At 47.2% G+C, this 71,808-nt stretch overlaps 2 long non-coding RNA genes across 3 annotated transcripts; both read left to right on the top strand.

Annotated features, from left to right (window-relative positions):
* The first annotated feature begins 35,188 nt into the window (after positions 1-35,188).
* LOC147914566 (uncharacterized) lies at positions 35,189-57,705 on the top strand. Of its 2 annotated transcripts, XR_015555188.1 has the most exons (4): positions 35,189-35,267; positions 37,299-37,416; positions 47,965-48,153; positions 57,463-57,705. It is a non-coding gene; the product is annotated as an uncharacterized LOC147914566 (long non-coding RNA). The 2 variants fall into 2 exon arrangements; XR_015555187.1 differs by lacking the exon at positions 57,463-57,705 and having other exon boundaries at positions 47,965-48,740.
* Positions 57,706-66,327: 8,622 nt separating this feature from the next.
* LOC147914565 (uncharacterized) lies at positions 66,328-70,668 on the top strand. The gene is made up of 3 exons (XR_015555282.1): positions 66,328-67,483; positions 67,738-67,802; positions 67,926-70,668. It is a non-coding gene; the product is annotated as an uncharacterized LOC147914565 (long non-coding RNA).
* The last annotated feature ends 1,140 nt before the right edge of the window (positions 70,669-71,808 follow it).

Below are 71,808 nucleotides of genomic sequence, written 5' to 3'. Positions count from 1 at the left end.
CTTTCTCCACATAGTTTTCATTTTCTATTTCAATTTATAGAGAACATCAATTTATAGACCTCAGATCCTTTTTAAGAATGGGTGTGGGGAGTGAGGGACTTGGAAGTATAGACCGAGAATGAAGACACGCCTTTGGGACCGTGATAGCTCCTGAGTGACGTGCTGCGGAGCACCTTACAGGTGGAGAGGGAGCGTGAGGAGGCAGGAGAAGAGGGGCTGGGCTGACGGAACTGCGGCAGACACTCCTGACCAGGGCCTCAGGACAGGCTGCGTTTTGATATCTCCACTTGGGGGTGGGGGTGGGGGCGTGCAAATCCCAACACCGCTCGTGAGTGAGAACTGCCCAGGAGCAGTGGGCAACAGCGCAGATTTCCATCCACAGACGTCCCCTACCCTCCTTGCCCTCAAACCCGCGCAAACTCGCCAGCGTCTTCTCTCTGTGCCCGTCCCTGCCATGAGGAGGGGGATGAAGCCCTGGAGCCCAGGCGCCCCGCCTCCGCCGGTGCCTGAATTAGCTGTTGTATCTCTCGGGGGCAGAGGGACCAGAGAGCACAGAAGCCAGGAAACACAGAAGACCCAGGACTTACTCGTCGGTTTGGAAAGAAGCAACGAGGCCACACCACGGGCTCCCCAGGGCCCCCTGCTCCGCTTCCTTGACCCAGAGGGGCCTAGCCCCTCTGCCTCTCTTCTTCCTTCGTTATCCTCAGCTCCTTGGCACCAGCTCACACGCTCCTTTCCCGGACTCCCAGAGGTTCCTGGGCACCACCTGTCCCCTCTCTCAGGCCTGGTGTCTCTGGTCTGTCTCTTCCCGGCGGTGTGTGAAGGGGGTCAACAGGCCCCCTGCACTTTCTCAGTGAAGCCCGCTCTTCCTTCTACGCCGCTGTGCCATGCCACTCCCATCCTCTCCATTCGACTTGAAGAAAATAGAAGCCAGTTTTCTGTCATCCACAACGCTCACCCTCCCCCAGCCACCAAGTGTGGGGACGCTGATGGGACTTTTTAGTGCCTGTCGCCCAGGCAGCTGAGTTTCATGCACAGGTACACGCACAGGATATCAGGCGAAACTACACAAAAGCGTGGGCGGTTCCTACGTCGACCTCAGGGTTTCAAAGCCTCAGTAAGTTAGAATTTGACTCTCCTTGGTGGGTTCTCAGTCTGCACTAACAGAAAGTCTGCACCTTCAAAACCGTCCCAAACAATTTAATTATGCTTGAAGAGTTTCTCTCTCTTGCCTACAGGTTGTTAGATGAGATAACAACCTAACACAAATATTTAACCAATTTCGTTCATATCTATTAAAAGAAAAGGTCTATGTACAATAGTCTGCTATGTGGAAAATTTTACATGAATAATTGTAATTTCTATGTAGTAATTCTAAACTCTGCAATTTTTATTTAGTTTGAAAAGGAGAAAAATAAGCCAAGTTGTTGAAAAGCTAACAGAAAAGGTAAAAATTACCCTAAGTTATTTTCAACATTTCTAGACATTATGGGTGACAGGCTTTTAAAAAATAAAATCTTGAGAAGTGTTATGAAACTAAGTACATCTTCATACTTCATACATCTTGACTATTCTTACAGTGTAACAACACTACCACTATTATGTGAATGGAGGTGATTTATCTTTTACGTAAAACAAGGCTATATTGTTCAGGACAGTTTCTTTATTGAGCAGAAATGTAATTTTCCCCAGCAAATCTGGAGCACATTCTGGCAGGCTGCCTGCTTTTCGTCTGGCCCTTTACGAGCATTTCCCTAGTATAGTAAGTGTTCCTTGAAAACATGATTATGACAACTGCATACTATTTGATCAAGTTCTGTTCTATGATTTTGTTGACAATATCTCATGAGATTTTGGTTGTTTCTTATTTTTACGTATTTAAAAAAATTTAGCATTAAGATTTCTTGAGCTCAAAACTTATTTTCGCCTGACTGGAAAGAGCAAGGTCCGGTGCTGAGCTGAGACGAGGTTTACATGCTGCTGGTGGACACTTCAGTCCCCCTTGTGGATGGACGCTTTCCTTGTGGATGGTGCGGGGAGGTTGTAGGTTGTAGGTCTCCTGTCAGTCTTGGCTTGCTGCTTCTTCCTTTCCTGGCAGGTAGCCAGACCACCTGACCACAACTGGGCCAGGACAGTAGCCACAGGCTCAGGTGGGCTCTGAGGGGCCAGGACCAAGCTGGAGTGAGGCTCGGCATATCTCCTCCTGCTCTTCTGCTCCCTTGCAGCCAGTTGGAGGTCTGGCTTCCCTCTTCTTCCTTCAATCAGTCCTCATCTGATATGTAGTTTTGATGGCTTGGTTTCTTTTGGTTCCAGTTCTCAAACTCCTCTCTTGGCAGCTGCATAGACAACTGTGATATTATGATTTGTAATAAGAAATATATATTTGGTATTTGACCCGTTCCTGGCACAGAGCTCCTAAAACCTGTGCAATTTTCCATGCTGAGAGTGATAAAGTTGTCTTTTATTATGTTAATGAGGTGACTCTTGGAAAGCGCCTAAGGAAGGGGGCTGGTTGCCAGGATGAACCAACCATGAATAGAGGGTTGGACCTTTCAGTCCCACCCATTGATTCCCAGGGACTGGAGAGAGGCTGGATGTTGAATCTATTGCCAATGGCCAATGATTTAATCAATCATGCCTATGTAATGAAGCCTCAGTAAAAACACAAAAGGACGGGGTTCAGAGAGCTTCCCAGTGTGTGAACATGGGGAGGTTTGGGGAGAGTGGTGTACCTGGAGAGGGCTGGAAGCTCCGTGCCCTTTCCCCATACTTGCCCCATGCCTCTCTTCCATCTGACTCTTCCTGAGTTATATCCTTTCATAATAAACCAGTAATCTAGTGAGTAACATGTTTCTCCGAGCTCTGTGAGCTGCCCTAGTGCATTAATTGAACCCAAGGAAGGGGTTGTGGGAACCTCCAATCCATAGCCGGTTGGTCAGAAGCACAGGGGACAACGTGGATTTGTTATTGGCGTCTGAAGTGGGTGGATGGGGGCAGACAGTCTTGTAGGACTGAGCCCCTAACCTGTGGGATCTGATGCTATCTTGGGTAGATGGTGTCAGAACTGTAGGACACCCAGCAGGTTTCAGAGAATTGCTTGGTGGTGTGGAAAAAACCCACACATCAGAATTAGTTGCAACGAGAATCTTAACAACCCAGATTTGTTTCAGCACGAGAGTCCATGTTAGGCTTTCCCATTCCCTCCCCAGAAACTGGATCCTGAGCTGGCAGCTGGGTCCTGCTCTCTGCTGAAGTCCTGCCTGCCTGCCAGACCAGAGGATTGTTCCTCCACAGACTCTCCGTCACTGTGGTCAACTCCTGTTTGCTAAGCTCAACATTCTTGGGTCTTCCTCTTCAAATATTGTCCTTTCTCTGAAAAACGGAGACTCTTTCAGTGCCGGCCACTGTGTCTGTTCTCTAATTACCTGTCCTACACCGGTGGTCAGAACCATCTCCTGGTCATCATCTCATCTGATCATGGCTTCTCTTTACTCGGTTGGCACGTGTCTTCACCTGTCTGTGCCTCTTCTGTGCCTTTATACGGAGATAATAATAGTACTTGCCTCATAGAGTGGTGAGGATGCAGTGAATTAACACGTAAAGAGTGCAGAACATTGACGCGTAGTGTTGACTACGTCTTGGCCTTGTTACATGAGAAGATTTCCCTCTGAGCAACGGAGCAACGTTATCAACAGTGCCTTTGGACTGCGGTCCCGCTGCAGGGAGGGATGAAGGCAGGCGGGGAGCCAGGATGGGTGGCTGCTCCTCTCAGCAGGAAGTCACAAACAGTGTAACAGCCCTATGGCCAAATTCCAAGCCAGGGGTTGATCGTATCTCCCTTTCATCTAATGTGAAGCAAGCAAATAAAAAGAAGTATTTTCCTCTGAACTGTATACAACGGACTCTAATGGGTATTTGTTAAGGGGAACGCTCCTCAGGTACAAAGGGCTTGCTCTGAGCTGTGTCTCCCTCGGTCTCACATTCCAGGCTTAATGTGAGGAGGAGGCTGGAAAAAGTGTGGAAATTCAGTATATTATGTAACTCTCGAGGGGTGGACCACAGGAAAACGTGTGCTGACAAACTCCTAGAAAGAGAGTAGAATGGTAGGTGCCAGGGGCTGGGGGAGGGGACGTGGGAGACAGTGGTCAAAGGGCACAAACTTGTGGTTTTAAGATGAATCAGTTCTGGGGATCTAACGTACAGCGTGGTGACAATAGTTCACAGTACTGTATTACATGCTCGCAAGTTGTCATGAGAGATCTGAAATATTCTCGCCACACACAAAGAAAGCTGTAATAATGTGAGATGATGGGTGTGTGGATAAACCTTACCGTGGTCGTCATTCCGCAGTACGTACGGTTATCAAATCATCACACTGTGCACCTTAAATGTACATCGTGTCACACGCGTCCACTACACGCCACTCAGGCTGGGGAGGGGGTGCTGAGAGCCCTGCGCAGGGGAGCCTCCAGACTGCGATCCGTTCTCCAAATTGATTGGTTACAAAATCGGTTGATTTTTGTAGTGTCTGTTGGTGAGAACTCTGATCCAGACACAGTAGAGGACGGTGAGAAGAGCAGGTGAGTTAGCTGTGGGAGGTCAGAGGCATAGCTGAAGACGACACACTAGAAAATATCGAGGTCTGTTGTGAATTGTGCTCTACTCCTGTGCTAGCGATGTGCGGTATGATCCTCTCCCATGATGCCGGGCAGGGGCAGCGAGCGCAGCGCCCAGTCAGCCCCGAGATCATGAAGGTGAACAACCGATACACTGACAGCATTCTGTACCCATCCAACCACTCTGTTTTCACTCTCAGTACAGTGTTCAATCAAGTACATGAGACATTCAACACTTTATTATAAAATAGGCTTTGTGATAGATGATTTTGCCCAAGCGTAGGCTCATGTAAGTGTCTGAGCACGTTGAAGGCAGGCGAGGCTAAGCTAGGATGTTCGGGAGGTTAGGGGGATTAAATGCATTTTCAACTTATGATATTTTCAGTTTACAATGGGTTTATCAGGATGTAATCCCACTGTAAGTCGAGAAAGAGCTGTACAGCCATCCCCACAACCGTGACTCTGTTGCAGGCTGATGAGAAGAATGAGGTAGGAACAGTTTTGTTAGGTGCACAAAGACAGCTATGCAGTGTTGGTGGTCGAGTGGTGATCATCCCTGATTCGTCATTTTGTTTAGAGCCTGTTAATCCTTTCAGATGTGTGCCTAACTTCTTGTGCTGAATTAGAAAAAAAAAGTCGCTACTGGAATATTCTAAAAATGGGCAGGAGAGATCCATTAAGTGCGTATTAAGCACAATTAGAAGTCACACAATGCAAGTGACAAGAATTGGAAATGACAAAGAAGCCTGTCAAGTGGGAAAAATCCTGGTTGATTCTGACCTTCCTGCTGTGCAGGTCTGAGGCATCCCCAGAAATAGCAGCGGGTCCTGGATGCCGGGGTCACAGTCTGAATGGGGCATGGAAACGGGAGGAAACAGGGACGAGGTGGCCGGTTATGCCTCATCCCTTTCAGCGGCCCTTACGTACACGGGAAGTAGCAGCAGGACTGTCATCTTTTAGGACAAAGGATGATGATGTAAAAAGAGTCTGAAATACAAAGATCTCCCACAATCAGCCCTAAGTCACACAAACGGCCCGTCTGACTCTTCATCTGATTTGTTTGTGAACCTCAACGTCTCATGGTGTGATTTCCTTGGCCGTATACCCCCTCCTGTGCCTTGAGAATGAGACACACTTTCCTTCCCCCAGTCAGGATCCACAGATCAGCCTGATGAGGTTGGAATCCTTCCCCCAGGGACACAGCAGCGATGACGTTAGGGCGTCTTTTTGACTTGGCTCAATGACAAAACGTTGGACGGGTTCTAAATATAGTTTAAACACAGAAAAAGGGAAAGTCTTTGAAAAGAGATATTTTCATTTGGTTTGCTTTTTACTTTTTTTACAAAAACAACACACATCGAAGCGGGTTAAACCATGTGCCTCTGAGATCACGTCCCCTCTGATACTATAAACATCACCTGTTCTGTGCCCTCACTGATGCTGGTGTCTCCACAGGGGCTGGTGCCCTTGAGCCATTCTCATCCATAATCGCATCAACCACTTTTTTTAAAACATATTTTCCCCTACGTTTTGGAACATTTTTCACTAAACACCAAATAAGTTAATAATAAGTTAAAAGTTTTGAAGCTTTCTTTAAAAGTATCATTGAGTTTTAAAGAACTGCTTTCTCTCTATATGCATCTTTTTAGAATTTTCAGTGTACTATTGCCAGCTACCTCTGCAACTGTGTAACCAAGGCTGAGGCATCTAACATGTTTTTAATATCTGAATCCTTGCAGAGTAATTCTCTGGATTATTTTCATTTTGCTCCTTTGAGAACTTTGTAGAGTCAGCTCTTACTTTGCACACGTCATGTGAACTGTAACTGGTTTGTATCTGAACCACGCAAGGCGAGGGCTGCTGTATGCTTTTTATTTTTTTAACCTCATCAGGATTCAAACATCACTTTTAGGGGACTAACATACCTTTGTATCCTGATAGCAGTGGCATTTTTCTCTAAAATTGTTGAGAAGCTACTTAGACGGCCTCTAAGAAGCACACATTTCCTCTGTTAACACCGGCCTCGAGTGCAGGACACACATGGCTCCTGCACAGTTCGGCACTCCACGGCGCTGCAGCTGGAGCTCGGGTCAGACTCTTCCCAGTGTTCGTGAAGAGTGAGAGAGACCTCTAAGTGGCCTTTTGTGCAGCCAGTACTTCCAAGGGGCCTGGTGAGCCTGTGCCACTGCCCCAGGTGCTCCTTACCAGGAATCTGCTGCCACTCGGCCGCATGTGCTCCCCTCCCGGGTTCCCTGCTCCCGGCCCCTGGAGGTCTATCCATCCGTGCTGAGAAAAAAGGAAGATACTGTTAGTGTCTACCTCATTGGGTTAAATTAGATACCCACAATACACTTTGCATTTTTCAAGCACATAGTAAATATTCGATGAATGTTGGCAATTATTATTGCTATTTTGCATGTCTACAGGAGACAATTCTAAGGTTTACAGCCATATTCTTATAAGACAATTTTCACTTTCAAGAGCAATTTGAAGCTTCCATTCTAATTTGTTCTGGGCTACTGTATTAGTTTCCTATGGCTGCTGTAATAAATTACCACAAATTTAGTGGCTTAAAACAGCACAGATTGATTATCTTATAATTCTGGAGGTCGGAAGTCCTAAATCTGGGTGTCAGCAGGTTTCTCCAGGAGTCTCAAGGGGAGAATCCACTTCCTTGCCTTTTCCAGCTTCCGGAGGCTGCAGCGTGCTGGGCTCATGGCCCCTTTCTCCATCGTCAGAGCCACCGGTGCAGCATCTTCAACTCTCCTTCTCTCTTTGTCCTCTGCTTCCGTCATCACCTCTCTTTCCATGACTCTGACTTTCCAGTCACCCTCTTTCTCTGATTAAGGAAACTTGATGTGACATTGAGCCTGGCCAGATAACCCAGGATGGTCTCCCCATCTCAAGAACCTTAATTTAGTCACACCTGCAAAGTCCCTTTTGCCACATAAGGGAACATATTTATTGGTTCTGGGATTAGAATATGGTCGTCTTTGCAGAAGGAAGGGGCATTATTCTGTTTACTACAGTCTACTTTCTGGATCCCAAAGATTCAGGTCTGTTCCGTAAGAAAAATACATTCACCCCGTCCCGACATCCCCAAAAGTCTCAACCATCACTGCTTCAACCCAAAGCCCAAAGTCTCATCTAAATCTTATCAGCTCAAAAGTCCCAAATCTCGTCATCTAAAGCATCGAAATCAGGGAATGGGTGAGGCTCCGGGGAAAAATTACTCCACCTCTGTGGACCTAGAAAACAAGTTATTTGCTCCCAAAATGCGATAGTGGAACAGGCATGTGATATCAGTTCCGTCCATCACTTATGAGTTCTGCCTTGTGGGAAGGATACAATTCCACGTCCCTCATTTCCTCCTGAGCTGTCACCAGCGGTGCTCTGAACGTCCATATTTCTATGGATAGGCTGTTTATGATGATTTGGGTATTTTCTAAGATGGTATAGCTTTTCTGCACCATGTTCCTCATTTCCTTCTAAACTCTCGGCAGCAGCCTTAAAATCCATATTTGTACCAACAGTCTATTTCAGGCAATCTAGGCTTTTTCTATCAGCCTCCAAAAAGCTCTTCTAGCCACTGCTGAATTCCGAAGCCACCTCCCATCTTGAGGTGTGCGTTACAGCAGCACCCACTTCCAGCTACTGAAATCTGTGTTAAGTTCTTACTGCTGCTGTAGCAAATTACCGCAAATTTAGTGGCTTAAAACAACACAAATTGATTACCGCTCAGTTCTGGAGGTCAGAAGTCCTAAAATCAAGTTGTCAGCAGGGCTGCGCTCCTCCTGGGGGCTCCAGGGGAGAATCCATTTCCCTGTCTGTCCTAGCCTCCAGCAGCTGCCCACATTCCTTGCTCATGGCCTCTCCCTCCGTGTTCAAAGCCAGCCGTGTGGCAGCCTCAGATCCCCTGCTCTCTCTGTGCACCACTTACACAACCACACCTCCCCCCATCCCTGCACATTCCTGTCTCCCTCTTCCAAGGATCCTCGTGGTTACATTGGGCCCACCCAGATCATCCATTGCAGCCTCCCCATCTCTCCATCTCCAGTTCACAGGTTTTGGGGATGAAGATGTGGACATAATTGGGGGTCCATTATTCGTCTACCCCAGCCACTTCTAAGATTTCATTAGATTTCTCATCTTCAGGAAAAACAAAGGACTAGGCGTCCTTGGAATTTTGAAGTCAGGTGACACAGAACTATCAAAGTTATTCATTCCCAGGATTTTTTACATATTGTCATGTATCAGAAATATCCAGACAAAAACTCAGGCAGACATTACAAGTTGGTAGATCCATCACTCATTTCTAACCCTCTTCTCCCCTGTTGCCTCTACTTAAAATGCCATGCTTCCTTGGCATGACCAAGTGATACAGTTCTCGCCAATGAGATATAAGTAAAAATCTGCCGGGAATTTTTGGGAAATTTGGCTTGCATCATTTAAAAGAACATATATCTTCCCATGTTTGGAATACAGACCTGACAGCTGGAGCTTCAGCAGCCATCTTGTAATCATGAGAGAAAGGCTGGGCTAGGAAATCACAGAGACACACTGAAACATAAGTAAACTTGTATTTGTTCTAGCTGCTGTATTTAGGTTCTCTCTTACTTTCAGCTGGACAAATATAATAACAGTTTGAAAAATTACCTCACCTAACCATAAATGCCACATCCCACAGAGGCCGTATGTGGGCCTGACAATCGCAGGAATAAACACTCACAACGTTTTAATGGATAATGAATTTATGCTATTATTTGATAATTTTTAGACTTATTAATAGATATTTTTAGACTTATTAATGGAAAGCCCCCTCTTGAGTCAAACCAATAAGTCCACAGACCAGAAGTAAATGGTTGGCTGACGTAAGCTGGCGGAGGAAACGCCAAGGACTTTTCTCTTTAAAAACATCTCCTATTTTGATGCTTAACCTTAGCCCCTGCCTGCCTTTATTTCTGTAACAAAAAATATTTTTCTGCCTCTGTTTACACTGGACCTGCTTTACTTATTTTCTCACCATTGTTTTTTCTCTGGTCATTGAGTTTTGTTCCTTTCAGTCCTGAAATGTCAAGGTTCTGTATCTCTGTAGAAGCCAAAGCCTTTGTTTCTAAAGCTGAAATCCTCTCAGAGGGGCTTTCCAAAACGACTGGATGGCGCTCTCGGGGTGCAAATTATAGGGAAACCCCGTAGCTCCCGTTCCCCCAGCGGCAGCCAGCCTCCACGAAGCATTGACTGCAGACTCAGTAGAGGGATGTGCCAGAAGGCTGAGTGGTCAGCAGTGTGTGTGCAGAATCGTGTGGAACTCGAGATGCTTGAGCGGGAGCCGGGAGAAGCAGAGAGAAGGTGAGAGGGAGGTTCAGTCGCCAGCCAGTCTTCACAGCCGTTTCAATCATAAGAGTCTACGCTCTTATCTAAAGCATGTTAGTTAAATTATTAGAACTCTTCCCAGTGTAATTCTTGTGATGCTAGAAAACGCATGAAAAATTTTGTAATTTCAGCCCTGTTTGCAGTAGAGACACTTCAGAGAGATTAATATATATATATATATTTTAATTTTAAGATGCCACAGATTTTATAAAACATCATCAATTTAAATACAGCTTTTTTTTTTTTTTTGGTGGAGGAAAAAAAAGCAAACCAGTTTAAGTGAACACACCAATTCCTACACAGCCTAATTTCAGAAAGATTTAATGTGTGAAGGGTGAGAATTTTAGTCTTGAAGGAAAACCTCAGTGTTTGTGGCTCCACCAGAGAGCGCTGGGCTCAGAGTCCTCGTGCTGAACGTGAGGAATGTGAGCTACGAGGGTGGTAGGGGTGGGGGGCTAAGGGGAAGATCAGATCACACTCGGTCAATATTTACCACAGACTTAGGACTTGGCTGTCTTCAGAGAACCATAAGAATTTCCTGAGTACATTTTACTTGTCCTGGTTTATTTGAAGATAAACAGAACCTGCCCCCGGCAATATTGTGACAAGATGAAGACATTATAGCTTACGAGAAAACGCCCAAGAAATCAGGAACGTGAGTTTGGGTCCCAGTTTACAGTTAACCTGTGAAGCGACAGCGGCACATCGTTTCAGCTTGTAGGGCCACAAGAGCCCCTCAGCCTGGAGAGACTGCTGACCACCCACGAAGTGTCTGAGCTGTGGGGAGCGCAGAGCTCTATTTCTTTGGGATCAGCCAGTGGGCTGGGGACAGTGGTGAGATGGGGGAGTGTGAGCAACATCATCCACGTCTGTTGTGACTTCCCTGACCAATTTCTGATGACTTTCCTTCCACACCCTCACACAAACAGCCTAACTCACAAGCTGCGACCTTTCCACCAGCAAACTCCTGGTCTTTGTCAAGATAAAGCACAGTATTTATTGTAGTATTTACACATTTCATAGGCTACTGTTTTTATGAGGTTACAGCCCCTTTTGTACATGTCACTGCTGACAGTTTTGAGTGTTTTGCCCCAATCACATTTCTCACATTAGCCCTGTGGTTGTCGTTATGTCATTTTACAGGGCACGGTAATTTTTAGGAATGCTACGTCGTGTGACAGCAGAACTGAGTATATGGCATTTAAGATCATGGTACGGGATGAGATCACCCAGTGGGTGAGTATAGATACAGAAGAGGCCAGGTTGAGTCCAGGGACACTCCACCCTTGACGGACGGAGGAGAGGAGGAGCCAGCAAGGAGGTGAGACAGGAGGAAGCCCAAGAGACCCGCTGTTCCAGAAGCCAAGTGAAGACAGTGCTTCAAGGAAGGTCCTAATCAAATGTGTCCAGTGCTGCAGAGAGATCAAGAGAGGAGGAATGGCTGAGAAGCAACCACCGGATTTAGTGACGTGGCGTCTTCGTGATCTTCATAAGTGCAGTTTGGGTGGAGTAGTGGGGATAATCCTAACTGGAGAGGGTTTAATAGGAAAAAGAAAGAGAAGAATGTATTTTTTGAATAATCATGGAATAAATTTTATTTGATTTTAATACAAGTCTTTTTCAAGTGAGCCCTGTCATTAACATGCACATTTATCTCTTGTCTGTCATCTTACAGGTTGGGATCTACTTACAATTTTTGAAGATTCCTATGGAGTTCCTACTCTGTGCCTGACAGCGGGACAGAAGAAGTGTGCTTAAGAGAGCGGATGCTGGAACTGAGACAGCCTTGGTGTGAATTCTCCTTCCACTGCCCCCAGTCTGATGTGCCCTCCCTCTTCAGATTCCACAGTGGGGTTAAGCCCCGCCTGGTGGCACAAGTGGTTAAGTGTGCAAGATCTGCTGCGGCGGCCCGGGGTTGGCCGGTTCAGATCCCAGGCGCACACCGACGCACTGATTGTCAAGCCATGTTGTTGTGGCATCCCATATAAAGTGGAGGAAGATGGGCACGGATGTTAGCCGAGGGCCAGTCTTCCTCAGCAAAAAAAAAAGAGGAGGCTTGGCAACGGATGTTAGCTCAGGGCTGGTCTTCCTCACAAAAAATAAATAAATAAATAAAGTGGGGTTAAGACCCTATCTCAGAGGTCATTGTCAGGATTAGGTAAGCGAGGTGCTTAGCATCTTGTCAACACACAGATTGGTTCATAAATGTTATTATCAATATTTTTCACACTGATGTATAGTAAAATTTGGCCTTCAATTTACAATGAAGTTGGGGAGATAAGGCAGACACAAAAAATAGAATAAGTATAAATAAGTATAGTCACAGTGACCACGGACAGTGAGACATACACTGGGGCTTAGAGGAGGAGTGGCTCTGAGAGGGATCCACTCGAGTGCACTAATTCCTGCCACTCTGCACCATGCTGATGCTGTAAGCACAGGCTCTTGTCTCATCCTCACAACCGCACCAGAAGGGGCATTTCTCCCCAGGTCATGGGAGAGGAGACTGAGGCTCCGGGAGGCTTATTATCTTGCTCCAAGCCACTAGATGGGGGGGAGCTGGAGACAGGCGGAGTGTGCTCGTCTCCAAGGTGCACACTCAGTGGCGGCAGAGCAGCAGAGTGGCGTGGAGGCTGACCTCTCCACTCTCCGCCATATGCAAACGCCACCCAGAAAAACAAAACAAAGCCCATGACAGGCAAAGCCTCATTTTAGCCTGATACTTTATCTAAAGAACTACATCTGAGCAGCAAACGCAAAAGAAGTTGGTTGTATGTTCTTCCTCCTGACCTTTTCTTCCTCTGGTAGAGTTAATTATGCACCAAAATGGGATTCAAGGAAAGGCAAGGGAGTGGACAGACAGGAGGGAATGATCAGCAAGTGCAGATCAAGAAGTGATTGGGCTCATGGGAAAATGGTTACGTCCACTGTGGCGTCTGTTTCCCGACATGCTGATCCACAAGTTTACTCCTCAGTGGACGGTGATGCTGCAGTCCTGCTTCCTGTGTGGTTCCTATTGAGATAACTAACAGCTGGGCGGGCGTTTGGGTTTTAGACAGTCTCCACGCTAGTTGAGCCTCTCAATCAAGGTAGTGTCCTGCAGGGTATGGTCTGAGGAGTGGCTCAAATCACCATCCTCTAATTGGCCATTAATGGTCCTTAAAGTGCTTCGGGAAGCAGACAGGAAAGTTTATCTGGGAGAGATGTGTTGTGTTGTGGGCATCACGCTGCTTAATTATTAAAGCATTGGCGGAGATACCCAGTCTCCTCACCTATTCTCAGCTGGTAAAGGCTATGACCTTGAAGGATAAATGCAGGACAGATGAGCTTTGATGGGTTGAGAGAAAATGAAACATGAGTCTTTGTAGACCTCTGTGGAACTTTGAAGGAGACCCTTGTTGGAGAAGTGTATTAGTTTTCTAGGGCTATCATAACAAATTACCACAAACAGGATTGCCTAGAACAACAGAAATTTATTCTCCCATGCTTCTGGGGGCTGGAAGTCTGAGATCAAGGTATTAGTAATGTTGGTTCCCTCTGGGCGTTCTGAGAGAGCTCTGTTCAGTGCCTTTCTCCTGACTTCTGGTAGTTGCTGGCAATCCTTGGTTTTCCTTGGCTTGTAGATGCACCCTTCAATCTCTGCCTCCATCTTCCAGGCACTTTTCCCTGTGTCTCTGTCTCTATGTCTCTTCCCCTCTTCTTATGAGGACACTGTCGTACTGGACTAAAGCCTCACCCCACTCCAGTGTGACCTCAGCTTAACTTAATTAATTATATCTTCAATAACCCTATTTCCAAACAAGGTCACAATCTGAGGTTCCAGGAAGGACATGAATTTTGGGGGGACACTATCCAACCTAGTACCAGAGGGGAGTATGAAACCATTAGGCGTCATTGTCTGGGGAGGGAGGATGGTGGGAAAGGAGAGGGAGCGTCTCTGAAGGCAGGCTCGAAAGGATACGGGATACTAGTGATGTAGGCAGCCTTATAACAGGAAACAGATGTCCCAGATGGGGTAACTGAGGAGATTTGAAAGAAGAGACTGTTTGGAATGAGTGGCAGGGTTACGTAAAAACAAACAAACCAAAAAACCAAGAGGCTGATGTGGAACCCCAGAGCCAGCAGGAGCAGGGCACCGTTTTCACAAATGCTCTGGCCGTGGAAATGAGTTCCACTCAGGTTTCCTCCGGTTTCTCTGCTACTGACCTGCCCCTGACGCTCCCAGTCCAGTCCTGCGTTGACGTGGCTGCCCATGGGACCCTGCCTGGCACTCAGGCATGCACAACCTGGAAATGGGCGAGTCTGCGCTGGTGCCACCTGCAAAGAAGAGGGTGGAAGCCGGTTGATGCCCACTCCCCTACTTCTTCCCAAGCGACTGCTCTGCCATTATTTCAGAAGATTCCCTAGCAGATTCTGAGGATCGAGCACCAGTTGAGATAGCAGTGGCCTATGCAACGCTTCGTCCTTGTTTTGGCTTTTTCTTCCTTCTCCTCCGCTCTTCCTGCCTCTCATTCCTGTTCTCTGAGATACGTTCCAAGCAAACCATGCGCACACAAGCCTTCACTTCAGGCTCTTCTCTAGGGGAGACCCAGGCTAAGCGACCACTCTTTGGCCAGCAGGTGCAGGGGGTTGAGGGGGTTCCTGGGAAGAGAGAGAGAGGGAGAGATGGAGAGAGACAGAGACAGAGAAAGAGAAAGAGGGAGCTGAAACTGAAGGAAACAAGCTGCATCTTCTGAGGAGGATCGCAATCCCCGCCAACCCTCAGGCCAGCAGGCAGCAGGCAGCCGGGAGGCGAAATTCACAGCCACACACAGCCTCCTCCCAACCACCCGTGTCCACTGCCAGAGCCTTCCGTGGCTGAACCACTTCCCAGAGGGTGAGGGCGGTTGCCTTGGTGCAGGTCTCAGAGGTCAGCCTCCTGGGCACAGCACGGGTGGGAAGGGTGGACAGCAGAACTGGAGCAGAATTTCCAGCACCACTGGGTCCACTCACAGATGAGTTTTCTCTCCCGCTGACCGTGGGTCTTACACAGTCGCCTGCAGCATCGACGTGCTTTGCACGGCCGTCTTCCCAAAGAGGTGAATGCTTCCAGGATGAGGTTGCTCTTCTGACCAGGGGACTCACTCGTCTGCTGCACAGATTATTCTTGCTTCTCGCCACTGAGCATCCGGACACATGAGCTCAGTCATCTGGACTAAACAGCCTGCTGTATCAGGAAGATGTGAGCTGGACTCATCCCCTGGATCAAACCCCAGCTCTGCTGCTAACAAGAGCTGTGCCTCCAAGCGAATGTCCTAGTCCCTCCCAGACTCAGTTTGCTCATCTGCAAAATAGGATTAAAAGAGCAACCCCACCTCACAACATGTTTGTGAGGATTTAATAAAATAAATGTAAATGGTGGCCTTTTTTTTATTACTGATCCCTTATTACTGCCTCAATTTTCTTCTTACATCCATAGATTTGATGGATGTTATGAACAAATTATACAGAATTGGATGTAACAGTCTCAGAAATCTAAACAGTTCTCTGAATATTTGAGGATTTCTCTTAAAGTGATAGTTGGATAAACTGTAATATTTTATCATCCTTCTGTCTTCTTGCTCTTAACAGTATAAAATATCCCAGAGTTAATTGTAAGTGACAAATGAGCTAGCTGTTTCTCAACCACACTCAGACTTCAATGGTCTTTAAATTGGCCCTAAGTTAAAACTGACAGTGATGAAGTAATTTATGCTCAGAGTCTGGGCGACAGTTTGCCTAACTGCGGACAGCGATGAATCACTGAGGGAAAGGCCCACATTTCTGGGCTGTTGGTGGCTTTTACTTAATCTCTGAGTTGGCCAGGCTGCATACAGGTTCTGGAAAATGACCTCTGCCTGGGAACTGGGCTCAAGGATGTCTCGTTTCCAGGCTTCTCCTCGGCTGCAGCAAAAATGTTCTGTGTGAAGCCCTGACCTCTATGTGTTAATGGAAAAGTGTGCTCTGTCTGAGCTGTAACTCATCTTCTCATATCCAAGGATTCATGACTATGTGAAACATAACTTATTTAGTTCTTTCCTCATCCTTCGAGGAAAATCGACCAATTTCTTGTGGAGTAATGATGCCATGTGAACGAAATGTCTCTCTCCCGCCGTGTAAACTATTTTTTCCCCTTACTTTTTTCTCTTTCCCAAATAGGAATTTTTTTTTTGAGTGTGAGTGAAGATGCAGGAAAAAGAGAATTTAATGAAAAGAAAAACATGGATACAAATTTATGATAATAGTAGCCTTTTTTTAAAAAAGGAAAATAATGAAGTTGAAGCAAATTGAATAATGAAGAAAAAAATCACATGCATTATGAAAATAATAATGTCTGTGCTTTCTCTCTGGATTATGTAGTTGTTAAGCCATATATTTAATTTGTTGAATATTTTGTGGTTATTGGTCTGTTTACAAAAATGATTGCCAATTTCAAGTCTCTTTCAGGAGAATGAGCCGAGGGCATTGCACAGTTGTGAACTAATCCTAGAGCAAGTGTTTGGACACGAGAGCTGGCACTCCTTAGGGGGACTTAGGTGTTACAGCCAAGGCTTAAGCCGTAACAGAATTAGAAAAATATCCTACGTGGAAACTTGTTTCTCAGGGACATACATTTTGAATCTCTGTTTTCAATGAACAGAGCAAGAACGGGTTGTGAAATGCACCTGGGGCGTTTCCACTGGGGAGATGCAAGGCGGGCTCGTGGAAGGAGGCAAGTTAAGAGATGAATCAAATCTTTCCTTTAAAGAAAGAAATCAGGAAAGCCCTGTCTGGACGGGGCTTTGGGAACACCATTGCCTTTAGGGCTCTCTCAACCGGAATTTTTAGTCGTAGACCCTTGGGAAAATGACCAGACTCCTCATTGCCCCACACTTCTCTTTGCCAGTAGGTAAGTTGTCTCCCTGCTGTGGAATTTTTGAAGCCCTTCCTCCTCCTGGAACAGGAAGCTCCTCTGGGAAGAGGCAGGGTCTGAGGAAGCACTCGCTCACTTGCAGGGACGTGCATCCCTACAAGCCAGGGATGCCTGACTGTCAACATCTCCTTGTATTTGCATCCCGGGTGCCTCGCTGGCCTTTTCCTAGTCTTGGCCCTGAGGGGCACCCAGTGTGTCTGAGGGGTCCCGGATTTAGGCAATGCAGTGATCTGGGCATCCCCCAGACACATGCAGAGATGTAAGAGTGCGTCGGCTCCAGGAGAGAAAGTGCTAGCTGCTACACCTCAACCTCAACTGCGCAAAGAGACAGCTTACTCCTCTGACTAAAATGCACCTGCAACTGACTAGATCCCAGAGTCAGCCCAGGCTGGTCTGCTGAGCAGCCGAGAACCTGTGTTTCCAGAGCCATCTCGTGTGACTGTTTCTCAGGTGGCTTAGAGATGGCTGGCTGGTCTTCTAGTAGGTTCTCTCTGGCCCATTCTCTCCAATTCTGGCCTTCTATCCCCACTCCCCGGGTCCTGAGACCCGCCGCCTGTTCTGTTTGGTGCTCTGGCTGTGACCGTTGACATTCCTGTGATCACAGTGCCAGACTCCGGTTCTCGGGGGCTGTGCCTTCCCCTGTGCAGGGGAATGAGATTGTTCCTGGAAGCGTTCTAGCAGCAAGGGTCTTGACTTCTCAGATTTTGCGTATATAGACAAAGCTTTACCTTATGATTCCCAGGTGTGGCTCCTTCCGCTCTACTCCCCAAAGCACCTGCCTTACATTTCCATTTATTGCTTCCTCTGCCCTGTATCCACGCTCCTGGTGCGCACGTGCTACCCTCCCCAGACTACGGGCTCTGTGAGCCCGGAGACAGAGTCTCCTTTGGCTCCGATTCTCCACAGCAATTGATTCTGCTCTTGGGTCTTGGGAATGTGTCCCAGAAAGAATTCTTAAATGACTGAATGAGTGAATAATTGAATCTATAACTTTCAAAGGGAATTTACAGAAATTTTTGCCTCTAATTGGACAGGAACGCACTCTCCTTGGTGCTCAAGTTTCTCTTTTCTAGCAAAAGAGCTGCACTGGGAAGACGTTGTGGTAACTGAGGGATGGCCAGAGGGAGCACGAGAACAGAACCAGGAAAGAGACATGATCATGAGTCAAACTTAGGCACTTATTTAGATAATAAAGGGTAATGCCAGAGTTAGTAATGAGGTAGACTAGACAGTTACAAAAGTACAATATGAAGAAATAATTGTTAGTTGGGAGCCTGTTGCTTTAGAATGTCAGTGAAAATGTTGGCAAATTCTATTTATGTTGGATGAGATCCTTAGACTCTATTATTCCAAATTCATTGTAAAGTTTTATGATTTGATGTAGTGTATCCATGGAGCTGAGTCAGGGGGTTCACGATGTGATGGAGAGATTCCTCAGTGTACCCCTCGACCACTACCTGCTTGGTTGTTTCTGAAGGAGACATTTAGGTTAGAGATCAATTTTTGTTCTAGAAAACAAATAGAGCAGGCTAAGTGATGCCTAAGATTTTCCAATCTCTAAAATGTTATGACTTTATACTCTTAAGTGGTTTTAAAAAGCACGCAATTATTCAGAGTGCTCTTTGCTTAAAAAAAAAGATACAAACGTGCTTCTCCCCATGAATATAATTTAAATACTTAAATGTAATTTGTTATATGTTCAGTGATTCATTTGAAAACATTAACTTTTAATAAATATCTGTTAGTGAGGGCTCCAAATGTATTAACTATTTAATTTCTTACACAATACCTACATTTTCTCAAAAACAAAACAGAAAAATACTTTCTATTAGAAACTCTGCACCACGATGACGTTCTCATCACAGTTTGCTGAACAGCATTTCGTTGGGGCTAGTAAGAGAGAATTGATCCTACAGCCTTGAGAGCGACAGACGCCTTTGCTGAGAAGCCTGGTGGGAAAAGGGGGGAACCTGTCGCCCACCCGGCGTGGACAGGAAAGGGAGGGAGGGTATTTGATTTCTCCCACTGTAATTGCCTTTCTGCCACCAGTGCATCCACGGGGCCAGCAGGAAGTGTGGGGAAGACGGATGATTTACCTATGCATCATACACACATTGAAACCCACCAGTTCTCCTCTCCCTTCTGTCATCCACGATTTCCCCAGCACTCCCCACCATGAAACAGGCTGACCTTACATCAGATGCAGAAGAAGGAAGAGAGAGTTTGGCACTGACTTAAAGAAAAGCTCCTGATGAAAATAGAATTCCTTTTGCTTTAAAAACATATAAAAATTATGTACTCAAAAAATTCTTCATGGTCTGACTTGAGCATTAAGTTCCATTGATACATAGCATGCTACATTCTTTGGTCCACCAAAGTGTATTAAAAAATGAGATTTTGCATCTCTCTAAGCTGGTTTAATAATGAGGTGGACGGTCAGGAGTTCAGGCTTGGCTTTTCCCTGTTTTAAGCTAAAACAGATTCTGATAAAAACAAACCCAACTTCCCCTCTCCTGTTTCAAAGCTTTGGGGTCCTTCCAGAATACAAATCCTCTCAGATGAGGGTGGGATGCCTTTGAGATTGCCCATGGCAGGGGAAGCGAACCTCTGGTGGTTTCACTTATCAGGTGAGTGCTAAGGGCTTTGCGTTCGCGATCATCAGGCAAACATATTTACATGGGGTGAGGTCTCCTTGATTGTTCTCGTCTACCTCTGCCTCGTCGTAATCAGTGGACAGGGAGTTGTGCAACTGACCCAGGGTTTTATTTCAGAGGAGCCTGGGCTATGCATACACTCTTTGAGGAAAAATTTGCCCTGAAATCCCAGAAAATCCAAAGGTGAGTCATCTGGTGTGTGGTTGCCCTGGAATATGAATCTGGGATCAATTGGTGTTATCTGGGGTGTTGACTGGAGAGTAAATGAGGGTGGATAGGAGGTGGCAGATGTAGGAAGAAGGCAATTTGACGGATGGCAGCTATCAAAATGAAACAAGGAAGGAGCAGCCCTGATCTGTGGTTCGACCTACTCTGCCCTGTGAGGAGGGGCCCTACGTTGGCAGTGACAGGCTCAAGGAAATGATTGCTAACTTCAAAAGCCTCGAGGCTGGGCAGAGTCCTCTCTGGATAATAAAAACTTTACGGCACCATCCACGTTGATTGGAGACAGAGATGAGATGTGGCTGGATGAGTGCCCAGAGGAAAGTTGAATCAATTTTTACACACTTTCTCAGCTAGCATTCACCATCCTGAATACATAGCAAAACCCCTCCTTGAGAAAAGCCACACATTCTCCTCCATCTCCCTGACTTGTTTGTATTTTCTATCGACTGCTTTATAAGTTTCTTCATCCATTATTACAAGATATTTTTTTTTTTTTTGGTGAGGAAGATTGGCCTTGAGCTAACACCTGTGCCCATCTTCCTCCATTTTGTATGTGGGCTGCTGCCACAGCATGGCTGATGAGCAATGTCCGCGCCCAGGATCCAAACCCGCAAACCCCGGGCCGCGGAAACGGAGTGTGCGAACTCAACCACTATGCCACCGGGTGGGCCCCTATTACAAGGTATTTTTTCCCTTAATTTCTCTTGCAGAGTAAAAGAGAATTGAAAGAAAATGAATATCTCAACTTTTTCTTAAGACACACAGTCCTAATGTTGCCTTTTGAAAAAGGCAAGAGTTTGTCAACTTCATGAAAAGCTGTACAAAGTCTATGCCAGGTTTCTCTCGTTTTGTCTTGCTTGTGTATGTGTATAATGATGGAGAGGAACTTCACATGAACTGCAAAGTCACTGGTCTGGGCAGAGGGATATTGTGCTGCACCCCTGACTCCTGAGTGGGTGGTGAAGTCCACAGCCGTGTGCAAGAACAAGATGAGTCGGAACACACATAATGATACGCTCACCTCCTTGTTAGCTCTGTGGCTCCCACCAGTTACTCACTCAGCTCTAGGTAATCTTTCAAAACCTTGCTCAGGTAGTGCCTTCCTAGGAAGCCTTCTTCCCTACACACTCCTTACTGTCCCACCTCCACCCCCCAAAGCAGCATTTCCCTACAGTATTGCTAGACTCTGTGCATATTTCAATATATCGAGACCATTGACTTGCATGCGTTTATCAGCATGTCTATCTCTTCTACTAGTGTGTAAATCCTACAGAGAACAGAGGCTATTTCGCCTGCAGCCCTGCACCTACTGTGACTGGTAGATGGCAGGGACCAAATGAATGTATTAACTAACGTGGCAGCAGTCATCTGGAAATAGCACATAGGAATGTACTGTTCTCTGAGTGCGGGATCTATCTCACCACTGTTTCATTTATTTTCTGGCTCAGTAAGGTTCCCTCAAAGCCAGTTCCGGCCTGTTGTGAAATGTCCTTCTCATGAGCTACATCCCCTTCCATCCTGTTAACACATATGTACCCATAGTTCAGGCAGAACGTTGCTGTGTGTATTCTAGGCCGTGATGGGGAGATGGAAATAGCCTATTGCATTAATTCTAAAATGCAGATTTTTTTTTGAGTTTTGAATTGAAATTAGGGAGTATTTGACAATCAGTGGCATCTTACATTTATGATTGGCAGTTTTTTGCTTTCTGAATGGTACCTAAAATAATGCATCTTTCAATGATGGTGTCTGAGATTTGTTGAAATGTGGCACTTATGAGAGAAGTTGTACTGGTGCCCAGCCCTACCAAGTCTATGGTGAATTCTGGATATGCTCTAAGTGCTACGTTAAAAACAAACCAAAAACAGACTTTGCCAGAATAGAGTGAGAGGATCAGACTTGAAGGACCAGAGGCCAAGGTCCATGTGATGGTCATTGTTAATCTCTGGCATCTGGTCTACTACATGCCTGGCAGAAATGTATATTTAATACATAAAAATAATTGCTAACAGCTTTTGAGTCTTTACTCTGTATTAACCACTATGTTTAAAGTGCTTTTCATATATGAGTTCATTAATTCTTAGGACATCACTTTGAGTGGGTTCAAACATGACTCCCATTTTTCGGATGCATGAAGTGAGGCTGAGGATGGATAAGTAACGTGCCCTAAGTGCCATAGATAGTAAGTGACAGAGCTATGGCTGGACCCCAAGTGCACCTGACTTCAAAGGCCAGGCTCTTGTGCCATGCAGCACTTCATCCCAGCAGACGTGACTTTGAATAAGTGGCATTTCTACTGGTCTTGATGGCCACGCGCTTGGTCAGAGTCACCAGTTCTCAACTTTCTTTTCAAATTGTCCACTTTCTAACCACTTTTCTGGGCCCCACAGTCTCTATTCATCATTAAATGACCCTCTTAGATTTACTATTTAGGTGAATATTGCTAATTTGTAATAAACTGTCCATTGGAAAAATATTTAATGATCACAGGCAATACCATATCGAAACCAAAAATCCCCTAAAAGCCATTTGTGGATATGATGGTGCTGGACTTCACAAGTGCAATATTGTGGAGGGAAAGTGAAAGTTTGCAAGTAGAAGGAAAAGATGCAATCTCCATTTTGTAGGATAGTCACCCTTGAGGTCATTGAGAGAAAATTAAGTTCAATGGGCTTCACCGACCTCCTCTGTTGGGGCTGAGACCTGTTTTCTCCAATGCCAAGAATCCCAAGCACAATCTTAAGAAATTATTCAGGAAATTCACTTCAGGTACAAAAGATTCTGTTGGACCAGTCACCTCTTTCTCTTTCTACTCATTGCAGAGGTCGGAACCCGGGGTGGTGGAGCGGATGGCATGCTGGGCCATAGAAGCAGCTCTGGCCTGGACCAAACTTGAATGTGTGTTGCAGTCACACGGAGGGCTTGTTCAGACACCGAGCTGCTGATCTGTTAGGTCCTGGTGGGCCCTGAGAATCTGCATTTAAAACAAATTCTCAGACGCTGCCATTGCGCTGGTCCAGGTCCACCCTCTGAGGACCATGGGCCTCCACAGTAGAAGACCTGGATTTGAATCCTAGATTCCTTGCTTTACTAGCTGTGACTGAGGGAATTTACTTATCTGAATCTCAGCTCCTTATCTGTAAACTGAATTGTAAACTCCCTGTTTATCCATGTTATTAGACTTGTGTGAAAAGAAAAGAAAATAATATATTTGCAAATTACTTACAAGCCTCCTGTTGTTATTATCACTAAGATTGTGAAAGCAGCTGCAGATTTTGTCACCCCAGAGAGGAGCTGGCAGAACTTTTGAGTGACACAAGGCTTGGGGGAACGATTCAGAGCATTCAGTGAATATTGTACCCTGAAGTGTGAACACAGAGGCCTTGGGAACCAGCACAGACATGAACGGAAAGAACGCAGTTGTGTTGCCCTCCAAACCTGCATATGTGCGTTCCAATCCCAGCTCCATGGGACTTGAGTCTGTTTCCCATCTGGAAAATGGGAATGGGAGGACGCAGCTTGCAGGCTCGTTGTGAAGGCTGCTCAAGACAATGCATTTAAAGAGCTAGCCCGGTGCCTGGCACTCAGTAAATAGTAGCTCCTAATAAAGATTCCAGCTGTGTTGACAAAGCAACGTCCTGTGAGGTGGCCAGCTCCCTGAGCCTGAAAGACCGTATTCCAACAATGCTGCTCTGAGTGAGCAGCTGGACTCACTGACCCCCAAGGTTACTTCTAAATGAGATTCTAATGTCAGCACAAAGCAAATGCAGCTCATCAGTTGCCAGCAAGCAGGACTGTTTTCCTCGGTGTCTCCTGATGACTGACAGCTATACTACTCATTTTGTTGCCACGACCTACCACGTAATCATGAGGTGACACTTTCTGGAATTCCCTGGCAGGCGGAGCACTAACAACAGAAAAATTGAGATTACACGAAGATCAGTGCACAGAGCTCTTCACTTTCCCCCTGGGTGCTGTGACCTTCGAACCCAGTCTAAGCCAGAGAATGCATGACAGTGCATGAGCTCTTTGCTAACGAACGCCAGATAAGCCTCAGCAATCTGCTCCGGGTGGGTGGAAGTTCCAGGCTTGCAAAACCCTGTAGCTAATAGAAGCAACAACTGGTACACAACTGCTGACCAAGTCGTGGAACCTGATTTTTGTCATGGGGCTGGAATGTCGCTCGTGGTGCCTGGTTGGACAGACTTTCCTTTTGCACCTCATGCGGTTAGGGCTGTGCACCCGGGCTGCGTGTTCCCCCGCACGTTACACGGACCAATGCTCTGCCCACTCGGGCTGACAGCACAGGTAGTAGTATGGGCAGGGGGACACAGAGGCAGCCCTGTTTCAATGACAGCAGGTGGCCGACTCGATGAAAATGGGAGAGAATCTGCTCAGGTTCCGTCTTTCTCTTCCCTGCTGGGTCTAGTGGTCTGGGTGGGTCGCAGGACAGGTGAGGACAGGTGAGGGAAAGGCGTTTCAATCCGACCTGACAGCCTTAAGTGCTTCTCTCGACACTCCTTGCCAGCAAATATGGAAAATGTAATTCTTTACCTGAATGTCTAATATTCCTTTTTTTCCTAATTTTAAGTTAGGAGTGAGATGTCTTTGAATTTCTTTTTCTGATGGAAATACCTCTTATGATTGCAGGATAAGGCATTATCCATTTTTTAGGCAATTTTTTTCCTAACATGATAAACACCTGACTTTTCTGCCCTCCACTCTGCTTCTGGGTCGGAGGACTTTTTTCTCACCCACTTCAACGTCTCAGTCTCCAGAGCACTGGCCTCCTTCCCTGATCCACCTCCAGCTTCCGCGTGATGTCCAGACTCAGGGTCCGGTCTCCCCCTGGGACGAGCTCAGGTTTCATTCTCTCTCAGCCCCTCCCCAGCAAGGCCACCACTCAGATCTGCTGAGCTTCTGGGCTGGCAAAGCCTGCAATCCTCTCCTTTTCTCCCTCCCGCTCTCCCTCTGCTTTCCTTTCACCTCTGTTGAACACCCAGCCCGTGACCAGGCCGCCTACCATCACCTGAATTTGGTGTCATCACTTCCACAGCTCTCTGAACTCACCGGTCACTCATTTCAACTCAGTACTGCCCACGACCCCCTCGGCCATGTCTCTCAAACCTGCCTTCCCCTTCCATTCTTGCCGGCTCTCCTGAGAACACTGCAAGGGCCTCCTACCTGCCTTCCAGTCTGCTCTGCTCTGATCCGTGCTAGCTACCCTTCTAGAGTGATCACCCTGACTGTGAAGCTCCGTGGGCGCTCGTGCGACTCTCCTCCTCAAACACCCTCCACTTCTTGCTCCTGTCCGTTCTCGTCTCTCCCAGAAAAACACCGTCTGTTTCTTTCAAGTCCATCCCAGATAACACCTCCAGGTTCCTCCAACATTACTTGATCCCTTCTCAGTGTTATATTTCTACGCGGCTGCCAGAGTCTGTATATTTGTTTCATCTTCTCTGCAATGAGCTGTGGCTGTAGAGAGAGATCTGGTCTAAGGTCCCAGTTCTAGTATTTGCCGGTTATATGATCTTGGGCAAGTCTCTCCATTTTGCTGAGACCAAGTCTCCTCCCCCACAAAGGGAGGCCACTCTCCGCCTCAGGGGATTGCTGTGAGCCTTCAGTGAGATAAAATGACTGCCATATAATAGCTAATCAAGAAATAGTACTTCTCTCCTTCTGCCCGTTCCCTGTATCCTTGAGGTGGAGGACTGTCCTCCTCATCTCATATTCCTTGAGAGGCCGGCAGTGTTTGGTCCTTAGTACGCCACCAATAAGTATTTACTGAATCCACACGGCCGTATCACCTGTCTTTTCTTCCTGCTGAAATTTGGAACTCCAGAGGCGATGTATTTTTCATAAGCAGTCCATTTTCTACTTCATTTTGGTAAATTTGGAACAGACTAGTCTTGCTGTGTTGAGCAGACACTTAACAGATTACCCTAGTGCCGACAATCCTATCTTCTCCACTGAGAAAGCCTTGCGGCTGTGTGCACCGTGTCTGGCCTGGAGCTAAGGAGACAGCTTTTTCATGAAAAAACTCAGTCCTAATAATGATATCTGAGAAGCTTCCCCTGCAGGTTACTGACTCAGCATGGTCCCACATGGTTGTGACCAATCATGGCCCTCCCCCAAACGCAGAGCTGCAGGCAATGAGCTGGAGCGCTGATTCACATCCTCGTATTAGAGGGTCCCTGTTACAAAATCTAATGGAACTACAGAATTCCTGGCAAAGTGAGGGCTTCTTTGAGGAAAGGCCAGGCTTCCAGCCGGATATTTGTTAGAGGTATCATGATGTGGTAGGAAGACCATTTACTCAAGTCTCAGCTCCACTACATAGTCGCTCAGAACCTCATGCAAGTTACTTGGGCCTCTTTCATCTTTAAAAGATAACAGTACCTACACCACAAGTTGTTTGAGGACTGAATGACACACACGTGGGAGCACCCAGCAGCGCTCACGGCACGTACAGAGAGAGCAATTAGCAACTGTTAGTTGAAATAGCAAAGAGCATCGAGAAATTTCTCATGAAGGGAAGACTCAGTTCAGGTTCAGGTTGCAGGCGCATGATAGTGCACACTGTGCTGTCATTGGCAACCTGTGCACCTGAGGGATGGTTCTTAATGTGTCAACTTGACTAGGCTTTGGTGCCAAGACATTAGGTCAAACACTAGTCCATAACATTGCTGTGAAAGTATATTTTAGATATGATTAACATTTGCATCAGTAGACTTTGAATAAAGCAGGTTACCTTTCATAATGTGGATGGGCCTCATCCAATCAGTTAAAGGCCTTATGAGAAGGGACTGAGGTCCCCTGAGGAAGGGGGAATTCCACCTCCCGATGGCCCAGACTAGAGCTGCAACATCAGTTCTTCCCTAGGTCTCCAGCCTGCTCGAATGTCAGGGATATACATAACTCATCTTTATATCCTCAGTACCCAGCACAGTGCCAGATCCACAGTAGACGCTCACGCTTACTGAACTGAAAAAGAACAGCTCACATTCATACACTGTCTTGTGAAAAAGGCAGTTGCACATAGTGTTCAATTAATTCATTCCTCCACTTAGTTATTCACCCGTCAGACATTTTGGGGGAGCTTAGTCCCTGTTACTGTGATGGACGCTGATGGTGCAGAGAGAGGAGAGAGGGTGCCTTATCTCTAGAGGCTCAGTGTTCAACGGTGGGTGGGGATGGGTGGGAATGGACGGCCGATGCACAAAAGGAGGGTCTCTGGGAACCAGTGTGCGCAGGTGAGAGAGCAGCAAGCCTGATGTAAGGCAGGGGCAGCTGGGAGAGAGAGGAAGGGTGGATTCCAGAGAGAGTTGGGGGGTGGAAATAGTAGGAGGTGAGAGACAGGGAGCAAGGTGTCTCCCAGGCTCCAGGTTTCTGGCTGAGGTGTCTGGGAAGACGGGGGAGGAGCAGAATTTTGCATCGCCTTATCTGATCCTAACATTCCTCATCTTCGTAAAATACAAACCCCTTGTTTTAGGGGTGCAGACGTTGGGGCTGCCCCAAACCTCATCAATCAGTAGCTGGCAGAGCCGGTATTAGAACCCGAACCTTTGCTGTTTTGGCTGTAATGTCCCCTTTCAGCCTCCACGAGATGCCTGCCCAGCTCCTTGAGCAGGGGTGAGGAGGGGCCAGGAGTCCCTGCTGTTTCTTTGCAGTGCAGTTTCCCTCTCGTGAGCTGTCAGATGGCTGACCCGCCCGCCGCGCTCTGACCCTGCAGCTGTGCTTCGTAATCGCCTGGGCGGGCGACATTCTCTTCCTTCCCCACTAAGTAGGATGAGCCGAGAGACTTGCTAAGCTGTCAGTCGCCTGTCGCAGATGGAAAAGGGGGGACGTCTATTTGGAGCTGGGGAGGGAGAACATTAATGGGTAAAAAGGAAAGGATGTTTTCTCTGCAAGCTGAGGCCACCCTACGTTTCCCTCAGAAGCGCCTAAGTCTCGCATAAGATTCTTGCTGCCTCTCCAGTAAAGGACAGTCCTTGACTCATGCCCTTGACAGCCTGCCCGCCCACCCCTCTCCTTCCTGCTCTCCCTGCTGGCGTGGGGCCACCCAAGAGCCAGGAGTCCAGGAGCACCGGAGCGGCCTGGCCGTCCTCCTGGCCTGGAGGCCTGCGCGGCTGGTAGGAAGAGAGTCGCTCTCTCTCTGAGACGGACCTGGAGCCCAAACCCACCTCTGGCCTCCGGCACTGTTTCCAAGTCCCTCTTTGCCCTCCCCTGGCTCTCTTAACATGGGCCCCAGGTTGGGGTGACCCACAGACTGCTAACCTCTCTTCGAGGGCACCCGTTCACATGGCTGGACCTTCACCAGCTCTCAGTTTCTGACTTCTTACCTGAGCCCTCCAAGGACACCTATTTTTCTGGCACCTCCCTACTCCCCACCCTGCAGGATGGCCCTCGTGTTGGACACATAGCACAGTGGTCACCAGGTAATTCTAGTGGAATTTAGAACTCTGCAAGACACAGAGGACGTGCCCAGCGAACGTTAGTAATTTCTGCTGCTCCCTGCGCTCTGAGCCCTGCCCACCTGGAATGCCGCAGGTTTGCCTCACCCCCCGTTTGAGACGTCTTCAAATTGTGGTTTGGGCAGCCTCCCCTGTCACAGAGGGAGTCGTGTATGTGGGGCTGAATCTGAGGTCAGCTGGGCCCTGACCAGCCCAATTCATTCTGGACGGGGTAGTCCTAGGCCGGGCCTCAGCCCCCACCCCTCCCCAGCCGTGTGCAGCTGTAATTTGACAAGCGTGACTTTCTGAATCTCAAGGGACAGCACTTAGATCCGTGCCAGATGGCCAGGCAGCTGGGTGCTGTTTTTGTACAAGATGGCTGCAGAGCCTGCGGCCATTGGAACCACCATCTTCACGGAGACCGCTCAGCCTGCTAACATGGCAAATTCGGGACACCTCCAACCATTCATCCAGTCGATGAAGCTGGTGCTCTCCACCTGTGCCACATGATTCTGAGTCCAAATTCACCGTTTAGTCTCTATTGGTGGTTTCCTGAGACTTGTGGGAGGGCACAGGAAATATCGCCATCGTCAGATTACTTTTCGTGAGCTAACGTTCCTGGCCGGAAAATAGTTTGCAGAGGTTAACCCTGTCCCTTAGCCCACATTCTTTTGTAATTTAAACCATTGATGTAACTGGACTTCAATATCATGCTGGTTAATCCCTTCCTTACATCTCAATGTTTCAGTTATTCATTGCACCCGGGTTTCCAGTCTGGGCAACTGAGAGTTGCCATGCTGCCCATGAGACCCCGACGTGGTCCCCGGCGGAAGGTCGTGGGGATGCCTAGCAACCTCAGCTGAGTGCCTCTCCATTCGTTTGCCCTTGGGTGTTTGTCTGCCGTCTGTGTGTCCCACGAGGTCAGAGCCTGTGGCCGCCACGTGCCCTGCTCTCTCCCCAGCACAGACTCAGGGCCTGGCACACAGAAATGCAGCATAAATATTTACCGAGTGAACGCCTCGAGATCATCACCAGCTGCCTCATGGCATTCTTTGTCCTTTTCTACAACGCCTGGTTCTCAAAGGTCAGGAGTGAGGCGATGACAACAGGATGGAAGCAGACCCCATCACGGCACCACGTCAGCGCCCAGATCTCATCGTCTGCCCAGATCTCGGGTCCTCTGCAGAGAGTCTTCCTCTCTGCTCTTCAAAGAAGATGGGGGGGCCCTGTGCAGTTACGAGGCAGGTGAGAAAAGAGCAGGGAGTGAGGGGATTCAGAAGAAAACGTCTAGGCATCCTCTTTCCTGTGGAAATAAGGATAACAGTAAAAACAGTAGGACCACATGGTACTGAGCACTTTCCTAGTGTCAGGCACCGTTCTTTACAGTTATTGTTTGATTAATCTTCACAAGAAGCCTACGAGGCAGATATTATTATCACATGCCCATTTGTGGAGGAAAAAACAGGAACTTAGAAGAACTTAAATAACTTGCTGCAGCCTGTAGGTGGAGAAGCTGGAATTCCACCCCAGGTCTGTCCAGAGTCCAGGGCTTAGCGACAAGCCGACCAGCCACATAAATGTGTCCTTTGTCATCTGCTGGTTTGAATATTTACGGGCAAAGTCCAAGTCTCATTCATCTTTGTTTAACCCCTGGCACCTGGCCCAAGTCATGCCGGCCACATGGAGACGGTCAATATTTGATTCGAAAGTAGAGAGAGTTAAAAGGCACTGGGAGAGGGTTATTTGACCTGAAAACAGAGTGTGCAGGAAATGAAGTTCCAGAGCCCACAGAGGGAAGGCGGAGTGGCACCAGCAGTCTGCACCTGCAGAAGACGGAGGTGTCACTAAAGATGTGTGGGATTCACACACCAACTCAAAGGAGCGTTTTAAAGTGGCTAAATTATAAGAAATGATAAATGCCGGGAACAGCTGGAAGTTCCTTCCACGAGCCTCACAAAGCGCTTTGCACGTGGCAGATTCTTGAGAAATAGCAAATTAATTTTAAAGGTATGAGCCATCATTTATTGTTTTTCCGAGGTCCTGAAGTCATACTTCAAAGGGATAAGCATCCTGAATGTGGACATGACCCATCGGCCAAGTTAAAAATCAGAGTCAAAAGGATCTGAATATTGTCAACTCCTTCTCAAGATAGGCCTTTTCATCTTCTTTGTGTTTAGGCTCTATCACAGCCCAGGAATGCTTTTGTAGAGAATCAGGTAAACGTTTGCTCTTAGGGCCGCCCCATATACCAAGTCACCACATCCTCCTGCGGTTCGTTTATGAAGAGCTAAAACCCAAACAAACACCAGCTCTAGCCCATTACCCAGAGCATGTGGGTTGTGCTAACACTCATGTAGCCGGCACAGAAGCTGTTTATAAACAGTACCTCCTTTAATCCGTACCAGACCCTAGGAACGGGTGAATGATTACCCTCATATTATTGATGAGGAAACTGAGGCACAGAGTGCTGACATACCCCACTTAAGATCCCACGGCTAGAAATTTGGTGGTGGTCAGAGGCAGGGTACTCACACCAGTGGTCTGGCTCCCGAGTCTAGCTCTGACCTACCAGGCAGCGTCCACTGACAGAGCTCGGACACGGCAAAGGCCGAGCTCACCGCCCTGTTTACCTGTCACCTGCAGTACCTTCAGCTCGGATTTCCACGTGACAAGTCACCTTTACTAAGCCCAGATACACTGAAAATAAAGTGTTAGACGCCCCTCACTGTGCTCAAGGTCAGGGAGTGACAATTTCTTTATTTAAAGTCTTTCCCAGTAGGAGCTAAAGATTTCCTCTATCATTATTGATACTCGGGACACCTTTACAATCAAGGCTGACTCTTCCTTTTTCTTGGCAGTTAGGTATAGTAGAAAGTTTTTCTCCATCATTTGCATCTGCAGTAGAGACTGTTGAGGGAGTGCCTGTGATTATGATCTTATTAATCTACCTAAATCCCAGAGCCTTTATGACAAAGCCCCTGACCACAGCCAAACAGTTAAAGCAAAGCATGGAGCGGCGCTGCAGCGACGCTGGGGGCACAGCCCGCCAGGCAGAGTCACTGAAGCCCGAAGGTGGCGGTTTCTCTGTGGCTTATTCTGATCATTTGTGCCAATGCATATAAGAATTCCACTCTCATTTTCCCTCCTCTTCCCAAATCCTGACTCTGCCATTTTCTGAATCAGTAAGACCTCTGAGAAGTCACAAATCATCTCTAACGCAGGCTCTCTCTTCTCCAAGAGATTATAGCGATGACTTGGCACTGAGCAAGTTGACGCCAGAGGACAGGCTTCTGAATGCCTTAAGGTTTTGTCATTATTCCTAGAGACTTTTTGTTTCACTTCTACAGCCAGGAGGCATTAACTATTTCACATGGTGGTGAATGAACCCAGGTAAGTTTGTACAGAACAGCTCACGGCCTCCTTCAAGCTCTGCCCGCAGACATTCCAGTCTTTAGTAAAGAGGGAGCATCGCCCGCGGGCAGTCTGTGGCTTACACTGGTCGGGGGGGAGTCTTCTGTGGGAAGCACAGTCCTTACGTGGCGTCAGCTGTGTTGAATGGCTGCACAATGCCTTTCTCTCCTGACATCCTCTTTGGCCTCCTCTCCACTTTTGCTCTTGTCACAAGTATTTTCTTCCAGGAACCCCCTCTTCTTCCATCACCCAGCTGCTCAAGCCAAGAACCCAGAATTATCCTCCTCTGAGGGCAATAAATAACAAAGTGTCACAGAGTATACCTTCCAAACAGATCTCAGATCTAATTCCCCTTTTCTTTATGTCTTTCCCCCAGTCCAAGCCTTCGTAATTCCTCTCTCTGAGTGAATGTCAGCCCTGGGGGACAGACACCTGGTGACACGGCTTGGACCACTGCAGTGGCTTCCACCCCTGCCTGGTCACCCGCTCCTCATACAAAAGTCAAAGTGGTACATATCACTCATTGTGAAACCCTCCCAAGGCTTCCAGTAGACCTTAGAATCCAATCCAAACCCACGCAGTGTGGCTGTCCCAGCCTCACCGAGACCTGTCGCTCTGCTCCACCACGCCAAGCTTCCCACTGTCTCTCCAGCAGGCCGAGTCCTTTTCCGTTTCCCGGCCTTCTCTTCTACTGTCCACTCTGCCAAGAAACCCTCCCACCCACCTACCACATGGCTTTTTTTTTAACACATCCTTTAGGTCGTAGTTCAAATATTACTTCCTCGAGAGGCTTTTCTGAACTTACACACTGAATTCCATGCTAAATGCTGTACGAACATACGCTCCTCACCCTGTTCTCATGGAACCCTTCCTCAGAGAGTACCTCCGTGTCTGTGTGTTTATATTGCTCTCTTGCCTCTCACAGCAGATTGTATCCTCTATGGGGACAAGGACCATAACTTTTTGGTTGATCACTTAGCATTGGGTGGAGTCCACGATAAGCCCTTGGTTATTCTTTGTCAAATGAGTAAATCAATATAACCTGTAACACAAGCACGTCTCATAACATACAAAGTAGATGTCTCGGAAAACAAAAGAAAAGGCTCATGGGTTCTCCAAGATAAATGACATAATTCAGAGCAAGGTCTTGTGGGCTAACCCACACATTAATACAGGACTTGTGTCTGTGAAATGAATCAATAGAAGTGGAAATACTAATATACTTGAGGGGCTACATGACAACACTACTCTGAAAAAAGATGTCGATATAAATACCGGTCTCTGCCATAAACAGCAAACACAGCACAAGTTCTCACGATGATTTGTTTCAGCAAGGTCACGTCTGTGCAGTCAGGCGGCATAACCCGGCTTCTCCAGGGCCGCGGAGTTGAGCAGCAGCAGGTCCCAGAGCTCCTGTCCTGACCCGGGAGGGGAGATTTTTCTAGCCTGGGAAACCGCCCCACCTGTCAGGGGCCTCACGTGGGCACTGTGGTCTCTCCTCTGGGACAGGTGTCCAAAACAAGATGGGTCGCCACTTTTTCAAAGTTAGTGCTCAAGGTTGAAGTTGACTTTTCCTACTTGTTCACATATTTACATGTTGGAGGATAAAAGCAGAATAGTAAAATCCTAGACACAAAATCACCATTTACAGCCAGCCCAGATATCACCTTCCACAGCCGTTCCCCTCTTTCCTTTTGGTTGTTAGTTACGTGTCTGTCTGTCTGTGTGTTCGACACTGTGTACATCTCCAGGACTCCACCTCCGTGTTCCAGTACTTTCTCCTGCCTGTCTCTGCCGGGCTCCTGACAGTGAGGGAAACAGTCTTGGTTTATGAACAGTGTCACCATTCCTATGTTTTGTATGCTGCAGAGTCACCAGTGTGTGGGGTCATAGATTCTTTTTGCTATTGATCCACAGTCTTCCCCAACAACGTCACCTTCGACGCACAGCATGTTTCACAGGTGCTTTTACAAACACAGTCTGATCTTTGAGGCAGGAGATCTTGTCCCTGCTTTACTGCGTGTAGTGGTGAATGAACTGTTATTTCTTAGCTCCAAATCAACCCATTTAGAGTCTGTTTGTGGTTCTGGGCCGGGTCTCTGAAGACCCTGTTTTCCCTGCGTCATCTCCTGTTGGTTCTGCCCAGAGGGCCGCTGAAGGGAGACGGGGAGGCAGAAGAGGGCGGGCACCAATCCTCCTGTGGCCCCTGCGCCCGCCGGGCAGCCCAGCGGCACCTTACCAGGCAGCAGCCGGTTGTTCCAGCTCCCAGCGTCTCTCCACTCCCCCCTGGAGCTGGGCCCCCTGCACCGCCCGGGGACCTGGGCAGCGCCTCCTCCTCAAGGGTTGAAATGCCACTTCATAACTCTAGAAAGCTATCTTACTCACTTGAAGATGGGGTCACACTGCAGCAAGTTTTCAATATGTTTTAAGTAGGTATTTAGTGCAATTATTGCTAAAAACGAGAATAAAATGTTTTCATTGTGTGTTTACTTCTTTGCAAATGAGTACGTGCAAAGGTGGTGTCTGCCTGTCCACCTGCTGGTACCATGACAACGGGGCTGTCTGAACCGGAGCTTCAGAACTCAGCCTGCCTCTCCCACTGTGACCTGGGCGGTCCTTAAGATCTCCCAGCACTTTTCTCTGCTGTCACTCCGGGGAGATTGTGTGCACATCACACACAAGTGCACAGGAGGGCCTTGAAACGGCATGCGGTACTCAGTCACCAGGTCTTATCCAGATGATCCGAGAGGCGCTGACAGTAACACGGAGTTAAGGCGAAGATTTAAAAAGAATTGTGGACTTTGGAAAATATGTCCGTAGACCTCTAAGTGTCTGCATCCCAATTTTACTTATTAAATGCTTATGTAGCACTTACCACGTGAGCACTGTTCTAAGCACAACTCCTCAGAGCAGAGACATGAGGAAGGGACCACCAGTATCCTCATTTTCAGACATGAGGAAACTGAGGCACAGTGAGGGCGAGTAACTTGCCCAAGGTCACACAGCTACAAGTGGTGGATCGGGGGTTTAAACCCTGGACGTCTGGGCCCCGAGCCCACGCCTCCAGCTGCTGGGCTGTGTTGAGAGTCGTCCGTGGTTTTGATAAGATGAGGACCTCAGTGTTCAGTTTATGCCCACAGTTTCGTAGCTCACAGATGGCAGGAGTGATGGGACTGTGGATTCCTTCTTCCGACGGTCCCAGAAGACACAGCGGGTGAGGCAGCCAGGACCCCACCATTTAGTTACACGCCAACGCCGGCCAAAGTCGTACAGGTGCGGGGCTGGGCTCAGAACCTCCAGACATCTTTTTACATAATTGAATTCCTCCTCTCGTGACCTCACCCTTTGCTACAGAAACACCTCCCAAACACCTCTGGGAACTTTCTCAAATCACGCCTGGCTAGATAACACATCTCTCCACCTCTAATTAGTGCTCGCTTCATTGTCATGAGGTTCTTCGTCTTACAACATTCTTAGTCTGGGAGGGGCGCCCATAACAGAGGCCGCCCGGTCATCCATGCTCAGGCCGGTGTCACACTGTCTCTCTGCTCCACGAGGCAAACTCCACCTGGATTCACAGCTCAGTTGGCCCTGGTGGCGGCAGGTAGGCAGCAAATGCTCTGTAATTTCTTCCTCTTCACTGCATCTCTTTCTTCTCAAGCTCTTTCTCCTCAACACGGAACGTGTTCTTATGATTGTCCTGAGTTCACATTTTCTAGTTCTACTAACTAAACTTGATACCTTTCCCTCCTCCAAAACAACAAATTGACCTCTGAGCAATGCTGTTTACTCCACATCCAGGACTAGACTTCAAACCTTCTGATTTCTAGGCCTCTCCATTATGTGACACTGACTTTGGTGCACTTTACAAAGGGGTGCAGTCTTGCTCCTCAAAAAGTGGTCCACAGAGCAGCAGCGTCAGCATCACTTGGAGTTTGATGGAAATGCAGACTCTCAGGCCCGTTCCAGACAGACAGAGTCAGAACTGGCATGCGTGATTCCCGAGCACCTTAAAAACTGGGACGTGCTGAGTCAAGGAATATCAGATAGCCTTCACGTTTATGAAGAATGACAGCTGCCGACCTGGGACGTCTGTCTGCAGTCGGCTACGTGAGCACCGCACGTCACAGTCACCTTGCCTCTGACTGCTCTAGTGACCCGGTGAGACAAGTATCGACAGAAGGCACAGCGGGAAAGCTCTCTTTGAAAGACTCTGTCTCACCCGGAAAACAAAAACCTTGCTCTTCCTTGATCCCTGCATGATGCTCTGGGTCCACACGAAAGAGAAATATTTGCCACAAGATTTTTATGCTAAATTTTGAGCTAAAGTAAAATTGTTGAAAGGGTGTAACCCAGCCTTTCGTGTGCTGAATATGCGATTCTCTGAGTTTTCCCCGCTCTTGCACTGCTCAGTCCTGTTCCTGCTGCGTACATTCTCGGATTCATCACTGACTCTTCCCTTCCTCACTCCCACATCCAATTTAACAGCAAATCCTCTTTGCTCTTGGTGGTGGTGGTGCTGTCCAGTGGATTCCGACTCCAGCAGCCCTGTGGACAGCGGAGGGAACCCTGCCCTGCCTTTCTGCGCCGTCCTCTCACCCTCTGGCTCCACATCAGGCACACAGCACGCTCTGCTGCTATTCAGAGGGCGGCCAGCTCCTCCTTTCTAGTCTGTCTAGTCTGGAGGCTCCACTGAAGCCTGTCCACCGTGGGCGACCCTGCTGGTATCTGAGATCCCGGTGGCCTAGTTTTCAGCATCCCAGCCACACGCAGCCGCCATAGTATGACAACCAACAGACGGGTGCTGTGGTTCCCTGACTGGGACACGAACCCCGGCTGTGGCAAGAGCACCGGATCTAACCACTAGACCACCACGGCTGGCATCCTGTTGGCTCACCTTTAAACTGTGCCGTCCCTTCTCCCCACCTCTGCTGCTCCCGCCTGGTCTGAGCCACCGTCATCTTTCCTGGATCATTGCGATTTCCCTCTAACCGACCTCCACTCTGCCTCTGTTCCTTCACAGCGCACAGCAGCCGGACTGATCATGTGAAAGTATGAAGTCAACCACTCTCCTGTCCCGAACCTTCCAGTGGAAACCGCTTCAGAGTCACAGCAAAGTTCTCACAGGGACCCCCCCGGCGCCACCTCCCCTTTACCCCCCGCAGCTCTGCCCACTCCTCTCTGGCCACAGCGGCCTCCTTGCCATTGCTGGAGCTTGCTGGAAATGCTCAGGCTGGGGCCCTTTGCACGTATGGCTCCCCGTGTACGGAAAGATCTTCCTCAGGATATCTGCCTGTCCTGCCCCTCAGCTCCCTCCAGCCTTCTCAACCAGACCCATCCTACCCACCCTGTTTGGAACACTCCTCACCATACGTGTACGGTGACAACGGCCATTAGTCTTTTGATGGTGAACATGACATAGTCTGCACAGAAATCGAAATAGAAGGATGTACACCTGCAATTTATATAATGTGACAAAGCAACGTTACCTCAATAAAAAAATACATAAAAACACTATCAAAGGGGAAAAAAAGAAAGTAAAGTACATAAATCCTCCCTGTCTCCCTTCTGTGCTCCATTTCTGATGCTGCAGCACTTTCCGTGTTTGTCACACGGGAAATTGTTTCATTGCCAGGACAGCCTCCAAGGCCACGACCGGCAAGCTCTCCCAGAAAGGCTCACAAATTGAATTAAGATGACCGAGCCACATGGTTTGTTAACTCCATGAAGACTCACGCTGGGAGAATGACGAGGTAAGTCAACACACTTAACCCCGGGAGCAAACGGGTAGAAGGACCGCAGGGCCGGGCCCACAGCCACAACAGCGTTCGGGTCTGTTTCTTCCTGTCCACACCAGCCTCCCTGAGGTTCCAGCTGAACCTGGTCACGGGGCCTCAGCAGAGGAGGAGTCTGGACCCAGCACATGGCCACGGAGGCTGCTTGCCAACTAGCCTGCTGTGCAGCCAGGATTTTATTTGTGTTTTTTGGGCTGTGGTTAACTTGGGGCCAGAATGAGTTTCCCAAACGGGGGCCAGATTAAGAACTCATGAATCCTGAGTGTCTGGCTTCTATTTTAGTGTCGTGAATACCAGGTCTCCAGGCCTTGCATTTCTTCCTGTCTTTGTCCGAGCACGTAGGCTTCACTTTGTCTTTCTAACAAGGTGCATATGTTACTAATCTACTTGTCTGTGCTTCAATTTGAGTTCCATCCATCCCAACTGTTTTCTCCTAGAGCAGAATGGAATATTCTTAAACAACACTGCGAATGCACACTACAGCCTTCCAGCATGTCACGTCTTCTGCTTATTTATTTTGTTTATTGTCTGTCTCACTCACCCGGAATAAAAGTGCAACAGACACACGAATTTTCTTCACTGATGTACCTCAGCACGTAGACGTGTGTTTGGCACAAAATAATGCTTAAAAAATAATTGTTGAAAAATAAGGGCCGGCCCCGTGTCTTAGTGGTTAAGTTCGCACACTCCGCTACTGGTGGCCCAGGTTCAGATCCCAGGTGCACACTGACGCATCGCTTCTCCGGCCATGCTGAGGCCGCGTCCCACATATAGCAACTAGAAGGATGTGCATCTATGACATACAACTATCTACTGGGGCTTTGGGGACAAAAAAAAAAGGAGGAGGATTGGCAATAGATGTTAGCTCAGAGCTGGTCTTCCTCAGCAAAAAGAGGAGGATTAGCATGGATGTTAGCTCAGGGCTGATCTTCCTCACGGAAAAAAAAAAAGAAAAAGAAAAATGATTGAAATTCTGAACTGCGAAGATTAAATTAAAGAATGTCTGAATTGCACCAGGACAGGAGGGACGATGACCCGGAAGAGGAAGGGCCGAGGACAGTGAAAGCCGAGCCCTGCAGCCGGTGTTCTGCCGGAGCCAACCCCATCCAGCCCTGCGGGGGTTCGAGTGACCAGGAGGCTCGTCCTGGAGCCAGGGATGTCACCTCTTCCTCTGGATGTGGTCACCTTTTCTTTCTATGCCCTTGAAGGAGCTTTCCTTTGCCAGTTTTACTCCATTATTTTAATCATGTACTCTTGAAATATCTGTTCAGTGAATAAATATCCTGTCGAGGTTGTGCTGAGACTTCACAGCCATGTGGGTGGTGACACTTGGACTGACTGGGACACTCACCGCTGAGGAGGCTGTGCTTCATTCAGCCCACAGCACAGCTGGGGTGGAGGTGGAGGCTGCAACCTTGGGGCCCATGGGCACACGCAGGCCTTAGGCCTTTCATCAGGCTGCTCCGGCTGCTGTAACAAAACACCCCTGACTGGCAGCTTAGACAACAGAAATTCATTTCTCCAGGCCTGGACACTCAGGTCAAGGTGCCGGCTGACACGGTTCCTGGTCAGGGCTCCCTTCCTGGAGTGTAGATGGCCGCCTTCTCGCCGTCTCTCTCACGGCCTGTCCTCCGTGTGCACAGATGGCTCTCTTCCTCTTCTTAAAAGGCCACCAGTCCTATCGGATTAGGGCCCCACCCTTATGACCTCATTTAACCCTAATTCCCTCCTAAAGACTCTACCTTCAAACACAGTCATGTTGGGAGTTAGGGGTTCAACACACAAATTTAGGGGGGCACAATTCAGTCCATAGCAGGCCCAATTTCTGCCCAACACAATTTTTCACTTTTCCTTTTTTAATGTTACTTGTCAGCTTAAAAACTTACCCATTTCCTATGAACTCCACATTCAGCCCTTTGCTGCTCCGGGCCCTCCTCACTCCCTCATTTACCTGCCCAGCCCCCTCAGATGTTTCCGTCTGGACCCCTGGCCCACTGGTTGAACCAGTGGCTAGATTTTTCCAAACTGAAATGTAGGACATATAGCACTATGAGTGTGAATGTTTGTGGAAGAATAGCCTGAAATTAGGATTGTTCTTGAAAATCATGGCTACACGGAGGATGCTGATGACAGATGACCTAACTCTCCACACATGTGGACCAGAGGGCGGGAGACTTGAATCTAGCCCACTGTTTGACACCCTCACACCACCTGAGACTCATTTGTTAAGTTAGATTTTTTTGATAGTGAGGAGCTTATTGGTGTTGGACTGTAGAAAATACATAGGTCGAAAGCAGACACAGGCTCCACAGCAGAGTTCTGCAAGTTTCTTTGGCCATGACCCAGAGCAAGAAATTTTACCTTAGAATCCTGTGCACAGGGATGCTCTGTGACATACTGGATGGTGTTGTCGTGTCCTGTCCCATCCTATCCGTCCTGTCTTATCCCATCCTGTCCTATCCTGTCCTGTCCTGTCGCATCCTATCCTAACCCATCCTGTCCTGTCCCGTCCACCCTGTCTTATCCCGTTCTGTCCCTGTCCTGTCCCATCCCATCCTGTCTTGTCCTATCCTATCTTATCCTATCCTATTCTATCCTGTCCCATCCCGTCCTGTCCCGTCCTGTCCTATCCCGTCCTGTCCTATCCTGTCCTGTCCTGTCCTATCCTATCTTATCCTATCCTAGTCTATCCTGTCCCATCCCGTCCTGTCCCGTCCTGTCCTATCCTGTCCTGTCCTGTCGTGTCCTATCCTAACCCATCCCATCCTGTCCCGTCCTGTCCTATCTTATCCTATCTTATCCTATCCTATCCTGTCCCATCCCGTCCTGTCCCATCCTGTCCTGTCCCATTCTGCAGTGCTTGTATGGCCTACACAGTTGAGTTCCAAAACATGAATCAAGTGTGTGGCGTTTAAAAAACGCCACTCTAGTGGGCTGGTCCCCAGTTTCCTTTCTGTTAAGAAACATTTTGGTTAACCTGGAGGTTTTTGGTTTTGTTGCTTGCATACGCGTCGATGTCGCCTTGGCTGGCGTCGGGTCGGTGACATCGCTCGAGCGTTAGCATCCCCGCCGAGGCCCTCCATCTACAAGGCCCTCCAATCGCAAGGGCGCCCGCCGCCCGCGCCCTGAGGGTGGCCGGTCCTGCTTCGCCGGCCGCTGCGGCCTCGCCCCGCGCCGGGAGCGCCCAGTGCGGGTTTTGCTCTTTGTTCTCCGTTTCCCGGCTGCCTTCCAGGTCACCGTCCCAGCGCCGACTTGGTGACCGTGGTCTGCGGCCACCACGAGGCCTAGCGTGGAGGGCGAGGGAGAAAACCCGCGGTTTTGCTGCACAGCTCGCCGGCCGTCGGGGCGGAGCCCGGAGGAGCCGGGGAGCCGGCAGCGTTTCCCGGACGCCCGTCCGCCGGAGCCGGGCTGAGCCCCTCGTGTCGCGGCGGAAAGCGGGGTCCCTGCTGCCGCCTGCTGGCCACGCGGTGAAGCAGCGCTGCTTAAGCGCGGGCAGTTTGCAACGCCGCTCGTCCGTGTAAACATCCTGTTCGGCGGCGCTGAAGTTCGCTTCCCCTGCCCTCCAGTATTTACTCCCAGCAGCCCCGGCGTGCAGCCCAAGTGTCCGAGGCGGGAGTGACCCATCCCTCACCGTCCTGAAGCCTCTGCCGAGGAGCCCGGGAAGGGGAATTCCCACCGTCTGCTCCTGTCTGGCAACGGGCTCCCCCTCGGGAGGGCTGAGGGGAGGGGCGCGTCTGCCGCCGTCAGGCGATGCCGAGCGCGCTCTGTGCCCCCGCAGAGGCCCCTGGCTGCTCCACGGTCTCCTGAGCTCACCACACGTGGTGTGCGCACGGCTCCTTAAAACACGGCTGGGGTCCCGCCTTGTGCGCAAGCCTGTTGGTTCAAATGCTGCGCTGTTGTGAGTGGCCCCCTGGGTTTATCTGTTAGTGGGGAACCCCAACATCAAGGCCTGGCTTCCCTTCTGGAGGGTCCTTATTTATTAAAAAAGGAAGACGTGGCGCCGGCCCTGTGGCTCAGCGGTTGAGTGCCTGCGCTCCACTACTGGCCTCCACTGCTGGCGGCTGGGGTGGGGCCCCGGGCGCACACCCACGCACCGCTTCTCCGGCCATGCTGAGGCCGCGTCCCACATACAGCAGCTAGAAGGATGTGCAGCTACGACATACAACTGTCTACTGGGGCTTTGGGGAAAAAAAGCAGGAGGATTGGCAATAGATGTTAGCTCAGAGCCGGTCTTCCTCAGCAAAAAGAGGAGGATTAGCATGGATGTTGGCTGAGGGCTGATCTTCCTCACAAAAAAAAATAAATAAAAAAGGAAGACATGTCTACACAGACTCACACAACAAAATTGTGTATCTAAAATGTTTACACTGAAAAAATTATCATTTTTATGGGCGAATGCAATGCAATTTGTGCTAATCATGATGTAATTGCAGGGTTTATTTAAAATATTAACTCAAAGCACAACAGCAATGGAATGAAGAGCCTGCGATGCACTTAGACCAGAGGGTCCCCCGGTACCCCCTCAGTGCCCGGCCACATTGTACACAGGGCAGGCTGGAACCTCTGGCCCTGGCGAGCACATTCTAGGGGGATGTGATGAATGAGTTAAGTCAATTATACTAGAGCACAGGAAACAGGGACAAGTGCTGTGGATGGGGGGACGGGGACATGTGTGGAGGGTGGCTGTGGTGTTGTGGGGTCAGGGTGTGCCTTCTGGAGAAACTCTCTGAAAAGAGACCTGCAGTTCGAGAAGGAGTTAGCCACGTTGGTGTGCAAAGCAGAATTCCAGGCAGGGGAGCAAGCAGTGTGTGCAAAGGCCCTGAGGCAGGTGTGTTCTGGGAATAATGGAGGAGGCCAGCATGGCGGGAGTGGGGGGGAGAGGGGACTAGGAGGAAATGAGGTTGGGAGGAGATGCAGGGAGGGCAGGCTGTCCTGCGGCTTTTACTCCTACTCTCGAGGGCACTCTGTAGTCCTTGAAGGATTTCAGCAAAGGAGGAGTGTGACCTGCTGTAGCTTTTAAAAGAATTGTGCTAGCTCTATGTGGAGAAAAGGCCACAGGGGGTGAGGGCAGAGGCCAGGAGAACAGTCAGCAGGCTCCTGGAGAGACCCAGTGAGGGGTGCTGGGGGCTCCGTGGCTCCCAGGGGAGGGAATGAGAAACAGCAGATCCTGGATGTGATCTGAAGATGGAACATCGAGGTTTGTGGGTAGATCTGTTGTGACCTGTGGAAACAGGGGACTCAAGGGGACCTGAGCCTTTGGGCCTGAGCCAGGGAGGTCGGGCTGGCATCACCTGTGACGGGAGGATTGAGCGTGGACTAGTTTCAGGGGAGACAGGCAGCGCCTCAGTCCTCTCGGGGCCTCTGGCTCTGTGTGGACACCCTCTCTGGACGCGATCCGAGAGTCTGAATTTACAGCCTCTGGCAGCTGAGCCGCTGCAGGTAGAAGCCCTCCCGACCCACTTCCACAGGAGGGTCCCGGCCCCCCACGGCTAACAGACGCCCCCTTAGACTCCTCACGCTCTCTGCTTCTCCAGAGCGTGCATGTTAGTTATGCCTTTGTGATATCTGTGTGATTATTTGCCTAATTGTCATTTCCCCTCACAAGGCTGTGGTGCCCTGCGTGTGGCAACTACGTCTGTTTCTGCTTCTGTCCTGTTCCCACCCGCTGGGCAGGCCTGGCCCGAGATGGGTTCCCAACAGACACTGGTTAAGGGAGGAATGAATCATAGTGAGATTTCAGGGGCCTGGCAGGACCCCGGGAGCCCATCACTTTTAATCCCTCGGCACGGCCTCGCCACCCGGCTTTGTTTAACGACCCAGGTCATGGATTTTGATGTGCTGAACACAGGCAGCAGCAAGGTGGCCCTGTTCTAAGAGGCAGCTATTTGGGGCGGGAAGCACGGGCCTGGGTCTGTCCACCCTGCTGGAGCCACTCCACTCTGCCCCCCGCCTCTGCGCCTGAGGACCCCCACACCCTGCTCTCCCTCCTCCTCCAGAGCCGCCTGCAGCCCGCCCCCACACACGCGCCGTGGGATCACGGAGGAAGGGCACTCTGCCCCACCCGCTCCACGCTCCTGCCCCCAGGCCACCACAGACGGCCGGGCTCTGCTGCTTCTGCTGCCCAGCGCTGAGTGTGGAGCCTAGAAAGGGGGAGGGCTGCGGATTCCAGTGAGGAAGGTCCCTCCTCACTCTCCGTCTCCGACTCAGAATGAACACCCTCCCGGCTTTTCACACCTAAGTTCAAAGTCCTCTGGCTCCTAATCGCATTCTCGCCCCAAGTGTACCGAACGCAGGGTTTTTCAGCTTTGGCACTGTGGGCGTCTGGGCTGGTTGACTTTCCCGTGGGGCCGCCTGCACGCTGCAGGGCCGGGCCGTGCCCTAGGATGTTCAGCAGCGTCTCTGGCCTCTACACTCTAGATGTCAGTAGCCCCCTCTTTCTCAGTGTGCCACCCAAAAATGCCTCCGGGCATCCTACATGTTGCCTGGGGCAACACCAGCCCCAGCTGAGAGCTCTGTGTTTTGTGGAATATTTGTGCCTTTCCACATGCTGCCCTGTGAGGTCTCCCTCTCTCGCCCTCCCTGCCCCATCTCTTAGGGATCTGCACAATGCTGTGTGGACTGGAAGGGGGGTGCTGGCCCTGTGCTCCCCCAGCCGCTTCAGTCCGCAGCCCTCAGAGCCGCCTGCAGTCGCCATCCTCCCATCCCCACTCCGGACGTGTTTACGATGTGAGGACAGCCTGCTCTTTTATGTGCTGTCTGCACTCCCACCCACGAGACGAGCAGTCTTTATCGTCTTTATTCAGCATTTTCCTTGTAAACTTAAGAAATGTTTTTTGTGGATAATAATACTGATGATGGAAAGCTCAGAAAACTTGTTAGACGCCAAGATAATCTTTGGCAGAAAGTCCTGGGAAACTCCCGGACTAGTGGGAAAGTTGCTGGTTCTGTGCGATCTGACAAGTCTCCAGGAATCCCAGGAAGGGAGTCGCCAGCTGGGCTGCAGATGGGGAAACTGATGAGACAAAACGTGCTCTGAAACATTACCTGAAAGTGGGCTGAGTGGGGGCAGGGACATACCTCAGCTTCTACGTTATGATGAGGCCACAGGAGCTCAGGTGGGGTCAGGCCTGAGGGCCCCGGAGACACCAGCGACAGGAAAGAACGTGGCAGAGGGCAGAGGGGCAAGGCTCTGCCCGAGGGACACGTAGCCTCGGAGTCCGGATTTGAACCCAGGTCTCCTGAGCCTCTGTTCGGATTTGTGATGAAGTTCCCTTAGTCCATGGAAAAATAAGAAAAAGAGGACAATTTGGAAAGGTTTTTCCAAATGTGACTTCGTTACATTTTAAAACTCTCCTTTATTCTGAGATTTATGCCCTTCTGGCCCTTCTACCTTTTTTTGTTGACAAAACATTGTCTCTGTTAAGAGATAATGACTCTAGATGTATTTGGAGTTTTGGGGGTTTTCTTAGTGCCCTTATTTTGGCAATCCCAAAGCAATTCACCACCACCTCTCCTTGAAAAAAAACAAAGCTCTGGGAACCACTGATAGAGGCCATACGCCCCAGAGCAGTAGAGGTTTCTGGTTCCTGGAGAGCAGGGCGGAGGCACGGCTGTGGGTGAAGAAGCCTGAGCCCGAGGAGCAGTCTCCACAGACAATGGCAGCCCAGCCGCCAGACCCGCTTCTCCGGGATGGCCCTTCTTCCTCCCTTCACTCGCCCTCGGGACTCGGAACTTTCTGGAGTCCCCTGGCGTGACCCCTGATGTGGGGCCCTCCTGCCCCCAGGCCGCTATACCTGGTCTGACCCAGACTCCTGGATGCACCTGGCGGGGTGGGTGGGCTTGGCCTCCGAGCCACCGTTGTTCTTTCTGGCTGTGGCTTCCTCTAGAATGTAAAGGCACGGGGATATTAGTTCTCCCACGTTCTGGAGCGCTCTGCTTGAGAACAGAATACCAAGACGGGAAGAAAGCCTTCCCCGTCACCACAGGAGCAGGGGTAGAGCTGCTCCTCCCGAGTGTCGTTGGCCCAGCTCACTCCCGCTCCCGGTAAGCAGGGGACTCAGGTCCCCAGACCACTTCCATCAGGCTTCAGTCTCCACCAAAACGTCCTGTACACCAGTTTACCAGACCCTCAGATGCACATTTACGTCTACACAGAGGCTTCTGGAGACACCAGAAACTAATCTGAGGATGCGTGTGCATTGCAGCTGCTTGTAGCTGGGGGTTGGCACACTACAGGCCGATGACTGCCGTTCAAGTCCTGTGGCCTCAGCAGCTGCCGATCAGCAGAGAAAGAAGGATCCGAGGGTTTAAAGAGGAAGGTGACAGAGGACAGAGGGTGTCTGAGAGCTTCGAGGGCTTTCAAGGGAAAAGGAAACCAAAACAGGAGAGAAATACGTGGTCAACACTTATCTGCGTGTCCTCGTCTCCAGTGAACTGCTCGTCATCCACTCCCCCACGTGTAAGGGTCACAGTGTGCTTCCCCGGCCAGACTGTTCAGCGGGTTACATCTGGCAGAGGGGGCAGCGGCCGTACCTTTTGACTATTTTGTGGGCAGTTCAGGAGGGCTCATGGGAGCAGAGAAGAGAGAAGGGAACCGGCAGTGGGCCAGCCCCTGGGGTAGAGGCCGCGCCTGGAAGCTGGGCCCTTGCTTTCTCACTTAATCTCACAACAGTCCCACCTGGGGAGTGCTAGTGTCCTCATTTTACAGATGAGGAAACAGCTGCTCAGAGAAGTTAGGTAACTCACCCCACATCACAGAGCTGACAGAGGACAGAACGGATGCACACCCAGATCTCCGTCTCTGATCTTTCCACAAGACCGCCTGCAGGGTCTGGCCCTCTGATGCTTTCAGGAGATGGGGGTGTGGTGTCTGGGCCACGAGGTGACACAGAGAGAATCTAAGGTGAGAGGCAAAAACCCATGGCAGGTACAGTCACCACGAACACACGGGACAGGGTCACCTGTTGCTCCCTGGCCCTGTCTCCGGAGGCCCCTCCTGGAGAGCCGGGCGGGCAGGGAGGCCTCAGCTGAGGAAGCATAGGAATTTGTGTTCAACAGGAAACAAACAGAGTCAGGGTTGCAAGGCTCCATCCCAGCCAGCGTGAAGGTGGACCTTGAGGGGCTCGTGATTCTAGCAGTTTCTGGAGTTGAGAAACACGTGAGATTGTCTGCATGATGCCCTCATTACAGAATTATGATTCAGTTGACTCGCCCTTTCATTGCAAACCATTACCGTCAACTGACATCGGAGATAGTGTATGTTTAGAGACTTAAAAATTTATACCTACTGAGGCAAAAAAATCTTAAAATTAAAAAAAAAGCATCAAATCCTTGGATCCAACATGTGCAATTTTGTGACAGCTCAGGAAATCCGCTGGCTTCTGCCTCGGATCTGAAGATTGTTTACATTCCAGCGGAATTCCTGGGAAAGTCCAGAGTCTCTGTGCTTTGAAAACAATGGCTTACGGAGATCAACTTCCCAGCTGCAGCACCCCAACCCGAGGGGAGGCCGGAGAGGGGCCTGCCGGGTGGACGGGCCGGACCTTCGCTCCTCAGGAGCCCTGCCTGTCTGCTCCCTTGAGTGGAAACTAAACTGGTTGGGAGGAGTGCGGACGCCCGGCTGCAGAGCCCAGCTGGGCTTGGAAGAAGATTGCTGCTTCATCAATAGCGTCAAGAGCAATTATTGCTGACAATTTCTGCAAGTTTTCAGAGTCCAGCCATTCCCTGGATGGGCTGGGTACTCACGAGGTGTGGCGACTTTTTCACTCCCTGAGGAGTCATGGAAACAGAGCCAGCAGCAGTCAGCTTCAGCTATCCTAGACCTTCCTTCTGCAGAAGAGGAGACCAAGGCCCTGAGAAGCTCAATCAATTTTTAAAATCACACTGTTGGTTAGCGGCAGGGCCAAAGCAAGGCGCCAGGCTTCCTTAGTTTATTCAGCACAGGTCAGTGGCGCTCTGCACCGTGTACCCCTAAACCAGCAGTTAGTAAGGGGGGATGGACCTGGGGGCAGGTCTGTCCTGCAGTTTCATTCAGTCATCAACCTCTGGAGAGAGGGAAGCTGACTCTCAGGTTAAGGTTGGTTGTAACTACAAGAAGCCAAAGTGGAAACCTCGTTCCTCTTGCCAGGGGTGGAGGTAGCGTGGGCGTATGATTGGCTCTGGGCAAGCAGATGTGAGGGGAAGTTTGCTGTGGGTCTTGGAAATATTCCTGGGAATGATTTTTCTTCCCCAAATGTTGTCACCTGTGGATGTAATGCCTGGAGGTGGGAGCTGGCCTGTCGAAGCCCCGAGGCCAGCAGAGAAGGGAGGGGGGAAACCTGAGGCCTTGAGGACGTCATTGAGCTGCAGGAAAGCCAAACTGGGAGGCCCTGCAAGGACACGTGTTGATCCTGATGGAACTAGCAGAGTCAGGTTTTCTAACACTGGCAACTGAAAGCGTTCTTCAGAAACATTTGAAGTTTTAGTGGGAAGTCATGACTCCATCTAATGACTTCTCTTTTCTCTTAGGAAACTAGGAGGATGGGAGATTTGAAGAAAGTGGAGAACTGGGAAACAGCTTCTCAGGAAAATTCTGAAGGGATGCTGAGGGCCTGAGAAACGATAGCAGCACCAATCTGTTCTCGTAGATGACTCTTCTCCAGCTGTGCTCGGCAGCCCCGACAGCAGTGGAGACAATGGATAATTACGTTCAGCAAGGTTTGGGGTTTTTCCAGGCGGGTGCTTCCCCTTTCCTCTCTGCCACATCATCTTGTCTTCCAGGTCAGTTCAGTTCAATATTAACAAATGTCCACCAGGGAGGAGGCACTCATAAGTTCCTGTGAAAATAGAAGAATATTCTTGTGACTCCCAGGTTGGCCCAGATAAAGCCAGAGGCTCTCCCGGTGGGTCCATGTCTTCAAGGCATCAAACCATCTTCAACCGTGAGACTATAGATTGTCAAAATGAAAAAAACAGTCACAAGAAAAAGAAAGTTCCTGTGGACTCCTTTCGAATGTCTTTGGGTTAAAAGCAATGGGAACATGGTGGTCAGATGTTCTAGGTTTACTTTAAAAACACAGATCAGATGGTGTTGATAAACGTGTTCATTCCTTCACTGCGGACTCCACCCCTGAGTGTCCATCATGTGGCGAGTCCACGTGCTGTGAACTGCCAACTTGCTCTCTGGAAGTAGAGTGGAGGAATCAGACGAAAGCTAATGTTTACAGCACAATTCAGAATTTACACCTGGCAGAGGGAACCGTAAGGGGAGGTGTTGTGTCCTCTTTGGACGAGAGGTGGGACAACCGGTAGGTGGCTAGGGAGGGTTTCTAGCCTCGTAGAAATTCTACAGGCGGGAAGGGTGGGCAGCACATTTCAAGCAGTATGGGAAGCCTGCTTGAGGGCCTGGGGGCGAGGCAGCCTGGTCCACTTGGGGCACAGCTGGGCGTGTCCTGGGGCTCAAGGGGCGCAGAGCTTTTGGGAGATTGGTGGTAAGGGTCAGGACCATTTGAGAAGCTTGAATTCAAGACTGCTGGAGAGAAGCAGCCCTGAGCAGCTGAGGAAGGGGAATAATGCAATCAGATTTATTTCCTGGAAATGGCCTGTGCAGAGGCTGAGCTGGAGGAGACACTGAGAGGGAGTGAAATGGGGAAGGCGTTCTGGCCTGTGCGATGAGCATTCCAGCAGGAATGGAATTGGAGCTTTGAAACAGAACAGGCTGTGGTGTTTGGGAACAGAGAATCTACAGACCATCGCGTTTGGATTTACAAGTTCAAAAGCATGTTCTGAATCCTTCGTCAAGCTGGAGTCCGCGTTGTGCTCTCTCAGACATGTCTTGCAGAAATACAGTCCAGTGACCAAAAGAAAGTTTTGAAAGATTACTTTAATCATTGATTTGAGTGGTTTAAATAAAAAACCAAAACTTGAAAGAGATCCAAACACACAACCACAACCATTCCTACAACAATTCCCTTCTGTCTGAAAGACTCGCACACTCTGCCCACCTCTCTCCACACGTGCTACATCTGCTCTCGACCCTCAGCCTTGGGCGGCTCTTCCCCCGCATTCCACAGGGCCCCTCTGCGTCTCCACCTGTCACCTCTCCCATCAGAAAGACCCCAGCTCCGCCAGGAGGGGAAATGGCACCAGCCAAGGTCGGGTCCTCTTTGGTGGGTGGCAGAGGGGGAGAAGGTGGGATCGCTCCAGGTTAATGATTTTTCATCCCATCATTGGACTTTCTCTATTCAAACTTGTATTGATTAGCCAGGACTCAACCATCAATATGAAATAAAAACAGACAATTATCTGCGTAGTTTTGAAAAAGGGAAGAGATTTCTGCTTTAATCATTCATCAGTGTTACTTTCTCATTTTTTAAAAATAAACTTTATTTTCTAGAGCAGTTTTAAATCCCCAGCATGTTTATTTTATCAGAAGATAAATGACCACTCATCGCTAAAGGGAAGTTCTGAATTAAACAGAAGCTTGCTACAAAGATTTTACAGGTCACACCATTTCCCAGGAAACAAACTGAGAGAATTACCTTGATGCTGCTAGATGGGCTTTATTGGATTAATTGACATGACAACCATTGTGTCTTCTGAAGACAAAATCTATTGAGCATTAAATCTGGGCCGGGCCTATTCCAAGGGCTCTACTTGTTCTAATTCCTTCCATCCTCACCACTGCCCAATTGCTAGCAGCATTTTGTAGCTGAAAAAGCTGTGGGACTCAGCTAGTAAGCGGTGGAATGAGTGAGGGTTCAAATCCAGGCCATTGGCCTCCAAAGCCCAGTTTTAACTACTAGTCTTGAGGGCCGTGTGCAGAAACAGTGAACTTGTATTTCTCTCGGGGATGCTCCCCTGGGTAGAGGTGGAGCGAGCGACAGGTCTGGGTGTTGGGATGACGTCTAGCTCCTGGGATGAGCTGTGAGAGAGGATGGGAAGAGGCCTGAAGGTCCCTGATGGTGCGTGCAGGGATCATGTTGGCTAGGTTCACGGCATTTCTGTCTTTCATTGCTGCTGTTAAATGCTCTTCTAGGAGAGGCCAAGGCATTAGGTCCTGTTTTCTGCCTACACAAGGGCGTAAAGGAGGGGGCAGTGCTGCCCGAGGCTATCTGGGTGGTAGCAGCGAGGATTGAAAGAAACTTCCCAAGAAGAAGGAGCACATCAGAGCTGCAAGGTCCAGCTGCCTCTCTGGACGAAGGATTCTACCTCCACTGCAAATATTGGAACATCTGGTTGTACTGTGTCATGACTGGAGAAGGTGGCAGTTTCCTTTCTTTCTAAGGGCGCAATACAGCAATCAGAAACTGAAAGGCTTCTTGTACAGTGAAGAGTGTGGCGTACAGCTGGTGAGCCATGAGACTTTCTGTTCCTCCACCCACCGTCTGGCCCCCATCTGCTCTTTAGGGCACTCTTGTGTGGACATTAAGATCCGCGTTAATACCATCAATTTCTTCTCTTCATCCTTGCCTCCCTGAGTTCCTCGTCCTGTAAATCACTGAACTCCCCTGTGTAGTGGCCCCTTAGGTACTCGTGGCTGATCATAAGCTTCCCAGGAGCCTGTCCCAAAGCAAATACTCAATAATGTTAGTGAATTCATGAGCAACGTCAAACCTAAATGAGGAGGAAATAATGAACATGGAACAATCCGCTCAAAATGACATTCTCGAAGTTTTTCTAAGTATCCTAAAAATAGCAGAAGGGAAAATAGTTTCTGGTCTTTTTCTTTGCCAAAGGATTTTCTCCCATAAGCAGTTCGTTAGCAGTAGCTCCCCAACTTTCCGAGACCAAAGAGCAACAAGATTAGGATTAGGATTAGATTAAGATTAGGATTAGGGAGTCTGAGAGTCTGCACACAGCTCTGGGACCGGCCCTGAAGTCGTCTCCACTCCGATGCCGAGGCCTTCCCCTCTGCCTTCAGGTTCTTGGAGCGAAGTGTCTTAGATGTTTCCACCCACAGAGAGACGCTGACGTGTCTCTCCTGACCTTTCTACTGAAGTTATTTCCAAATTAGTTTCCACATTTCCACTGCTGCGAGGTACTGTGCTTATCGTTCTGCTCACATCTGTTCTGGCACCACTTGGCGTGGATGGTGGGGGTTCCATGTCCATTTCCTACAAGCCTCTGTTGAGCTCCACCCGAGTGTAACTGATAGAGCCGGGAGTAAAAAATCCCATCCAGCTCTGTCCTGTGATTGTCCACTGATACAGCTTGCCTCCCTCTACCTTCCAAAATTTGAGCATAAAAATATTTCCTTGTTTTGTAGACATTCTGGCGGCCCCAAATGAAAGGCCTGTCTCCGGGCTTGTGCTGCCAAATAAAACCAGGTATATATTGTGTTATAATATGCCATTGTTGATACTCTCAGACCACCCAGGAGCTTTGGCAGCCTATTGTCGTGGAAAAAAACTGTAAATTGATTCAAAGGGGAGAGACTGAAGAGCGAATGAAAATGAGGGAGGTACGCTGACCTGTGAGCCGGGCATTCTAATAAGAATGGAATTCGGAGATTGCCCTGTGGCGTAGTGGTTAAGTTTGCACATTCCACTTTGGTGGCCCAGGGTTCCCTGGTTCAGATCCTGGGCGTGGACCTACTCACTGCTCATCAAGCCATGCTGTGGCCGCACCCCGCATAGAAGAGCTACAACTCTACAACTATGATATACAACTGTGTACTGGGGCTTTGGGGAGAAAAAAGAAAAAGAGGAAGATTGGCAACAGATGTTAGCACAGGGCCAAACTTCCTCAAAAAAAAAAAAAAGAAAGAAAGAAAAAAGACCATATTTAAAAAAAAGAATGGAATTCAAATTTTTAAAATAGCACAGAGCCAGCCCTAATGGCCTAGTGGTTAAAGTACAGCACTTTCACCACTTTGGTGGCCCAGGTTTGTTTCCCGGTCTCAGAGCCACACCACCCGTCTGTCAGTTGTCATGCTCAGAAGCGGCTCACGTAGAAGAACTAGAAGGACTTACAACTAAGATATACAACCATGCACTGGGGCTTTGGAGAGGGAAAAAAAAAAGGAGGAAGATTGGCACCAGATGTTAGCTCAGAGTGAATCTTTCCCTGCAAACAAACAGACAAAAAAAGAAGTGAATTGTTAAAAAAAATTAAAATAAAATAGAACAGACTCTGGTATTTGGGGAACAGAGAATGTATAGACCATCACGTTTAGATTTATAAATTCAAGAACTTACTTCTGATCCTTCTTCAAATTGGAGTCCACCTTATGTTTTCTTGGAATGGTGACATCATTGCAGAAATACAGTCCAGTGACCAAAAGAAATTTTTGAAATTTGCTTAAAACTGTAAATTGAGTGTTGGGTGTGGGGAGGGAGACTTACCCTAAAGATTTTTGATAGAAAATCTGCAAACAAAAAAGTTTATCAAAAATTTCAGCTTTCTGGGGCCGGCCCGGTGGCACAGCGGTTAAGCGTGCGTGCTCTGCTTCCTCGGCCTGGGGTTCGAAGGTTCGGATCCCAGGCTCGCACTGACGCACTGCTTGTCAAACCATGCTATGGCGGCGTCCCATATAAAGTGGAGGAAGATGGGCATGGATGTTAGCCCAGGGCCAGTCTTCCTCAGCAAAATAGAGGAGGTTTTGCGTCAGATGTTAGCTCAGGGCTGATCTTCCTCACAAAAAAAAAAAAAAAAATTTCAGCTTTCTTCAAAGGCCACTTTAAACTGGCACTTAGACATTGGAAACCAAGCATAACTCCTCTTGGAACGACCAGGAAGGATATAGAGACAGAGACAGAGACAGAGATAGAGAGAGAGAGAGAGAGAGAGAGAGAGATACAGAGAGAGAGAGAGATTTGATAGGTATTATATGTCCAGCTGTTGGTAAGGCCTGACCTAAGAGAAAAATCCAGAGAAACAAACTCTGGTAAGTAGGTGAGGTTTGGAGTGGCCGTTTTTCACGGCCGCCCTGAGGACTGGAGAAATCGCAGTGATAGGGCACGTGCTCCCTCACCTACTTCCCACTTCCCTCCCTGCCACCTGGTGATGCACACATGGCCCAGAAACTCACAGGTGTATTTAGCCGACAGGAGGTGTAGTTCCAGGCGTCTTAGGAGAGGAGGCCTGTGCTGTTGCATCAGGTCCACCTCGAAGAAGACACGGCAGCAGGTGGAAAATGAACCAGGAAATGAGTGAAGAGAAAGTGAAATACATGGTGACGAATGTTTAATGCAAACGGCTATCCCCATTCAAACCCAAATGGGTGGGCACTTTTAACTGGAGAAAGTAAGGAAAGTTTAAGAAGCATTTGAGGAAGCAAAACATTTCAGTTTAGCCCTGAATCTGGAAATGAAGGAAGACTAGTGATTATGAGGAGCACAGCTAACAATTACCAAGCTCAGATGTGTCCGTCAACATCCCAGGCATTGTTGAAGGAACTCTGCTGTGGCTTCTCCACCCAGATTCCTCAGAGTTGAGTTCTCTAGGATGAGAAAAATTTTCCTTGTGACATAAAAGATGACTATGTTTTCAGGAAGATAAACACAAGAAGAACTAAGTACAAAGGGCTGAAAATGTTTTCAGTGTTTTCTAAATATTTTTTAGCATTAATAGTGATTAATACCTGACCAGATGGAAGAATGACCCAAATTGCAAAAGGCAAGATGTGGCGATGGCAGGGTTCTGCTAGGCTCACAGCTGAGTTCATCTGATCTAAAAGCAAAAGCCTGGCTCATTCTTGACTTACCTGGCTGGGTGTCGAGTCTCCTCAAAAGAGCAAAAAATTATGAGGAACTTCTACCCTGAGGGAATTATGAAAAACAAGTGAGAACAGGGTGGTGAACTGAAGGGGAGAGAGGGAGGGCAAGGAGGAAGGGCACACATTTCCTGACTGCCCACCACACATCACATGTCGGTCAAGGCTCTTAAAATGTAGCATCTCGTTCATCCATCTGCACCACTCTGAGATGTGAGGTGACCTCTGTGAGGGAAGGTGTAACTATCTCCATCTGGCCTCAGAGAGATCGAGGAATTGGCCCTAGGTCACCCAGCTATTTTGAGCAGGTACGGGCTTTGAGCAAAGTTCTGACTCGGAGTGCAGACCTCTTCCATACCCACGTTGCTTCCTTAAGAACCTTGAGAAAAAATGTCCAGGTCCCCTGAAGAGTGTCAGACATTTAAACTAGGCGTGGGAAAGCATTTCAGAAAGAATTCCGTTGAAGGCGGATATAAGCCTATGACTTCAACTATAAAATAGAGACGATAAAACTTTTGGGTGATGAATGATCTCTGCAAATAACCCAGCCTAAGTGAAGCTGGAGAGGGCAGCAAAGGTGCTGATGTGGCGCTCAAGGAATTCAGCTGAGATTTTAGAAAGACCCATAGGAAAGGCAGAAAAGCTCACAATGAAGGAGAAATGCACAAGGGGGGTTGCCTGCAACATCTGGAATGCTAAGGTTTAGTAGCAACTGAGGCCTGTGAAAGTGTGGAAGTGCAGGGCGGGGGATCTGGGGTGTGGTCCAAGCAAGAAGGAGAAGGAGGAAGGCAAGGACCTACTCCAGGGGCGGATGGTGTTTTGTCAGTGGGAAACAGTGAGAAAAGCCAACTCTTCACTCATATTTGCTTCCACTGTCTTCATCAACGGGAATAACCTTCAGACCTGCGACATTGGATCAAACTTTGGTAATAGACCCTTGAAACCCAATTGCCTTAAGTAAATTTAAGTCTCTTGGCCTAGATGAATGAATTGCCTGAGAGAAGTTGCCAGAAAGGGCACAGTGCTGTATTAATCTGTGACAGCGAAGAATGGCACAGCCTCAAAAAAGGTGGAGTTTGGCATGTGCTATCTTGATTTCCAGAGGGAGAAGGGGGAATCTCTGAGCCACAGTCGGGCAGGTCATGCAGGAGAGATGAAGAGTCAGCACAGATTCCCAACAAGCAAGCCATCCTGGATTTATCTCTTTTCTCCATAGAGTTCTTATTTGGGTAGACCAATGGAAGTCTGTTGGCAGAGAATATTAACAGTCTTTAATATCCTTAGAGATGAGAAGGAAAATTTGGGGCTAGAATATGATCAATTAAGTGCATTTATAACTAGCGAAGGACCATATCCAAAGAACTCCTGTTCATGAAACCATAGCCTCCTGGAGAGAGCTCTCTAGGAGGTTCATCCACAGCCCTACCTTATCTAACATTCCTGTTTTAATTAATATGGACTGAGCTGGCTTCTTAATTAAAGTTTCAGATGATTTAAGACTGAGAGGAATGAGTGAAACACTGATGTCAGACTTAGGGTTCAAAAGGACCCTGATGGGTTAGAACAAGGACCTGAATCCAACAAGGAGACATGGAATGTGGTTAATATAAAGTTTACACTAAGATTCCAAGATGAGCTGCACAGGTGCATGTTCAAACACTCGTGCATGCAAAGAATACCTGCGGGGGTTTCGTTGACTCAAGATGAGCACAGAGTATGTAGAAGCTGCTAAAACCTTGACTGCCGTCTTTGCATTAAAGATATGAGGTACCTGGAACACTACAGTTAACAGACTCTCTATTCTGCTCAGGTTAGACCCCACCTCACAAAGGGTGTTCACTTCTGGGTGCACACTCCAAAAGGGACAGTGACAATTGGGAGCATGGCCAGAGAAGAGGAACAAAGATGGGAAATGAGAAACAGTTAAAGGAACTGAAAATGCATGGCCTGGAGAAGAGAAGATGGTAACGAATGGGCTTTCTACTACATATCCTAGAAGGTAGAACCAAGGCCAGCCAGGTGGGTTTTGGGCTAATTGTCAGGAAAAATATAATAATTAAGATGCTCAGCCAAAAAATAGGCTGCCTCTCCAAGCTGTGTGTTTCCTCTCCTTCTTACTCTTCAAATACAGTTTGGACAGTCACTTACTGAGGATGAGGAAGAGGGGACAGGATGTTCTTGCCTTAGGGCTACGTCATCCCCAGTGGCTGGTCGTCTGGGCTCTTCTTGAACATTTCTTGGGAAAGATCACCACCTAATGACATTGCCTAAACATTTGAATCAAAGCTTATTAAAAATCGTTCTCACTTTTTAGATTGCTACAGATCTTAGATAATTGCTGTGATGCTCTCCAGAATTTGGGACTGTCCCTTGGGGCGGGTCTAAGGCAGATTCGTCCCTCCATCCTCTGCTCCAGGTACCTAATTCAGACCACCACCGTCTCCTGCTCACAACACGCAATTCTCCCCTGAATATACTCTCCGAGACTCTAGTTTCATGTTCCTTTCAATGCACGCATCAGTCTGCCCACAGTATTCCTTCTTAAATACATATTTCATCAAGTCAGTACCATCTGTAAAACCATTAATGACTCATTTGCTTCAATAAATTTGTGGCATTATGAGGTGGGATAGGAGGGAAGGGGGTGATGGGCTTCTCTGTATCAAAGACACTTAAGGGCCTAACCACAAGATGCACTGTTTGGACCCTGACTGGATACTGATTTGTACCAACGAACTCCAAATGTTTTTATACATCATAACAGAGATCTTTTGATTCATTTTTTAGGCTTTTCCCCCCAAGAAACCATGCCACTTTGCCTTCCCCTACAAACAATCTATAGCCAATGTGCTCCATCTTCATAAGCAAAGACGTGGCCTAGAAGCATTAATTTGACTCATCTATCTAATTGATCACTTGCGAGTGTAGCGGAAGATGTTATCATCTGCTCCGTGGAGCTGTATCCTGATTTAAGACACAGCCTTTAGGAGAGAAGTCGCACAATTCTTGATTATCTGCTAATAGATAGAGGCAGATGCAAATTTAATTAATTCATGGATTCTTTACCTAGTGTTTTCCACTGTCATAACAATGTCTAAAAACCTGGCTACAAAAAAGCCTAAGAAAACAGGGAGATAAGAAGCAGATTTTGAGAAATGTTTGGGAGAAGGTTTGGTGGTGAACTGAGAACCTTTAATTCTCTTTCTTTTGACAATTGCTTTTCAATTGCATCATTTAAACTACCTATCCTGAACTAACAGCTTTATCCTACCCCCACCAAGAAATTTTAAGTTGGGATTCTCTCTCTGCAGGTGGTTGAAATTATGACATGTAACTTCTGGAGCTGTGGGATTGCCTCCCCATGGACCGAAGAAGCAGAAGAGACTGTAAAGCGGGTGGCTTGAGAGAAGGAGAGGGGGATCAGAAAGGGAAGACCTGGCGCTTTCCAAACCAGAGGCCTGGCTGCCTTTCTCCTCTTGGAGTTGTTGGGACACACCTCAAATCTTATAATAAATCCCCCCTTGTTAAAAACAGAAAGAGAAAGTAAAAGAAAAACCAAAATGAGGTCTGATCATTATCTGAGCATCCTTAAAGCTCTTACTTTTTCTATGAACACTTCTCTGGTCACATCAGCCTGAGCAATGGTATCTTCTCAATTCCTACAAAAATTTATTCTCTCCTCCACTTGCTGAAGTCTTATCACAGACTGCCGCCATTGTAAGTTACATCATATATCTCCTGTGGATCACACGTTATTTGAGAACAAGAATTATGTCTTTCACTCCTTTGTATTCCCCCCGGCACCAAGCAAAGCACACGGTAGGCAGACCCTCAATAAGTGTTTATTGATTTGATGAGACTGACCCATGCTCAGCAGGTCAACTCACCTTGCTACTGGAATAATCGAAATTACCTGGATCTGTGATAAAACAATAGAGACTAACCACATAGAAAATGAAAAATGGGGCACTTAGTAACTGTAGGGGAATCCTACATTATGTTCCAGTGTAGAAACAGTTTGAAAAGACCTCACAAAAGAGAGTACAAGGCTGGATCAGCCACCCCAAGAAGGCAGAATGTTTGACTGGCTTAACAAACGTAATCAGTAGATGACTCACTGGTGTCTGTGTCATCGGCCTATTCAGTTGCCTAATTTTCATGTGTTGGCCATATTTATTCGAAGTCTTTCCCCATTTACATCACCCAGAAAAAGAAAGAACTTGCTGTGCATGTACAGGTTCTGGGAAGTCTGACTTGGCAGCATTCTTACGAAAAAGATCTGGGGGCTTCAGTTGATCTTAAGCTTAATATGAGTAAAGGGCTTGCCTTAATTTCTTAAAAAGGCTAATGCAACTTTAGACCAAATTAAGCAAAGAATTACGTTAACTTAGAGTTGGTGTTTTGGTTATCCAGAAGGCCAGTCTCTTGCATAGTGTGGGACTTTTGCCGCCTCGAATCATCCAGGGTCTCTTTTGACCCCATTAGTGACCCCTTAAACAGTTCCTTCCATGTAGCACAGCTCAGATGTTAGGAAATTCTTTAGTATATTAAGCCTTTATGTGCTGTCTACTTCCCTGGCACTTCCACCTATGGAGCTTAATTCTTCTCATGGAGCCACACGAACCATTTCACTCTCCTCCTTCATCACAGTGGAAAGGTCCCTATCATCCCCACCAAGTCTGGACTTAACATCTCTCCAGTTCTCTCTCCTTTTTTTGTTTTTTTTTTTTTGTGAGGAGGACCAGCCCTGAGCTAACATCCAATGCCAATCCTCCTCTTTTTTTGCTGAGGAAGACTGGCCCCGGGCCAACATCCATGCCCATCTTCCCCCACTCCACATGGGACGCCGCCACAGCATGGCTCAACAAGTGGCGCGTCTGTGCGCACCCGGGATCCGAACCGGCGAACCCCGGGCCACCGCAGTGGAACGCGCGCACCCAACCGCTTGCGCCACCGGGCCGGCCCCCTCTCTCCTTTTTTAAGACCTTATTTTTTAGAACAGTTTTATGTTTACAACAAAATTGAGAGGAATGTAAAAATTGAGATTTCCCATATATCCCTGCGCCCACACATGCATAGCGCCCCCATTATCAACATCCCCACCAGACGGTACATTCCTCACAATTGATGACCTTACATTGACACATCATAGTCACTCAAGTCCATAGTTTACATTAGGGTTCACTCTTGGTGTTGTACATTCTGTGGTTCTGGACAAATGTATAATGACATGTATCCAGCGTTCTAATATCATACAGAGTAGTTTCACTGCCCTAAAAATCCTCTGTGCTCTGCCTGTTCATCTCTCCCCCATCCCCCAACCCCTGGCAACCACTGATCTTTTTACTGTCTCCATAATTTTGTCTTTTCTAGAATGTCATATAGTTGGAATCATAGTGTTTGTAGCCTTTTTTTTTTAAATGATACAGTTCCTTTATTATTTTTATTTTTTTTGTGAGGAAGATCAGCCCTGAGCTAACATCCATGCTAATCCTCCTCTTTTTGCTGAGGAAGATCGGCTCTGAGCTAACATCTATTGCCAATCCTCCTCCTTTTTTTTCCCCCAAAGCCCCAGTAGATAGTTGTATGTCATAGTTGCACATCCTTCTAGTTGCTGTATGTGGGACGCGGCCTCAGCATGGCTGGAGAAGCGGTGCCTTGGTGCACGCCCGGGATCCAAACCCAGGCCGCCAGTAGTGGAGCTCAAGCACTTAACCACTAAGCCACAGGGCCGGCCCTGTAGCCTTTTCATACTGGCTTCTTTCACTTAATAATATGCATTTAAGGTCCTTCCATATCTTTTCATGGCTTGATAGCTCATTTATTTTTAGTGCTGAATGATATTCTACTGTCTAGATACTAAACCACAGTTTATTTATGCATTCACCTACTGAAGGACATCTTGCTTTCTTCCAGGTTTTGGCAATTATGAACAAAACTGCTATAAATATCCATGTGCAGGTTTTTTGTGTAGACGTAAGTTTTCAACTCCTTTGGGTAAACACCAAGGAGAACAATTGCTGGATCATATGGTAAGAGTATGTTCTGTTTTGTAAGAAACCACCAAACTGTTTTCTAGAGTGGCTGCACCACTTTGCATTCCCACCAGCAATGAATGAGAGTTCCTGTTGTTCCACATCCTCACCAGCATTTGGTGTTGTCAGTGTTCTGACTTTTGACCATTCTCATAGGAGTGTGGTGGTACCCCAGTTCTCTTACCAATTCTCTAGGTCACATGGTTTCCAGATCCCTCACTGTTCTGCTTGCCTTTCTTGGGACGCTCTGTTTCGTGAAGAAACTGAGTCTCCAAGAGATAAACTATTTGCTCAGAATCATATAGTCAACAACATCAGAGCTGAAATTTGTATGCGTCATTATTCGCAATGAATTGACTCACGATGCATCAACCTCTTTTTTTACTGTGAATAATCCTGTACTATAAACATCAGGGAGCCCAGGGGCCATGAGAAGAATGTGGACAACTTCTAAGATTTCTACATCTTTCAAATGAAAGCATGCCTGTCTTTCTGACCAAAACAACTTCACAGGTTTGAAGGAAATCACTATTGTTTCTATTTCTTAGTTAATTAAATGATAGCTTTTGGAGAATATGCTAAGCTTTTCCAGAGCTAGCAAATCTAGGGCAGGCACTGAGCATACTAGATTTTTAACGTCTGATACTCACATACGAGATGGTCACGCACAGTCCCATTATACTCGGGAAATTGTTTCTCGATCTGAATGTATCTTTCTTAGAACACATGAACACCACATACAGTCCTGAGAAACAGCTTCGCACTGTCCTGCACATTCATCCGAGAGATGAACTGCCTGGAGTGGTCTGTGTTTATGTTTACTGTAAGTGGTAAGATTTGTGAATTGCCAAGTCAGCCTTACCAAGAATCCTGGAAATGGGATCCTGATTTGACTGTGATTCTCCCTGAGGTCAGCGCCACGTCGCCGCATTCTGCGTCTTCATGCCGCTTAATCGTGATGGGAATGACGGCTGACCTGGACTTCCCCATTGACATTTCCACTTGATCGGCCGTGAAATACACATGTATGGGTTCTGTTTCATTCTAGACTTAAGTAGCAGGAAACTTCTGCTTTTCTTCCCAAACACACTCCCTCAAATTTATAGAAGTCAGCAGTCCCAGTAGAATCACATAAGAGACCTTTCTGGCTTGTGATTCACCCACAGGGACGATGTGGCACCAGCACAGGAATTTTTCCCAGGCCCCCAGGGTCCTACTTAACACAGTAGAGACATTTCTTACTAATTCAAACTAATGGACAAAGAACAGTCTGAATTAGTACAGTCTTTAATCATCTACCTAAGAAAACCTTTTAACTGTAATAATTTCAAAATTACAGAAAAATTACAAGAATAATACATGAAATTCCCATATATCTTTTACCCAGATTCCCAGATTTTTAACATTTTTACCACCTCTGTTTTATCATTCTCTTTATTTGTGCACGTCTCTGTTCTTTATTTTTTCTGAATCATTTGAAGGTGATCCTTTCGCACTTCCCTTTAACTCTTAATACCTCCTAAGCATTTCCTAAGAATAAGGGCATTTTCTTACGTAACCACAGCACAGTTGTCAAACTTGGGGCACTTAACATTGAGGCAATAGTTTAATCTACCGTTCATATATTTTCAATCATCCCAATAATGTCCTTTATAACATTCTTCCCAGGATCCAGCGCAGGACTGTGTGTTTCCTTGTCTTTTTAGTCTCTTCGACTCTGGAACAGTTCCTTAGTCTTTTCTTTGCCTTTAGTGACAAAGGCTAATAATTGTCTAGAGGGTTTCTCCATTTGGGCTTGCCGGTATTCCCCATGACTGGATTCAGGTTATGCATCCCTGGCCATAAAATGACCATAAAGGTCATTGACCATAAAATGACCTCCATAAAGGAGGGTGTGCCCCTCTCAGATACCCCTGGTATAGGATATACATCTGCCTCTCATTCATGAGGTTAATTTTGATCATCTGATTTATTTTCTTCCTAAACTTGATGATTCTTGCCCTAACCAATCTCTGCTATGATGGTTGTAAAATGTTAATTTTCTGTGTCCACCCACTCTCTCCACACTTATCAGTAGGTATTCTTTGCTTTGTAAGAAATGCCTCTCTCTCTCTCCCTCTCGTCTATCTATCTATTATTAATATGGGTCTATAGATTCCAATTTTATTCCATGGGTTACAATCCATTCCTGTCATTATTAATTTTCATGCTAAAATTATCCTAGATTTGGCAATTTGGTGCCCCTTTTAGCTGGCTCCTATATGCTTTTGATATGCTCCCTTAATTATTTTTAAACACTTTCTTGCTTTCTAGTTCAAGATGTTCCAGACTCATCGTGCACCTTCTCTGCCCCAGCATTGGAGCTGGCCATTTCTCCAAGGACCTCTGTTTCCTTCTAATGGGGAATGGTATTTAGAATCCGAGACCTAGATATGCTAGATCTAGATCTAATGAGCACTAGATGTGCTCATAGCTCCTGGGGTGTCTTTGCCTCTAGGCCTTTTCAGAGCACAGAGCTAGGAAAATACACACACACATGTGTGTGCACACACACAAGTGTTTGTCTACATATGTGATAGAAGTTCTGAAGTTGTACTGGTACCATCAGTATCAAGCCCACTCAGTGATTTCCTCCCTGCCTTCCCCACTTCATCTTTGTGTCTCCCTTTTCCACAATGAGAATCCTGACTTCCCACAGTATCGAGATACTAACTCATCTTCCCAACCCTACATAAAATAGCTCCATAATTGCTCTACCCAAACCACTGCTAAGAAGAAGTTCAGATGCCTTTGCTGTTCTCCATTTTCTCCTAGTGCTCTAAAGTTACTTGAATTAGCCTCCCCCACCCGCTGTGATGTAGTCGTGTTATCTGTATCCAAGAGGAACACTCAGAGGTACACTGAGTACATCCACCTGTTCCCTTCACCCCTTGTAGGTAACCAATTTCCTTGTTTTTTGAGTTTTGCTCCTTGTGTTTCTTTTCCCAAGAATAAGCAGATTCATGTGTTTTCTTATTTCTTCTTGCTTACACAAAAGATAGTATATTGTAGATAGTCTTGCAATTAGATTTTTTTAAACTTAACATCTCCTGGAGTTGGTAGAAATCTTCTTTTTTATAGCAGTATAGCTTTCTACTGTGTGAAGTACTCCTAGGCATTCAGATAGTTCCCGATATTCTGCTATTAAAAATAATGCTGTAGTCAAGAACCTTGTACTTGTTTATTTTCATATTTTGAAGGTCTATCTTAAGGGTAAATTCTAGTAGTGGAATTGCTGTGGTTTTGCTCGATTTTGACAAATCCCCCTTCGTGGAGTATATTCATATTTTGCGTCCCCACCATCAGTGGATGAGAGGGCATATTTCTCTACGGGCTCATAAATAGAGTGCCTCATCAAGCTTTTGAATATTTGCCAATCTGATGGATGAGCAATTGTGCCTCTGTGTGGTTTCAATTTAAATTTGTCATAAGTGAAAGTATGCATCTTTTCATAAGTATAAGGGCCACGTTTATGTCTTTTCTGGGAATGGTTTATATCTTTTGCCCATTTTAAAGCAGGATTTTCAGTGTTTCCTCAACTTTTAATAGTTCTTTGTATATTAGGGATATTAACCCTTTATCTGTGATAAATACTACAAATATTTTCTCCAAATTTGTTATTTGTCTTCTAACCTGGCTTACGGTTTTTGCCATTTAAAAACTTTTGGTAGTCAAATTTATCAAGCATTTCTTCTCTTGCATCTGGCTTTTGAGTTGTAGTCAGAAATCTTCTACCTACACTGAATTTTAGAGGAATCCATTCATGTTTTCTTCTAGTATTTGTACAGTTCCATGAATTTACATTTAAATTTCTAATCCACGTGGAGCTGATTCTTGAATGCATGAGAAATGCACACAACTTTACCTTTTTCCAAATGTCTCTCCAGTTGCCTCAGCACCTTTATCAAAAGTCCATTTGTGTCCCCAGAGGTCTGAGATACACCTTTCTCACCAGCCAGGTCACCATACGAGTTGGCTGTGTTGCTGGACTTTCTCTTCCGTCCCACCTGTTCATGTCCCAGCACCAAGCTCTTTTCAACCTAGAGGATTTACAACAAGAGCGAATGTCTCTCTCTCCATTCTTCCACTCCCCACCCCAGCCAAATCTCTTCCTTTTCCATGTTTTTCTTGAGTGATTTTTTTCCATATGAACTTTAGTATTAATTGCCTAGCTCCAGAAAAAAAAAAAAAAAAAGCTTGTTGTTTTATTGGAATTACATTATATTTATAAATTACTTTAGGGAGAACTTGTTACCGAACACAAACACAGGTTCATTTACCTGTCGCAGAGGAGGGCCAAAAACGGGAAACACCAGGCTTGTGGCAAGGGAAGAGGTTGGTTATCGAAACACAGCCAGATGAGAAGACGGGAGTTAGAACTCAGCTCCACCTCCTCGAAGGGAAAAAAGTAGGGTTTTTATCTGGGCTTTTAGGTAGGGAAGAGAGAGCATGTGCTGGGGTTTAGGTAGGGGAGGGGGAGCATGTGGACGTGCTGGCTGACACCTTCCCATCAGCCTGTGTTTGGCCTTGAAGACTGAACTTCTTTCCCTTGACTGTCTGGACTTTTCTGGTTAGTTTTCATCTTCAGCCTGCGTTTGACCTCGTGAGGCTGAATCTTGACGTCTGCACCTTGATGTCCTAGGAAAGACAGCTCACTCATATGCTAAGGAGGGACAGAAAGACCTGGTTAGTTTTAAACAGTTGATTACATTGAATATGCACAGCTGCAGTTAGCAAAGTTTATATCGAAGGTTTGCTCTAGAGAAGATTTTTTTTAACTTCTTCATTTTCAGTTTCAAACTGACATCTAAATACCATTGAGACATCCTGACCAAGAACCCAAGATGTCTCTCCTTTGTTCAACTCCCCTTTGTATCTTTCAAGAGTGTTTATAATTTTCTTCATTTAGTTTTTAAACATTTCTTGTTAAGTGTATTCTTAAATATTTCATATTTCCTATTGCTATTGTAAATGGGTTTTTTTCTTCCATTATATTTTATAAGTGGTTATCATTTGTGTACATGAAGGATATTGATTTTTGCAATTGATAAGCTATTTTAAAATATAATTAGCTTTATTGCTTATATGTATGTAATCTCTTAACATTTTTGATGCTTCAGAGTTCTCAAAGTTTTTTGCATTATACGTTTCAGTTAATGCATACAATAACCAAATCTAGTAAAACAAAATACCTCCTAATAGAATATGTGGCTTCAGTGAAAAGATCTATAATTAATATATTAATTGCATGTCATTTCTAATGAATGTACTCATTAGAAACATAGTTTTCTCAAATACTTTTAAAATATTTGCTTCAACAAATTGTACAGAAGACAATGAGGAGCTGGCTTTTAAATGAATAAACACAGCTTGCAGCGTGTTCGGGAGTGTCCACAGAACGCCCGGCTCAGCAGGAGGCCGAGATCTCCAGCCTCAAGTGAGAACGTCCAAGCAGACTGACCCGTGTTATCCGCCTGAACTTATCACTGCCCCTGTGAGTGCGCTGACATCGATGAAAAAGGATCTCTTGCGGCAGTTTCTGCCTCCGGAACAAGACAGACGGGCCTTGAGCGGGCGTAGGAGAGCCGCGCGCCCGGCCCCGCGTGCGCCCCGGCACCGGGAGGGGAGGCCGGCGCAGCGCGACGGCACCGCGAGGAGGCGGAGCTCCCGGCCCCGCGCGCGCCCCGGCACCGGGAGGGGAGGCCGGCGCAGCGCGACGGCACCGCGAGGGGGCGGAGCTCCCGGCCCCGCGCGCGCCCCGGCACCGGGAGGGGAGGCCGGCGCAGCGCGACGGCACCGCGAGGGGGCGGAGCTCCCGGCCCCGCGCGCGCCCCGGCACCGGGAGGGGAGGCCGGCGCAGCGCGACGGCACCGCGAGGGGGCGGAGCTCCCGGCCTCGCGCGCGCCCGGACACCAGGAAGGGAGGCCGGCGCAGGGCGACGGCTCGGCGAGGGGGCGGAGCTCCCGGCCCCGCGCGCGCCCCGGCACCGGGAGGGGAGGCCGGCGCAGGGCGACGGCACCGCGAGGGGGCGGAGCTCCCGGCCCCGCGCGCGCCCCGGCACCGGGAGGGGAGGCCGGCGCAGGGCGACGGCACCGCGAGGGGGCGGAGCTCCCGGCCCCGCGTGCGCCCCGGCACCGGGAGGGGAGGCTGGCGCAGCGCGACGGCACCGCGCGCCCGGCCCCGCGCGCGCCCCGGCACCAGCAGGGGAGGCTGCCGCAGGGCGACGGCTCGGCGAGGGGGCGGAGCTCCCGGCCCCTTGCGCGCAGCCCCCTGTGAAGAAGCACCCGGCTGCCCACGACGTGTCCCTGTCCCTGAAACGAAGGAAAGCGCGGGAGACTCTCGTCAGCCACCCCGAGGCGGGGGAGAGCCGCGACGCCGGCGCGATCATGTGCCGGGGTTCCTGCCCTGGGCTGAAGGCGCCGGTCACTTCGCCGTCGGGTCCAGCCAACTCTCCAGCTTCGGCTCTGCCCTCCCCGCAGTGGACGGTGTATCACTAGGTCCTCAGGTTGCGTGACAGAAACCAAACGAGCCAGCTGACACAGCAAGAGCGTTTGTTACCAGGGCGTTCCCGGACCTCGTGGAACCCCCGGAGGAGGTAACCCCTGGCCTCTGCAGGATCCAGGACTCCCGCAAGGGCACGTGCCACCCTCTGCCCTTCATGCGGCTCCGCGCCCAGCAAGCCTTAGTTCTGAATTCCACCGTCTCGAGAAGGGGCCAAATGACCCAGCCAGTGTTCCTCTTGGGTTCCGGTACGGCCGACCTCGGCCCTGAACACCACACTTCAGAGTACCCTGCGTATCACAAACCGCGAAAAAATAGAACTCATTCAAGAACTCGTGGGTGTCCTCATCCCTGGGATCCTGCTTGCTGTTGGTGGACGTGAGCCGTAATCCCAAACCCTCGGGGCAGCTCTCCCCCGCGTCTTCAGCCGGGACCCCGAGCAGAAGGCCCCGCACCTGGATTCCGGGAGGCTGTGTGGGTTGTGCTGCGTTGAGGCCTGAGGCACAGGCTGCCTTAGACAGCAGGGAGATTCGAGCAGCTTTTGCACGTAGGAAAGACAAAGAAGAACTTGTCAAATCTTCCTCCCAGATACCATAAGTAAAGCAGATCCCGCTACAGGGAAGTCTCGTTCCGCAGTAGCACAGAACATCTGTTCTCCTGTTTCCCTTCTGTGACCAGCTGTGGGAGCAGGGCGCACTCCTGATGGAGTGTGGTAGTCGTAATAGTTGCCATGGCAGCTGAGAAACATTTTGCAGTGGTAGGTAATTCATATTACTTTTAAACTTGTATATATGTGGATCTGTAACATCAGTTAAGCCTAGTACTGACTCGTCATTGGCAACTAGTTGGGGACATTGAATAGTAAAATTGCAAATTATTTTATTTTTATAAAACAATCAGAATTCATTAAAACTATAAAAATTTTAAAATACACCTTGATTTAATTAGTTTTGATTAAAATTATGATATCAAATTAATTACAATTTGTGTTTTGCTTTTTAATTTTCATAGGTGATTTAGAATACTTCAGAAGAAAAAGAACTTTTGGGGAAAACTTATGTATTATGTTTTATAAGGTTTGTAAGAATACTTCTAAAGTAGTCTACATTTAATTAAAAATTTTTTATAGTATCTTGTTGCAACTTTGGATGAAAATATGTTAAAATTACATTTAATTTTTAAATTTTTTTGATCCTTAGGAATAACTACAAGTCAAAATCATAAAAGTAGTAGAAAATATAAAAGCAAACTCAAAATAGAAACTAGAAATAAAAAATCTTCAAAGAAACTGTTTTCTTGAAGTTTTTAAACTCAATTAAATTGAGCACAGATGTGTTAAGCTCAATCCACATAAAATTTATGGACAGGATATTACAAATTCTATATTTACTGAAGCCTTAATTACTGATCAAGACAAGAAAACGAGCAAGAAAATTGTTCCAGTCAAATCCACAATTTGAATATGCCAGAGGAAATTCCCGAAACTGAAGGATATTCAGGAATTCATATGAAGAATATGAATATTCTTTACTAAAAGATTATTACTTATCAAAAAAAGAGATTTGAAAAGATAATTATTCATATCAACAACATAACCCAGAAATATCAAATGCAACTGTGTTTCCCTTTAAAAGATGAAAAGAAACCATTCGGCAATCTGCCAATTGGATGAGAAAGGTGGACTTTGGAGCCACGCTCGCTGGTCCTTAGGCGATGATCCTGGAAGATGACCCGTGAGGCTTTCTGACAGCCTGAGAATGCTTCTAGCAAAACACCTTCTGATGCAAATGAATGGTTTTGATTTTCCATTGCCTGAACATCACAGAAAATTTAATACTTCGTTTTTAATCAAAATTCTTTCAAATGGAGAAGGAAACTGTGGAAACTGGCTTTTATATTCTAATTTCAAAAACTATTATGCTCCTACTGTCAAATGCTTCACAACCAATCTTCAAGATTAACTTCAAAATGAAGGTATATGTTGCTAAAATTACTTAGAGTCTCAATTAAAAGAACACAAAATGTTGGTCGTGCATATAGACACAAACACACAAACAATGTGCACTTACTAGAACTTTTTGAGAGTTTAAACAGCAAAAACATTGGCAACATTCAGCAAAGAAGGTAACACTGCTATAGGATGTTAGCATGATGTATTTAGACGAATAATATCATGTATTCTTGTATTTATCCCAAGCTTTTCATAGCACAAAAAAAGTCACTGAAAATTTCTAGTTTTATTAGAAATTATTTAGAAATTTTATGCTATGATGGATGATCATGTAAGCTGAGTAAAAAATAAAGAAGAAACTCAAAATAAAAATTTTAAATGTTATGTATAATAAAGTGAGAAAAAATCATCCAAAAAATAGAAATCTAATAATGTTAATTTCAACTATATCGTATCAGAAACGAAAGTTATGATGAAAAATAACTTTCATTATACAAATTTTTGAACTACCAGAAAAAAACAATAAAATTGAAATTAAAGAGTGTTTAATTTGTTTTATATTTGTTGGAAAAACCGTGAGTTTTGATTTAAGTGAGGATATTTTAAAAACAATTTTCTGCTTGTGTCCTACTGTGGCTGCTGTGTCACACAGCCCTGCTAGCTCTCCCAGTGGGCAGTATTGGTTTTGTACCCCAGATGGCAGTGTTAAATAAATCACATTTCTTGTTTAAAAAAAGAAAAAACCCTCACAATTTTCAGTGTTAGGCATTGATCTGAAAGATTACCTAGGCAGATCTATGATAATGGCATCAACATAGCTTTTTAAAAAACAAGTGTACAAACCAGAATTTTGGCCCAAATTCAAGGAGCATTCTTTGTACCACATCATGCACAGTTCAAATTTGTCGCCTGAAACAAGGTCTCCACTGTGTCAATAGCTCAGTAGTGACGACATTCCGTGGAACAATGCAGTTATTATGTTAGATGTTTTCTGGGTCTGCCCATCAAACGTAACCTTACCACCATGCTTAGACACACTGTGAGACTGTCAGTTCAATGCTGTGCCAGCAATCAGACTTCATTTAAGCAAAATACACGAAGTATCTAGAAGAGCAAAGCAGAAAAACTGAAGATCGCAAATAAAGAGGAACCAATCTTTGACAAAGAATGAATTCATCTTGTGTTTGGTTATTTGGTGTGAACTATTATTTGCTACTAATTATGTTAGCAAAAGCTTACAAGGAACTCAAACAGATATTTTTGGTCCACTTTTAAAAATTTAAAAGTATATTTTTTAAAAATTTAAAGAAACATTTTTTCTGAATTGAAACTGCATGTAAAATAAACGACAAAAGTGGCATTGCAGTAAACAGAAGGGAGATGAGGATGTTTGCTTGTTTATGAAGGAGATTTACGTACCCATAATCTCTAAACCAATCCTACAGGGATTATTTCCTGAACATACTATAGGTTCAGATATCGTCTTGAATGAAGAGAGATTTCAATAAATTGAGCAATATGTTATTGCTATTTTCACTTTTTACAACATTACAACACTGAAATTTTTGAGAGAAGAAAAACTTCAGTACTGTATGGATGTTGCCCTAAGAGATGGTGAAAGTTGTGTCAGTGATAGTGACATATGAAACTAAAATAGTTCATAATAGATTTGGTGATCATGGTAACTTACCATATGTAGCTCCGTTACAATGACTAGATCAAATTTATGTCAATTATATCTCAATTTTTTAAAAAGTAAAAGAAAATTATGTGTAAATTTCATTGTTTATTCTGAATCTAAGTGTTGCTTTAAGAATTTTATTGCGAATTCCTGTTCTTTTTGCCTCAGGAGAGTGAGGTTGACCCAAACTGAAACTAATAAAAGCCGAGAACTATAATGACTCAAGAAACATGCATTACTGTTGATAGAACACACATTTTGTGAAAATCTGAATCATAACAACATAATTATTAATTTGAATAAAGTAGAAGGAAAGAAAAATATATTTTATGAAATAAATATATAATAATTCATGAATTTATGTGTCATTTTATTATTCACCCAAACATTGCTGGCCCATCAACTAGATGCATTGACACTCATGATAATTCCTCAATTGTCTTTCATTTTTACCAACACTCAGTTGTATAACGATCATAGCTTTACATACATGTACGTATTTACAGTGTTAGTGTTATGAAAGTGTACATCTGTTCTACTTTAATGTGGCCGTGGAGGGAGGTGTCATATAATACGAGCAGGGTTACCAAGAGACCAACTCGGTGCACCTGGGAGCATTTTCCAGAGGAAGTGAGGTCCCTCTAAGCTAATCTGACACCCTCAAAAAGTCTATCTATCGCATTCTGTGCTAGACACTTGGATGTCTCTATTCTTTTATTCGTGCTGTTTCTTCTGCCTGTGTTTCAAGCTCTAGTTGGCGTGAGCTCCTAGGAGGCCTTGCTGCCCTCAGTGCAGTGTGTCCCATGTCCCTCAGTACAACTCGTCTCTACCATACCACTTCCTGTGGTGGATCAGTTATTTCTGTGTATTTACGCCAATGGAGCGTCAGCTCTTCAGGAATAAGGACCGTAACTTTGTCCTGCTTTAGTCCTGACGTCTGGCTCAGAGCCTTATGCATGGAAGACACTTAAGCATTTATTGAATGGACGAATAAATTCACAGAGATTAGACCTCTCACTTTCCAGAGTCTCCAGTATCCATATTACATATCAATATTATCTATCGTATATCATATTACATATTACATAATATTGATATTATATATTGTAATGTTCAGTACAATTCCTTTATGTCTTAATGTGTCAGAAAGACCTTAACTAGCCTGTTGATATTGAAATTAAAAGCAATTTACATTCATGTTCTTGCTGAATGTTAATGATATTCAAACTGTTGGGAGAGAGGGAGAATCTCCCTCTGCCCTTTTCCTTAAGGTTCTTATGACTGACCAAATAATTAACAAGACAGGTTAGCAGGAGAAAATAATACCAAGTTTAATAACATGTATACATGGGAGAAACTCAGAAATGAGCAACTCGTCCCTCTGTCTAAGCTGCCCGCTTAAGTGTTGTAGCTAAAGGCGAGGAAGGTGTTGGGGGTGGGTAGTGGTCTG

The sequence above is a fragment of the Ceratotherium simum genome, chromosome 19 (assembly GCF_057802395.1).
Source record: "Ceratotherium simum simum isolate JZ-2026a chromosome 19, ASM5780239v1, whole genome shotgun sequence".
NCBI lineage: Eukaryota > Metazoa > Chordata > Mammalia > Perissodactyla > Rhinocerotidae > Ceratotherium > Ceratotherium simum.
This window is presented reverse-complemented; position numbering and strand designations above follow the sequence as displayed.